The sequence below is a fragment of the Zingiber officinale genome, chromosome 6B, assembly GCF_018446385.1.
Source record: "Zingiber officinale cultivar Zhangliang chromosome 6B, Zo_v1.1, whole genome shotgun sequence".
Taxonomy (NCBI): Eukaryota; Viridiplantae; Streptophyta; class Magnoliopsida; order Zingiberales; family Zingiberaceae; genus Zingiber; species Zingiber officinale.
In genome coordinates, this window is record NC_055996.1 from 107,880,724 (window position 1) to 107,951,456 (window position 70,733).

Sequence of the window (70,733 nt, forward strand, 5' to 3'; positions counted from 1 at the left end):
TTCCCGGTTTCTCGTCCCTCGAACGCCGCACACGTTCTTCTCGTCCACCGGTGTACTCTTCCGCGGACACCTCATCCCTCGGACGCACCGAGCCCGTCGGCTCTTTCCCGTGCCGTCCTTCTCGCTAGCTGCGTCTTCCGCTCGACTTCCTGTGTTCCTAAGTTCCTGCACACTTAGACACAAGGGTTAAACAACGCAGGACCTAACTTAACTTGGTTTGATCACATCAAAACACCTCGGGGTTCCAACAATCTCCCCCTTTTTGATGTGAGCAACCCAAGTTAAGCTAGGGAAAAATAGATGCAATAAAAACAATTTATTTGTAATAGGGGTAATAAAAACAAGTTAAGATATTTCATAAAAAGTTTATCTACCTCCCCCTAGACTCCCCCTAGACTTAACATACTTCTCCCCCTTTGATCACATTAAAAATAGGGGTTCTTTAAACAAGTCTAAAAAAAAATTTTAAGTGAATTTTCATAAAACTTTCTAAGGTAATTAATATTAATTTCTAAGGCAATGTTTCACAAGAGAATATTTAGTTTAAAAAAAATCTAAGTCAATATTCAGAATATCTTTTATTTAGTTTCATAAAAGATTTCTAAGGCAATTTTCAAAGGAAAATGTCTAAGCCAATATTCATAGAAAAATTTATAAGTTAATTTAAAAAAATATCTAAGTCAATAATTTTCAGAAATTTTCTAAGTCAATTAAAAAATTATTTAATTTTTTTTTTAAATTAATTTTAAATATTTTCTAACACAAATTGAATAACTCTTTTAAAGCATTAGGTAAATTAAATTAATACTTTTTCAGTTAGTCAATTAAACTTTTCATTTCGATACTTGGCTTCCAGGTCGTGGCGAGGCACTAGGCCTTCTTGGTTATTGGAGCAACAACCACTTCCTTAGACAAAGCCTTATAATGAAATTAGTCGTTTAATTTCCTTGCTGAAAATGCTAGGTTAATTTAAACAGGTTTTTGGAACCCAGTAGAGGTTCCTACCTACAGGGTTAACCAAGTATTTCCTAGGTACATAGATTTTTGATATATTTCTAATTTGACTTTGATGAAATCTATAATACCAATTTAAACCTCTATAATTTCTAAAAGTAGAAATATTTGAACTTTTATATTTTTTCAATCTTTCTATTTCTTCTTTTAGTTTTTCATTGTGAATTTTCAATTTATCAAAATCCTCTATTAGACATGATTTTGCTAAAATTCCTTTTGTTTCCAAAATTTCATTTTTTAATTTGGCATTTTCTTTTTCTAATTTATACATGGATTTAGTCATTGCCTTAATGCCAGAGTAGGGGGTAAGAGGCATACCTCACTTACCATGTCAGACTTAAAGCCTGAATCTCCCCCTGCTTCGCTGCCTTCATCCGAGGTCGCTCCCTCTTCATCGTTGCTCGATTCTGATATACTTTGTCCATCGTAGCTTGTCATCAGTGCTATCCCGGCGTATTCTTGAGCTTCTGATTCAGATGAAGAAGTGTTATCCCAAGTTGCTTTTAGGTTATGTTTCTTGGGAGACTTCCTTTTGTCCTTTTTGAGTTCTGGGCAGTCTTCTCTTATGTGTCCTTCCTTCTGACACTGGTAGCATCGCACCTTTCTTCCTCCTTTTTGATTCTTTTTATTCTGCATTTTAAATTTATTAGACCTAAAGAATTTTTTAAAATTTCTTACCATGTGCGCTTCTTGATCGTCTTCGGAATCTGACTCGAGTTCATCCTTCTGAGTTGTGTTCAGCGCTATAGTCTGGGTTGTATCCTTTGTCGTTCCTGCACATCTAGTTTCGTGTAATTCAAGAGTAGAAAAACATTCCTCTAATGTACTTACCTCCAGGTCCTTTGAGATGTAGTAGGCGTCGATGATTGACGTCCACTCTGGAGTTCTGGGAAAGGCGTTGAGTGCGTAGCGTAAGGCGTCCCGATTTGTTACCTTTTCACCGAGGTTCTCGAGACCAGTAACTAGTTCTTTTACCTTTGCATGTAGACCGGCTACTTTCTCACCTTTCTCCAAGCGGATGTTCATTAGTTTGTTTCGGAGGATGTCCCTTCTAGCGAGCTTCGCTTCGGATGTGCCTTCGTGGAGTTCTAGAAACTTATTCCAAAGTTCTTTAGCTGATGAGTAGCTTAGATGCGGTTTACTTCCTGAGGCGGTAATACGCTTAGCAGGTGATGTTCCGCACGGCTGTTTGCTACGAACTCATTCTGCTCTTTTTTTGTCCAATTGCTTTCTTCTTTTTCTTCACCGTTCTGATTTGTTGGAGCTACAAAACCGTATTTCATAATGAAATAAATTTCAATCTCGGTTTTTAGAAATACCTCCATACGACGCTTCCAGTCTGTGAAGTTCCCCTCGAATTTTGGTGGAACGATGCTTGGTCCGGCCATCTTTGTTGCTTCGATCGGCGGTTAGTCCTCCTGAAGCGTCCTGGCTCTGATACCACTTGTAGGTCCCTTTGGAGGCCGGCAAGAGGGGAGGGGTGAATTGCCCTACAAAATAAAACAAAAACCCTTCTCGGATATTCAACTAACTTAAAAGAACTTGTAATTAAAAAAGCAGAGACTAATTAAAACAGAAAATAGACACAGAGGAATTACTTGGTTTGCAATCAGAGGATTGCTAATCCAAGGCAAAGAAAGCGCACTATCTGATTCTCCTCTGGGCGGAGTAGCCTCTTACAGCGTTGAACGTACAAGAAGAAAAGTAAAGCACAAGTTGATTACAAGTTCGTCGTTCGATTAAATTGATTTTCTCGGACCAAGGCTATATTTATAGCCTTGGTGGACGCCCGGAAGGTTCAGGCGCCCAGGGGATAAAACTTTATCCCCAGCGTTCGATCGAGTTTGACTCGATCTGGTCAAAATACTTCCGGGCGCCGATGAGTTGCGCGCCGGACCAAAAGTCAACTCGGTTGACTTTTTCCGTCCGGTCGCTCTGCTTCGGTTCAGCTCGTCTCGGTCCGGATCTTCTGTTCCGGCTCCACTAGCTTGGGTGATCTTGGCCATCCGGAATAGGGCTCACCCGAACCCATGTTCCGGCCTTCCCCTCGAGCAGCCTTCCTTCCCGGTTTCTCGTCCCTCGAACGCCGCGCACGTTCTTCTAGTCCACCGGTGTACTCTTCCGCGGACACCTCGTCCCTCGGACGCACCGAGCCCGTCGGCTCTTTCCCGTGCCGTCCTTCTCGCTAGCCGCGTCTTCCGCTCGACTTCCTGTGTTCCTAAGTTCCTGCACACTTAGACACAAGGGTTAAACAACGCAGGACCTAACTTAACTTGGTTTGATCACATCAAAACACCTCGGGGTTCCAACACAAGCTACTGCTCTTAGCCGTTCTGCCTAACCAGGGCCGACCCAACCGCATACTCGTTGGACGATAAATAGATCCAAAGTGGCTCACCAATAATTGACTTGGCTAATGTAGGCAAGGAGTTAAGATATTCCTTAAGCTCTTCCAATACCCGATCGCACTCAGTGTCCCACTAAAATTTTGTAGCTCGGCGAAGCACTTTGAAGAATGGCAGGCTTCGGTCGGATGATTTGGATATGAATCTAGACAGCGCGGTGATCCGATCGATCAGCCATTGGGCTTTTTTCAAGCTCCGAGGCGCCGGCATGTCTTGCAATGCTTTGACTTTGCTTGGATTGGCTTCAATGCCCCGCTCAGTGACGATGTAACCCATGAAGCGACCACTTTTTGCGCCGAACAGACACTTGTCGGGGTTCAGCTTTATCCCATAAGCCCTCAACTTTGGCAAGTCTCCTCGATATCCCCATATTACAGCTGATCTGCCGTCGAAATACCTTGGTCATCAGCCTTTGGTAAGTGGCTCCGACATTCTTGAGTCCGAACGACATGACGTTGTAACAGTACGTTCCATCGGGGCATAATGAAGCTAGCCTTCTCCTGGTCCTCGCGGGCGAGCGACACTTGGTGATACCCTTGGTATGCATTGAGCATTTGAGTCCACCATTTGGTTTATCCTGGGTAACAGATAAAAGTCTTTTGGGCATGCCTTGTTCAAATCGCAGAAGTCGATGCAGATCCGCCATTTATTGCCCAGCTTGGAGACTAACATGACATTGGCTAGCCAGCTCGGGAATTGTGTTAGAGTGTATACTAAAAGCCTAGCTTTTGGTATAAATATTTATCTAGAAATAAGAATCACATTGGTCAAATGTTTACATTTATGATAAATGTAGTTGTTCAATTAATTTATATTGTAGATAACATGGTGTGTGGTGTCACACACAGAGGATCATGTTATCAGTACCTTATAAATTATAAACAGTAGCTCACGACCATAATGGAAAAGAACAAACCATTGGAAGGTCGTAGTGTAATTAGGTATTAGTTTATCTTAACTATATAATTACACTAGTACACTTAGAGTGTATTGAGTAGGACCATTAGAGGTCGTTTCTTTTATACTGACTTTATAAAGAAACAAAGACCTCAGTTATTATGGAAGTGTGTGCTCTTAATCCTAATATAATAACAAGCACATATATTTGATATTTATTTCTTTAATTTATCAATGGGTGAGATTTAGTTCGATGAATCAATAAGCCCGATAAGTTGGGAAATGATATCACTTATAGTGTGTGTTGTTGATTATAGAAGGAAGCTGTGTCCTAGTGATCTAGGTTGAGAATGTCCCCAAGAGGAGCTCATAAGGATTGTCATGTTAAACCCTGCAGGTGGACTTAGTCCGACATGGCGATGAAGTTGAGTGGTACTACTCTTGGAGCTAGATATTAATTAAGTGAGTTGTCGGTAACTTACTTAATTAGTGGAAATTTGTTATCTTAAACACAAGGAGACTAACACACTCATGATAAGAAGGAGCCCAAAATGTAATTTGGGATTGGTGCGGTAGTTCAATAATAGTTCTCTAGTGGAATGAATTATTATTGATAAAATTAAGTTGTGTGTTCGGGGCGAGCACGGGATGCTTAATTTTATCGGAGACCAAAACCAATTCCTCCTCTCGGTCCCTATCGTAGCCTCTTAATTATAAGTACTATACCCACCTATACCCACCTTCTTACCCATCCTATAGGGGTCGGCCAAGCTAGCTTGGAGACCAAGCTAGGGCCGACCATGGGTATGTTCATGGGTGAATTCATGTGGCCGTCCTATTAAAATAAAAATGAATTTTAATTTTAAAATTTTTCTTATGTGGATAATATAATTTAAAAGAGAGTTTAAAAATTTAAATCCTTCCTTTTATAAGATTCTACAAAGATTAAGAGAAGAGTTAAAATCTCTTTCCTTATTTGTAGATTAAAGGTTGATTTTAATTTTGGTAAAACTTTCCTTTTAATTATATTCATGATTTAAAAGAAAGTTTGAAAATTAAAAATTCTCTTTTATTAGTTTCTACAAAGATTAAGAAAAGATTTAATATCTTTCCTTATTTGTAGATTGAAAGGAGATTTTAATTTTTAGAGATAACTTTCCTTTTGGAAATTATCCACATGTTTAAAAGAAAGATTTTAATTTATAAAATTTCTTTTATTAACCAATCATGAAGGATTAAAATTATTGGAGAAATTTTATAAATTTCTAGAAACAAATTAGGAAGTTTTAATTTTGTTTTAATTAAAACTCTCCTTGTTTAGGGAGAAGAGTGGCCGACCATTATAATTTGAAAAGAAAATTATTTTAATTAAATAAATTTTCCTTTTCAATGGCAAAAAATTAAGGAAGTTTTATTAAATTTTCCTTATTTGTCAAGACCAAGGATTATAAAGAGGGGTAGAGGAGGCTTCAAGGTGAACGACTCTATTCTATTTTCCTCTCTTTTCTCCTTGGGTGTGGCCGGCCCTTTCTTTCCTCTCCTCTCCTTTGTGTGGCGAAACCTTCTCATGGTGGAGATATCTTTGGTGGCCGGATCTAAGAAGGAGAAGAAGGAGAGAAAGAAGCCTCTTTTCTAGCATCCCTTGGAGCATGGTGGTGGTGGCGAACCTCTTCATCCTAGGAGAAGTTTTGATGCCGAAACTTGTAAGGAAGAAGAAGGTGCTTGGTGGTTCTCATCTCGGAAGATCGTTGCCCACACAACGTCCGAGGTTAGAAGAGGAATACGGTAGAAGATCAAGAGGTCTTTCTAAAAGGTATAACTAGTAATTTTTGTTTCCGCATCATACTAGTTATTTTTGGAAATAATACTAAATACAAGAGGCATACGATTCTAGAGTTTCGAATTTGTTTTCGATATAGTGTTCTTTTGTTTTTCTTTCCCTTGTGATTTGATTGTTCTTTTCGGTTAACCTAAAGTTATTTTAGGAAATTAAATATTAGCTTTCTATAAAAAGTTTTGTCTAGTCGGTGGTGGTTGCTCCCATATCCAAGAAGGCCATGTGCCTCGCCATGTCAGTACTGGGAACCAATTATGGAAATTAATATTTAATGGAATTAATAACTTAAGGTGACTTGGGTCGAACGTGTTAAGTTCCGCAGGAGATCCAAGTCAAAACCTAAAAGAACAAATAGATTAAGTTTTGGATCAAACGTGTTAAGTTCCGCAGACGATCCAAAATTTAATTTAAAAGAACACATGGTAGCTAGGAAAAGGTTCAGACCTTTGTACAAAATTTTTGTACAGTGGAACCTCTAGGTTTTCCGAGTAGCAACCAACAAATTGAACTTCCCTAATATGGCTGGCCTCCAGCAACTTTTCTATCTCCGCCCAAATGATCAAATTTTGCTTCGCACTGAAGTCCTTCTTTCTTTGCTTCACCTCCTGAACGTCCGGTTGGACATGAAGCTCATGCTGAGCCACACTCGAGGAGATACCGGGAAGCTCATGTGCCGACCAGGCGAACACATCGTGATTTTGTCTAAGGCAGACAACCAACTATGCCTTCTTCTCCACCTCCAGGTCAGCGACAATAAAGGTGGTGGCTTCTGCTCGGCTGGGGTGGATCTGAACCTCCTCCTTTTCTTCATACACCAATGTAGGAGGCTTTTCAATGATTGTGTTCACCTCCAAGTGCGGATTCTTCCAAGCACTTCTCGCTTCGGACTTGACCATCTCGACGTAGCATCGCAGAGTGGCCAGCTAATCACCTTTGACCTCACCCACCAGGTTGTCTACCGGGAACTTGATTTTTTGGCAGTAAGCAGACACTACCGCCCGAAACTCGTTGAGCATCGGTCGGCCCAAGATGATGTTGTAAGCCGACGGTGCACCCACCACGATGAAATTCATGGTTTTGGTTCTCCTCAATGGTTCTTCCCCGAGTGAGATGACCAGTCGGGCCTGTCCGAGCGGCAGGACTTTATTGCCCGTGAAATCGTAAAGAGGGGTCGTCATGGGCAGCAACTCATTCCGATCAATTTTTAATTGATCGAACGCCTTCTTGAAGATGATATTCACTGAACTTCTTGTATCAACAAAAGTTCGATGAATAGTGTAATTAGCGATTACTGCCCGGATGATCAGCGCGTCGTCGTGAGGGATCTCCACTCCCTCCAAGTAATTGGGGTCGAAGCTGATCTCGGGCCCTTCGGCCTTCTCCTTGCTGCATCCCACCGCGTGGATCTCTAGCCGCCGAGCGCACGACTTCCTAGCTCTGTTGGAGTCATCGCCGATCAGTCCTCCGGCGATCATGCGTATTTCTCCTCGGGATGTGTTGCTTCTGTTTTCTTCTTCCTGATCGGAGGGTCTATTTCCCTCAGCCGAGACTCGGGAGGGATCAGTGTCATCCCTTCACTGGTGTTGATGGTGCTACTCGAGCGCCCTTCTTTCGTCCTCTCGCCGCCCAGTAGATCGATGCCTTTGTCGCCGATCGGGAGAAAGAGATCGGAGGTGGTAACCTTTTGGAGTCGGTCGGCTGACGATTGGTGTTCGACTATGGCAATCACGTGTGTTGTGGGTCACCGACTGGTGGAAAGAGCAAAACACCGGCATCCACACCTTGCCTTTTACCGCCCTAGGCGGCTTCCTGATGAGCGATCGGAAGAAATCTCCCTCGATGAGCCCTTGAGTGAAGGCGTTCATCATTGTCTCGGATGAGACCAAGGGGATGTCCATGGCTACTTGATTGAAACACTATATGTAGGCCCAGAATGTTTCTTTTGATCCTTACTTCAGGGAGAAGAGGTTGACGCTCATCTTTTGATAACATCGGCTGTTGGTGAAATGATATAAGAATGCAGCTCGGAAGTCCTTGAAGCTGCATATAGATCTGTTCGACAATCTTTTGAACCAACGCTGCGCCGATCCGGAGAGGATAGTAAGAAAGACTCGACAGTTTACCCCATTTGTATACTGGTGCAGCGTGACTTCATTATCAAACCTATCCAGATGATAATCCGGATCGGTCGATCGATCGCATGCCCCGATCACCAGCGGGGTATAATATTTGGGCAGAGGGTCTTGTAAGATCTCCTAGGAGAACTGTCGATTGCTTCATTCGGGTGACATGTTGCTTCGGGGTGCCTTGCCTTTTCGTGCATCTTGAATGGGAGCATCATCCAAAGACGATCCCCGTTTTTGATTTGCCTGGGCTATTTCTGAGGGGGTTTGAAACAAGGCACAATGAAAGGGGATGAGCCCGGGTGGCGCTTCACCCTGCGTGTCGGTCGACCTTCTATTCTACCCCCATACGGAGATTTGCTCCATTCGATCTTCCTGCCCCGCTCGTCTCCCTACCGCTGATGTTGCAGACTGCGGTGTTTGCCAATCGACTAACGCCTGTTGTTGCTGCTGCTTGATCATCTTTGCCGCTCGGGCTTGCATGAGCATGTCGAGCTCTTCCTGGGTGAGCGTCACGGTGATGAGTCGTCCAACGTCCTCCATCTTCTCGGCTTGGATGCAGGTTAAGTTCCCACAAACGACGCCAAATATGATCATATCCGAAAGTCGAAGAGATGGAAAGATGGGGATGTGGCGCTCCCACTGACCGCCTATAGACTCCACTCTGACTTAGAACACAGATGACGTCAGTGTCGAGCTAGGGAAGGGGTGTCCAGCGTTGGCCCTCTGACGCTCAAGTCAGTCATCGACGATGAAGTATAAGGCAGAGCAATAAGAAGATTGTAGCACAAATAGTGAATATCACATACCTCCGCTGATGCTTGAACCCCCTTTATATAGAGCTCCTATAGCGCGTGTGCATGCTTCCCAAGGCGAGCACACTTCCCCAAGTTTTCCCTGAAAAGACTTGTTAGTAAAGTATCTATGACACAGTACCTTAATAGGTCGAGCATATCTCTGAAGTGACAGTGGAAGCTTCCGCTGTACAAACTTCTGGCTATCCATGCCCGGTGTCGGCAACACTAACTCCCAAAGGGATGTCGATGGATACTAGAGTATGCTGTTAGGCCGAGGGGACTAGTTGTTCGGCTGAAACTTCGCTGTTCCTATATCTCGTTCGCTTGGCCGGAACCCAACCATGCTTGTGCCACGTCCGCTCAGCCGTAGTTTACTATGTTTGTGTCACGTCCTGCTACCAAGCCGAGCGGCGTAGCCGTTCAGTAGAAGTTCTGCTCTGCCAATGCCAAGTCTTGCTGCCTCGCTGAGCGGGGTAGCCGCTCGGCCGAAGCTCTATTGTTCCAATGCCAAGTCCTGCTGCCTCGCCAAGCGAGGTAGCCGCTTGGCTTGGGTTCGACACATCATCTCCTACTCCATTAAGCGTCGGTCGTTTGACTCCTCCTCATGTCAAAGGCGGTGGAGGATCGGGACCTTCTCCCTTCGGTCGAGGCATGGTCGCCCGATCGACCGAGGATATCTGAGCGTTGACCGCCTTGACTTTGACATCCACCGTGACAACTATCTTCCGTGGGGTGGAGCCCCTCCTCATCACTACATCACACTCATTTTTGGTCTTGTGAATTTCTTAGGTGGTAAGGAGGAGTTCAAATATGTTATCTATTGTTTATTTTGATTTTTCTGGATGTGTTAAAATGTTATTTGAAAAATTAGCTAAAATCTAACATTGAGCTTGATATAAAATCCTACCTCCAGAGAAGCTGAAACAAATAATGAAGGACATATTTGGACTCCTTACAACCCCAGGAATCCACAGGACCTGAAATTAGTATAATCGGAGCTCTTTAGGTCGATTAATGGATTTCGATCGAAATCGACCGAAATCGCATGTTGGGCCTGATATAAAATCGCACCTCTGGAAAAGCCAAAATAAATGATGGAGGTCATATTTTAGACTTCTTACAATCTCAGGAATCTACAGGAACTGAAATAGGTATAATCGGAGCTCTCTAGGTTGATTAATAGATTTCGATCGAAATCGGTCGAAATCCATTAATCCATCTAAAGAGGTCGGATTACACTCATTTCAGTTTTTGCGGATTCATGAGGTTGTAAGAAGTCCAAATATGCCCTCCATTGTTTATTTCAGCTTCTCCAAAGGTGTGATTTTATATTAGACTCAACGTATTTAAGATATCAACTGATTCTTTTAATATCATTTTAATATATCTGGAGAAACCGAAATAAATAATGGATAGTATATTTGAACTCCTTGTAACCTCAGAAATTCATAGTACCTGAAATGAGTATAATCGGAGCTCTCTAGGTCAATCAGTAGGTTTCAATTAAAATCTACTTATTGACCTAAAAAGCTGATTTATGAGATGGTAAGAAGTTTAAATATATTATCCATTATTATTTTTAGTCTTATCTAGTGTAGGTGTTTTGAAACAAATAAAATTGATTAGAAGAAATCGATAGATGAAAGAGATTAATTTTCCACGAGTAGAGAGAGGGAGTGGAGAGAGAAGGAGAGGGAGATTAAGGTTGCATGTTGTTGACAGAAGAGGTAGAATGGAAAAAATCAAATAAATTAATATATTTTTAACATTTTAAAAGTATAATATATCTTTTGATAAATTTAAAAAATGAAATACGTCTTTGGATAAATTACTAAGATCACATAGCTTCAAACCCTTTGGCAGTTTCCTTGTTTTTGAAAAACAAAAAACAGAACATTCTGATGTTGTCACTCGGAGCCAGCTACGGTCACCAGGAGCTCTCGAGGGAGAAGATGAGGGGGAAGGACAGGGGAGGAAGGGGAAAGAGGAGAAAAACCAGAAGAAGGATAAGAAGAAAGAGAGAAAGGCTGGAAAGCAAAAGCATACAATCATTCCGAGGCCAAAGCAGAGCAATAATCCTTCAAGTAAACAATAGAAGCGAAGGAAAGGAGCCGTCTTTGGTTTTTTTTACAGATTATTTTTGTTTTTCACTTTTTGGAAACAAAATAAATAAAGTTTAAATTTTCTTGTATTTTTGTTTTTTAAAAAAGCCATTTGAATATGAATAGGTTTTTACGGGCCGGGCTCATACAAATTTGGCCCAGTAAACGGACCCTCCTACCGACCGCAGCTCTCCACATGGGGCCCACGTTTTCTCCGCTCGCGCCGCGTGCAGTTTAATTTATAATCCGATATAGTAATTAAAGATCAACTCCGATTTTATTAAGATTCCAAAAGTAAGTAAATCATATACCAAAATTTTAATCAACATTTTTTATCAAATAAAAAATATATATTTTTCTATGTTTGTATAAGGTACACAAATCTCAATTATAGTAGTTTGGTGGTAGTTGTTGAAGCATGCAGTCACAAGAAAGAGTAGTCTTTAATTCATGCAATTACATCATTATTGTTTTTCCCATTAAAACAAAATTCTCAATTTGAGACAATCTTATAAATGTTTAAACATGTTCAAATATAATTTATTTATGTAGATTTTAATTATTTTTCTAATATTATATTGTATCGTTAATTCGATGATTAGTATTTATAATTATCAGTGAGACATCAGGCTTTGGCGCGACGTCCCTTTTCTTAAGTTAAACCCCCTTCTCTCACTCTCTGTCTCTCTCTGGATTTGGTGAGTTCGATCGAGCCCTAGGCGATCGAGCTGCATTGCGATCCGAAGGAGCCTCTTAGTTGCACGTTTCTGGAAGCATCGTTGCCCCATCGCGCCTTGGAGCCTCGTCAGCGGCAGTCTCCTCCGCCCTCGCTTGCTCGCCAAGCGCTAGATCCGGAGTTTGGCGAAGGCGTCGGTTGAGCTGCGTGCCCTTTTTGTCTGCTCCTACGCACGCGCACTCTCTTCTTCTTCCTTGATTTGTTTATACCAGTGTATTCTCTGAGCTTAGGTTGATGGTTGGAACAAATCTCAAGCGGCTGGGACTTTTACAGGAAAAGGATCGAGTTTTGGCCAGTTGACTGATTTCTTTGACTATTCTAGGTGAGTTAATTGGCCGGTCTCCTGATCTCCTTTCTTAGTTAGTGAATTATTCGGCGTACTTGCGTCTCAACGGTTCGCATTTTGTGCTTTTCCAGTGAAACGTATTGATCTTTAATGCAAATCTTTGTCCGCAGTTGAAGTCTTGGGCGATTGCGTCTGAGTTCCTTTATGGGTTTTATTTCAATTTAATTTGGAATAGCTTGATATTTAGTGGATCGCACCGAGATTGGAGCCGTTGGATATGAAAATGTGTCATTTGTAGAAAATCTATTGTTGTTCTCTGGATTTTGATCTGAGTTTCTTTGTCTTGTTTCTGATTCGTGGTTACTGTTTTTTTGTTTTTAAATTTATATCTCTCTTTTGCGAAGAGTTGCATTCAGTTGAATCCGTGCATACTGGTATGTTTTTATATACATCTCTTTTGGAAGACTTGCATTTAGGTTATTCAGTTGGATCTATGCTTGCTGTTATGTTTTTATATACATCACTTTTGGAAGAGTTGAATTTAGGTTATCCACCTGGTAATTTAGTTCATTTTCAAATTATATTGGTGAAATAAAAAAGAGCATTAGATTTTTCTTGATGCGTTAATGTTTTGCTTAAAGGGACACAGTTCATGGTCTTGTACGAATTGATTCAAGGAAGCAATTAGGAAGAAGAAAAAAGGTGCTTTTTTTATTCACCCGATATTTAGTGCTTCAGGAAAAATGTCGAGGATTCCTAAATGGAAGATTGAAAAGACAAAAGTGAAAGTCGTCTTCCGCCTACAGTTTCATGCAACACATGTACTCTCTGCCTTTCCCTAGTTTTTTTTTTCTTTATTGTTTCTTTCAATGAATTGACTAGCTGGTCAAATGAAACTTTATTTATTTGAATCTTTTGTATATGCTTATTTTCATTTGATGATACTTTATCTTTATCCTGTTTTACATTCCATTTTCTTTTGTTGATTCCTTGCTTAAGGAGATTTGCTTCCTAAAGTTTATAAGGCAATGCCCTTCACAAAATAACAGACTATGGTGATATACTATAAACAATTATTAGTTTTCCATAAGTGATAGCATATCTCTTGTTGGTTTCTTCAGCTTGTGTTTGTTACTATTTTCATGTTGGAGCTTATCAGACATTGCAATGATATATAATTGCACAATATTAAATTAAAACCTTTCTTTAACTGTCTATTGCTCAACTGTCTCTCTATCGCCTCCAAAGGAATTTGTTGCCATATGATAAAGTCCAAAGGAGAATCAATATAACAGCAAAAACTAGTTATGGTTTTGTACATTGTTTTCAATATATCTAGATTTCTAGGGAAATTGTGGTCAATTTAGTTGCGATATTTCATTTCCTCTTTATCAGGTAAAATGCCTATAAGTTATTGTTTGCAGTCTCATTAAATTCTCATATTATGGAATATTGTTCAACTCATGATCTGCAGCTGTTTTCCATGTTTAGTTTGATGTCAGTTGTAGAGTATCTAATGATCGAAGCAAGTGCATTTTAAGACTAGCAAATTACTTATACTCCAGTTAACCTGATATTAGTGCTGATACTGGTAGCAATATACTTGCTCTGGACAATTATATTAAACCTGTAGCGAGTAATAATGAGCATGTTTAGGTAACACAAGAGAGATTTTCTTTTTTAGAAACTTAAGATTTTAGAGAATTATCTCTGCTTGTTTCAGATTCCACAACAAGGGTGGGACAAGTTGTTTATATCTCTTATCCCCATCGATGTGGGCAAAACAACTGCAAAAACAAATAAAGTTAATGTCAGAAATGGGAGCTGCAAGTGGCCAGATCCGATCTATGAAACTACAAGACTTCTCCAGGATGCAAAGACTAAAACATATGATGAGAAGCTGTACAATCTTCTGGTGGCTACGGTATTTAGTTCTTTTTTTGCTTTGTATTTTCTACTTTTTGTTCCTGGTCAAATCACAAACTTAGACAAGCTTGCCACTGAATGCCACTGCTACTTGATTTACTTACCTTTTCAAATGCTACATGTCATGTGGGGTATACAGCTCATCTTTATTTATTTGCTTTCTGGAATGTATTTCACAGGGGTCTTCCAGGTCAAGTTTCCTTGGAGAAGTTAATATCAACCTTGCAGACTTTGCAGATGCATTAAGACCTTCATCTGTTTTGTTACCTCTTACTAATTGTGATTTTGGAACAATTTTACATGTGAGTGTTTTTTTTAAAATAAAAAATTCAACAGTTTTTTTATTATTTTTGAACATGATTGATTCTCTACCATTTGGTATGTCTTTATTATCAAATTTAAGCCAAAATGAGTGCTCTCTTGAAAAATTGTGAATCAGCACTTTTCTAGGAAAATGTTAAATTTGACAGTCCAAAAGATGATATTTAGCATTTGGTCTTTAACATTTGAGACATGAGTTGACAATATATTTCAATTATATCTTCCAATTTTTTTAATAGTTTTGGTAGCTTATATGAGGCATACTGGATTCTTTGTTAGTTCTTGGTGGAGGGACATTCAAACTTTAGGATTATAACTTCTTGACATGCTGAATCTGATGGAAGAAGGATAAACTTAGATTATCAATGTCAGACAAATATGTAGCATAGTTTGCTTTGCAATATTTTGTGACAAAATTTTACACATGAAAATAGTGATCCATATTTTTCTTGTATTCTCTCTCTCCTTCCTCTCCTATCTCCTATTATCCTCCTAGTAAACTAGCTATTTATGCTAGAGCTTGAAAGTTTCATCATGAAATTTTTGACACTAGAATTTGGAGAAAATAAAATTTTATTGTATTGCACATAAATAAGATAACCATTATATAAGCACCTTGACTATACACAAATGAATTTTTATTTGAATAATCAAACCAGAAGATTTGAATACTATCTGAGATCAGAACCAGAGTTTATGCATCTTTTAATTAAGCTTAAATATTTATTTGCAGAATACTAAATCAGCAATACCATCATGACTGACACTGAAGGTATCAAAAAATATGTGCACAGAGATGCATGGGATATTGAAAGGGGATGACAGAGGCTATATATTCTTTCATTTACCACAACAATTTCTCTGCAAAATGTATCAATGTAAATTTCAATTAATTAAATCCTTATATTGGGAGCAATTCTATTGAATTATGAAAAACTAAGAGGTTTAGGTTAAGAACTAAGTAGAGGCAAAGGGGAAATGTAATATCAACTTAAAATCAATGGAGAAGTTAGTAAATATTTTAGGTATTTTATATATATTGTTCAAGAAGAAGGAAAAAGGTGCTATTGAAGTTGACAATTTTTGTGGAGCTATTGAAGTTTAAAATTTGGTAAGAAGTTACAAGAATTATAGGTTGGAATCATGATCAGTGAATAAAGAATCTGTACAACAGATGACATGAGGATGCTCTGTGGGCTTGTGCTATTACTAGAAGAAATTTAACAAAGAAGATTCTTTGTACATAAGGATTAGGTCTTTCAGCTTCATGAATAAAATGAAGAAAAATCGTGAAGAATGGTAGACCAAAAAAGGACTGGTAGATGGTGTTTGTTGAGATTAATTGAGTATTTAGGGTCAAGGGATAAGGAAGACTTAAGAAGAACTTATAATATTGAAGTTGCCAGGCTGCCGGTTAATATGATTGGTAAAGGGGCTTTGGTCTGATTTGGGACCAAACATCACCTTTATTACTGAAATGGGGTTCTTCTTGAATAAAAGAGATTATACTATACTACAAAAATAAAATAAATTCTCTCTTCTTTATATAGCCAGTCTTATGTTGTTGGGTCATTGTGGTTTGCTTTTTTTATTAGATTCATTTACTGCTATCTTATTCTTCCTCATTGTAATGGTACTTTTTCTCTGTCTTTTTTTGGGTGTATTCCAGGTCACAGTCCAACTTCTTACTTCCAAAACTGGTTTCAGGTGCCACTTAACAAGAAACATTTTTTTTTCTCTTTTGTTAGCATTTGTAACTTCTCTCACTTGTTGCGTTGCTATTCAGAGAATTTGAGCAGCAAAGGGAACTGAGTGTAAGGGGGATTCAGATGATATCTAGCAATAAAAATTTTCCGGTTGATACCGAAGCTGCATCACCAGAGATAGTTAATGAAGTAGCAGAAAAGGTTGAGTTTTTTCTCAAATTAATATTGTGATTTGAAGGAACTCTGGAAGATTCATGCAGTGTTTACCTTTTCTGAGACATCAACAAGGAATTTCAGTTACAGTATCTCTATGTGCAGACTACCTATTGAGTAGACAGTGTAACTAACAAGTTAAGTCATGCATAAATATGTGATTTGGCCTGTCATACTTATGTCCAAATAAGATGGGGTTTTGGAAGATCTAACATTGTATCATCTACAGCTCTATATTAACCTCAACTCAGTGCAGTGCAAACGATATGAACACATTAATAAGAAAAATTAACTCCATTCACTTTGGAAAAATCTGGCTCTCTAATTTGAACATTGAACCTATTGATCAAGACTCAAGAGAAATGAACATAGTTCATGGTAAAATTAGGTTTGATTTAATTTATTCCTGGTTTTAGTTAAAACCTTGTTCTAACTCTGCAAGGTATAATCGAGAGAAAAGAACATGGTTTTAGTTAAAATTAGGTTTGATTTAATTTATTCTTGGTTTTAGTTCTTCGTATAATCTTTTTATTGTTTTTTACTTCATCTTGGTGTCGTGACAGTGCACATCACTTCTTGTAATTTAATGGTATTTGCTTGATTCTTATGAAAGGCTCAATAACATTCATCTAGATGTTTGTGGGCTTTTATGGGCCAGTAAGTAGTACACGTTACATTTTTTATCCAGGCATTCATCACTAAGTACAAGAGTGCTAATAGGAATATCTTACTCCTACTCTAGATTCTCATGTTAAATAGTCCTACAACAACTTGGATTGTAGTTTTTTCATTTGAAAGGAAAAGATATACAGTTCATTTAGTTGTCTTTAGAACTTGATCTTAAATCAACTATTAGGCTATTACTGATTTGCCTTTAGCAACTCATATACTAAAATCTTAGTTAAGTCAACTGGTATCATTCCTGCACACAACACCAAGTTTTTGCGAATAACATCTTTTTTTTCATATTTACCAATAACTTCTTTTAACTTGAGGAATTTTGTTGATGACTGCATGCATTTGTATCAGTTCTTCTAGATCTTGCTTTTACATTGGCTTTAGTAACTGATATGCATAGGATACAACTATAGCAAAGTTGCCTTTGTGAATACATTCTTGTACATGAGGTTCAATCCATCTCATTTATGCACTAATTTCAGGTTGTATATAAATCCCTTTTCAACCAGGAGATCTACCTTCTGAACTTGCTTCCAAATTCTTGAAGTCAAGTTATAGTTATTGACTTTTAATGATTCATGTTAGCTCCACCAACTCATTATAAAATGCAAGTGCGGAAATTGTTGTATCACCATAACTTCTCAATTGAAAAGCTTGGGTACCTTGGCAGCACAACCCCAATTTTGGTACGGACCAGTGTGATAGAGTGATCCATTGAAAGACTGCTGTGCTAGCTAATTCTATGATCCAGTCTTGAAACATCTAAATGACCATGCCAACTTGATTTTTCTGGCCCTAAAGATTTTCAAAACAACTGCATGCCTCATTTTGGCAACTACTAAGAGCATCCACAATAAAACCAAATATTTCTCCCAAATATTTATGGTCCCCACATCCAAATCCCACAATCAAATATCTCACTCTTCAAATATCCCAAATCCCACAATCAAATATCCCACGAACCAAATATTTATAGAGTCAATCTATTAAATATCTCACTCTCAAATATCCCAAATTCCACCGTTAAATATATATTTTTAATTTTTTTGTTAAAAAAACAAAGAGAGAGAGAAATCACTGGGCATAACTCTATGCCCGGTGATTTCAAATCCCCTCCCCAATATCCCTTTCCAATGGGGGATATTTGAGATTGGGGGATATTGGAGAAATATCCCCTCCACATATCCCCACTGTGGATGCTCTTATGGAATGACTTGTTATATCTTTAAATCCAACACCTGTGGCCTACATTTTTTTGTTAGACTTCCAAAGTTCTCTGTGCACCCATGACATTCATGGTCCACTGAGCTATGTTAACAAGGTTATGCCCAAATCTGAGCAATTAGCTGTTTGCAAAACGTACCAGTCTAACTATTCAAATTAAATGGAGGATGATAACCTCCTGAAATTGATGTCCCAAGTACTTTTCCAGGGAGATTCATTTTTTCTTTTGAGCTTATATTTCCTCTAATACCCTTAAAGTCTAGTCTAGGTGAAAGAGAAATGTTGATATATCTGTCAATCATGGTAAATTATTTCAGACAGTTGTTCTGGATCTCCATTTTTGTAGATGTCTTATTATTGAAACAATTTTGTTGAATGTAATTGATGAGTTGTTGAATGCTTGATCATTTATATCTTGGATTAGGCTAATCTGAGAGTCAGATTTAAACAAGATAGAATGAAGCTTCCTTCACTTGAACAAGTAGGAGAATCAAATGAAGAGTATGAAGATTCAGCCGGTGGGGTGGATGGCTCATCCTTCACATCTGAAAGTTTAAATGCTGAAAAGAATGAACTTCAAGGCATGCATGAAATAGATAGCTTCAGTATTAACTCTGCTGATTTGCCCCTTAGCCAGAGGCCTTTGCCTGGAAATGAGGAACCCAGTCTCAGTCAGCTCTCTGCACAGGGGAGGAACGATTGGACACATGGATGGAGTTCGAATTTTTCTGTTGATAATGATCTAACTACAGCTTATGGAGAGAACAACCGATTCAGAGTGAGATTGGAAGTCGCAGAGTCAGCATTTTTACAGCTTAAGTTGGAAGCAAGGTCATTACAGCGAATTACAGATGAATTAGGTGCAGAAACTAAAAGCTTATCCGAACAACTTTTACTTGAGCTAGCTTCAGGAGAACAATTGAGTCGGGAAGTGTCCTTGTTAAAATCAGAGAATGCAAAGTTCAGAGATGAACTGGAAGCCTTAAAATCTTCCAAAGCTATGCTTCAAACACTTGACAGGAGAGCTTCTAGTCCTTTGTCGTCAAACACGAACCAGGAAGATGATTTAGTTGATAGTAAGCTTCAGGATGATTTTACAGCTGCTGAAACTCACTTCATGTACCATGATTTGCGGATCAAATGGCTTGAGAGTCTACTGCTAATTGAGAGCAATGTCCAGGAAATCCGAAATAAGGCTCGTTTAGGGTATTGTGGAAGTGATTTTGATTTACTGGGTTCTGATTTTGAGTTTCTAGGATGTTTAATCAGTGACCTTAAAAAAGATATTATCCAAGTAAAGAGTTTTGAGAAATCTTATGGAGATAACACATATCTTGGGGGTGCAGTTCATTGCCTGAATTCTCGTGTTGCATATCACCAGTACGACACACTTAAGAAAGATATTGAAGTGCCAAGTTTAAGAGGGGTTGATAGGTTTGACCTTTTAACAAAACTAGAGCATTCAACAATGGAAAAAGAAAGTCTTACCAAAAAGTTAGAGCAGATGCAATGTTACTATGAATCACTAATATTGGAATTGGAGGAAAACCAGAAGCAGACAGTTAAGGAACTGGAAAATCTCAGAAATGAACACTCCTCCTGTCTGTACTCAACATCTCTTCTTCAAAACCAGATTGAAAAATTGAATCAAGAGATGAATGAACAGTATATGGCTCTTTCTGAAGATAGGAACAACTTAGAATCTCAAAATAGAGAATTTGAGAGAAGGGCTATTGCTTCAGAAACTGCACTAAATAGGGTTCGCTGGAACTATTCAATAGCAGTTGATCGCTTGCAAAAAGATCTTCAATTACTATCTTTCCAAGTTTTGTCTATGTATGAGACAAATGAAAACCTGGCAAAGCAAACTTTGCTTGATGATAAGCACTATGATGATGAATGGTCAGATGAGGCCATGACATATAAGGATGGCATTGTGACTACAATCAATCATGAAAACTACCAGTCGATCATTTCAGGAGTTCAGATGAACAATGGACTTCATGAAACCAGTCACAAATATTCTCCTCATAGTGGGACATCCACATCTGTTTCCTGTAAAGACAGTGGAAAACCCCTCATGCAGTTGCAAAGTAAGGATGATGTGCATGTAGATGGATTTGGTTTATATAAGATTAGACAACAGGCTCCTATTTTTACTCAGGTTAACAACATCCCTACTGCTGATCTATCCACTGTGAAACATATAGATGAATTTTCTTCTAGATCATTACTGGATGATGCCGTGTTAAGCAGTCAAAGGAATGGTTTATATGCTGAAGCAGACAGACAAAACATGACTGATGCAGATGACATACAGGAGTTGAGAAAATCACTTCAGAGGTTGGAAGTACTTCATTCTGATACTGAAGCTGAAGCTTTGGAAATGTATTTTCTTAATGTGAATTTAAGGGTTTTCTCTGATGTTTTACTTGGGGCATTGCATGATGTATATGATGGCGTCCAGCATATGAAAGAAAAAGTGCTTGAACTTGCACAACAGCTACAGCATGCTACAGAAGGTAAGGAGAATTATGTGCTTAAGCTGCATAAAGCAGTTGAGGATTCAAGAATACTGATGGATGATAATGCCAAATGCATCTCTAGATGCGAAGATCTAACACTGAAGAACCAGATTTTGGAAGCAAAACTCGAAGATGTCTTATGTGAAAGTACTTTTCATAGTGAGAAAATTGCAAAATACGAGAAGATGTTTGCGGAATTTCAAGCTTATGAAACAATGTACAATGCATGCATCGAAGAAAGGAACAAGTTCAAAAGTATGTTGAACAAGGAAAGCCAACAGAATCAATGTCTTCAGACTGAAATGAGATCAATGAATTCAGATTTCAAATTACTAAAGGAAGAATTTGACAAGGCTGCTTCTGAAAATGATAAAATGCAAACCTGTATCGCTAATATTCAAGAGAAATTAAGACATTTATCTGCTTCGATGATTTCTTGCAATGAGCAAATAAATTGTTTTGCTCTTGATGACATCTCTGTATCACATCAATTGGAAGCCGGAAATTATGTGCAAGTTATTGCAAGTCTGGAACAGTTCCAGCAAGAAGTGACAGAGAAGATACTTCAGTTGCTTAAAGAGAATATGAATATAAAGGAAGAGAGAGATATTTCTCAGAGATCTCAAAACAACACAGAACTAAATTATCTGAATATGAAGCAGAAGTTTGAATTTGATATAAATGCAGTAACTGAAAAGCTAGTAGTGTCCAATGATTTGGTTGAAAAGCTTCAAAAAGAACTACAAAATGCTTCCGAGAAGCTTAAGATCAGTTCAGATACTGAAGAGAAAACCGAATTTATCAATAGAGAACTGTCGTCAAAATTGGCAACCTTAGAAATGGAATTGCAGCAGGCTATTGAAGAGAACAAGGATCTAGTTAACCAGCTAATTCTACTAGCAGGTGTCAAGGAGGATCTTGAAAAAACTCAGATCAGTCTTACGTATTGTATGGAAGAGAAGAGGAGTTTGTTGATGTCTATACAGTCGAAGAATGAGGCTTCCACCCAAATGGAAAATGAGATTTACAGTTTGAAACAAAGTCTGCAACTCATCCAGAGAGACATGCAGACAGAGAAAAGAATGAGAAAGGGACTTGATGATGCAGTTGCAAGCCTTTCAGCACAGTTGGAGGAAAAAGAATGTCAGCTGTTATCTTTATATGAAGGAAAAATGGAAGTGGCACAGCTGCAGGATATGATTTTGGAGTTAGAAAGAACAAACATTGGGTCTAAGGATCAACTTATAAAGAGTGAAGAAAGCCGAAGTAGTTTAGAGAGTGAGAACTCATCCTTGAAAGTTGAAGTTGTGGATGTGAGAAATCAATTGGCAGAACTTCTCGAGACTTCACTGGCCTCTGAAATTGAAGTTACAGTTATGCGAAGTCATTTCTGTGACAGGATGCAGGATTCCTTTGCACAACTTAAGACAGTAGAAAGAAAGCTTGAGGAGATGACTTTAAAAAATGCAGATCTTACTGCTTCACTTGACATACTTGCTGAGAAAGAATCACTGTTAATAGACAAAAATGGAAAGTTATCGATAGTTCTTCAGTCATTACAATCTGATTTTGATATTGTTTTTCGGGAGAAAGAGAGCCTTATTGATTACGTAAACAAAAAAAATGCAGAACTTGAAGAGGTGCAGCTTAGAGCTGCAACAGTGGAAGCTGACAGTAATTGCCATATGAAGAAATATGAAAGTGAGATTTGTCAGCTGAAAAATATTATGATCTTTTGTGAAGAAGAAGTGTGCAACTTAAGGTCATCTAGGGATGCATTAGAAATTACAAATGTGGTACTGAAATCTAAACTAGAGGAACAACATAGAAAAATATCATTGCTTGAGGAATGTGAGTCTCAGTTGAGGGCCTTACAAGAGCACAACGAGGAGTTTAGTTGTAGACTCTCAGAACAGGTATTGAAGACAGAAGAATATAAGAACCTGTCCAACCTTCTAAGGGAACAAAGAGATAAAGCAGAGGCAGAGTGTCTTCAGGCTCGAGAAAAGAAGGAGAATGAGAGATCATCACAGGAGTCACTGAGAATTGCTTTTATTAAAGAACAGTATGAGTCCAAGATCCAGGAGCTGAAAAATCAGTCGTTTGTCTCCAAGAAGTATGCAGAAGAAATGCTATTGAAATTGCAAAATGCTCTTGATGAAGTTGAGAGCAGAAAGAAAACTGAGGTTTCTCTAGTGAAAAAGTTTGAAGAGTTGTCAGAGAAAATGTCTAATTTGGAGTGTGAGCTAGTTACAGTTCTGACTGAGAGAAAAGAATTAGCTAAAGCTCATGATAGGATAACCAATGAACTGGAGTGCACTGTTCTGAACCTCGAGTGTTGCAGGGAAAAAAGCCTAAAGCTTGAAAACTCCCTGAAGAAATGCAATGCTGAGAAGCTAAAGCTTGAGGATTCCTTAAAGGAGTGTAATGAAGAAAAAAATAATGTGAGAGTTGAGCTTGACCTGGTTAAGAGGTTGTTTGAGAATTTGGCCTTAGATGGATCTGTTAACCATGAAGGCAATAGTGACTCTGATTTCCCTTCCATAACATCAATTGAGCAAATTTTACAAGATGACAGCTTTGAATTGTCAGCAGTCTTCCAAGAATTGCCAAATTACAAAGATACTAATTTGGGAATAGATGCTTCAACTGTGGATTTCACAAATTCTCCAAAGAATACAGATGTTGGAGTTGTGCTGCCAACTATTGCTGATGAGAAATCATGTTCTTATTCCCCTCCAAACTCAACAGCTTTTAAGGTAACTGTAGTTTTCACATTGGATTTGTAGTTTTTTTTTTAATATGGCACACACTTAGAATTTCATGAAAGTTAACGTTAGTTTTTTATATGCCATGCGCCACTTCTATTTCAGGATACTGAAAGTGCATTTGGACAACAATCCAAATTCACGGATAATATAACGGATATAACTGACATTGAGGAGCACTTCAAAGAGCAGCAGAAGTTGATGTCTGGCATAGGCATGCTACAGAAGGAGGTAAATCACCAACTTTAATATAATTTACAACTTGGAAGATACTCAATCATAGCCAAGGCTTTTACTATTGGAGGTCATTCCCCTGACAGTAATCTGCAGCCATTATGCATCAACAAAGTAGAATTGGGTGGTTTGGCTCCCTTCATGTTTAATAATCAGTACTGTTAACATCAATCTGATACTTCTATTTTCTGCTAAATCTTTGTAGTTGGAGAAGCTAAGAAATGAGAATTTATCATCACTAATTCCTTTAGAAGAACAATTTCTATCATCCCATCAGATTTTAGAGAGAGATTTATCACAACTTGACCTGGTATGTATGACTTATAATGATCATGTGGTACGCTGAATAATTGTATAATTCTTATTGGGCCATATATCAATCTGGAACTTCCCTTGGTTAGGCAAATGAGCAACTGGGAAGCATTTTTCCTTTATTCAAGGAACTTCCTGAAAGTGGCAACGCATTGGAAAGAGTACTTGCTTTGGAACTTGAGCTTGCAGAAGCATTGCAGTCAAAAAAGATATCAGATTTTCACGTACAAAGGTATTCATTCTTTCAATCATTGTTTGTATTTGGCGTTTTTTTTTCTTCTGTATTTCCTAGGTTTATTCCTATCAAAATTTCCTGTATCTTTTTTCAAAGCTTCAGCCATGGGATTCATTGAGCAAAGTAATACAACATGCACAAGCAACCTACCTGATTTCACTACTAGTTTATGCATATTACAAGGAGACAGGAGAAGTAATCCCTGTTAATTCGTGATTGAATAGGGCCCCCTTCAATATATTTTAGTAGTCAATAAAGGCTAAATATATGGCCCTCAAAACGCAACATTTAGCATTAAAGCTAACAGAGTTCCTAAGCAGGTGCCTTCCAAGGTTCTTTTACGTATATTAAAATACACACGTATGTTGCTTCAACATCTGCTCTAATGGAAGTAAATCCATTTTATTGTTGATGCGGAATATACTGAATCAAAGAGAAAAGATTACTTTTGAGAAGATCACCAGTGTGGTACAGCTGTTGCAGCTGGTAGACCCTTGCAGGTACTGCAGCTTGAGATTGGCTGGAGGTGGAGCTGGAAGAGTGCTGGATCATGCAGATACAGTCATGGTTTTGTGAGGGTTAGTTGCTCAAAGAGCAGGAGTTGTGCGTCAAGAACTTGAAGGAGATCCCAAGTGCAATATTTGAGGCAGGAATCCCTTGTGACAAAAGAGGCATGACCTGCAGGAAGACAATAGTGGAGGATGTGCAGGTGCTTTGGTGCCAAGTCAAGAGACCCACCTGTTCTCTCTCAATTGCATATCGGATAGGTTTCCTTCAATATATAAACTGCAGCATCATGGGGCTATATATACAACAAATTAAAACACAACATAACGTAAAACACAATCTAACTACTTAATGATGTGAAATAAGCCTTGTACAAGGCATTACAGTAAATTTGTTTCTGATGTAGCCAATTATGTAAAATGCTTGCCGCATTCATTTAGTTTAGCTTACACAAAAAATATAACTGTTGTATGGTGGTCAGAAATGTATCTTTGCAAATTGAATTCAGGCTCTGGATTGATTATAAGCACTCATCATGACTTCTTTTGACGGTATGCAGCTCATTCCTGAAACAACAGGACAACGAGGCATTAGTGTTCCAGAGCTTCAGGCACATCAATGAACTGATAAAAGAGATGCTGGAGTTGAAGACTCGATATACTGCCGTCGAAACTGAGCTCAAAGAGATGCAAGGTCGATACTCTCAACTCAGTCTGCAGTTTGCGGAGGTAGAGGGCGAGAGGCAAAAACTAGTAATGACCCTCAAAGCTCGAGCACCTACAAGATCATAGCCCACAGGCCAAACTTGATCCTCGAATGCTACTTCCATTTTCAATCTTGGAAGCTATGTTCATTTCTGCTACTTCGGACATATGGTAGATATAGTAGACGGAGAATAAGTGGCGAGGAAGGATCTTTACATGAGATTTGGAGATGCATGAGCAGAATTTAGCATTTGAAAGAGATCATATATCATGGTAAAGTAAATAGACTTTGTTTGTCTCAGCCTTTGCGAGATGAGCTTAGTAGCATAATAATATGTTAATTGTCTACTAAATGTAATTTATCAAGGCTAAGAGTACAATCTTTCACAAATCTTCAAAGTAATATATATCTTGAGATCGTTTTTTTTCCTCGTTTAATTCATCAAGAGATAAATTTCTGCAAACAACAGTTAGAATGTGGTTTCCTCTTTTATTTATATCAACAGTGAAGTCTGAGAATCAGGAGTGGTAAAAATTTAATTGCCTTGTGTGTCTACCAATTTGAGTTGTAATATTTTCTGGATGCTCTAAACTCGTTGACGTTTCAAACAAACTTTATTATTAACTAATTAAATTGCTTCTAGAAACTAGAGAAGTGTCGCTGCTCTTCTCCACTGAGAAATTTGGACTCTCAACGTCGCTACGCGGGGCGACCTTTTTTCTTCCCCGTTAACTAATCAATTAATATTCTTACCCCAAAACACACTCATCTTCTGCTAATCACTGGGATTAGATCGCGAGGATGACCGGCGCGGGTATTGTTTTGACGCGTACTTGTGTATATATATATATATTAATTATGTGAAACAGAGGTAATGAATCGCGTGTGGGAAAAACGTCCCCACGTGGACTACGAATTAGTGATATAATTTTTTTTTTCTTAATTGGAGAAATTTTCACTTCGCCCCTTGAAGATGACAAGTATTTTTTTTTAACTTTGTTATCTAAAATTGCTTGCCAGTGGCTCTTGCAATTTGGGAAGCCACCCCTCTCATCTTATCAACGTGTTATTGATCGAGAAGGAAAACTCAAATTGAGATTAAGTCATTATAGTCTATTGTGATATGCTCTATTAATGAAGTACTCAAAACAATCCAAATTTGATCTCCTTAGTACATAATCAGTGATGGGTTTTGAAATCCATCCTAAAATCATTACGGAAAAGATAAATTATAAATAAATATGAATGAGTTATATGGGGTAGAGATTTACGCTCCACCATACACCTTACGTGTTAAACCTCTCACACAATCAGTGATGGGTTTGGGTGGGAATGTCTATCTTAAAAAGTTTCTTGAAAAGGAGTAAATTGAAATTTTATTATAACTTTGGATGTAATTGTAAAATGTTAACGGTTACACGCATCAAGACTTCCCCTCCGCGGCTTAGTTCTTGTCTCGACTCGCTTGCCCGCTTGTCGCCGTCGACGCGCTCCCCTGCCGCTTTAAACACCGCCCGCACCGCCGCACTCTCCCTGCTCCACTCTGCTCTCTACTCTGCTCTACTCTGCTCCATCAAATAGGAAGTTGACCACTTGAACAATCGAATTGTGGAGATTAAGAAAATTCGATCAAGTATCGGCGCCCGAATGACGCCCGAGAGCACCAGGTCGGCGGCGGTGGCAGCGGCAGGGAAAAGGAGGAAAAGGGGAAGGGCTGAGGAGGAGGAAAAGGGGAGGAGCGGCGCGGGCGAGAGAAGGTACTTGGGGGTGAGGAAGCGACGGTGGGGGAAGTGGGTGTCGGAGATCCGACTCCCTCGGAGCCGGGAGAGGATATGGCTGGGGTCCTACGACGCGCCGGAGAAGGCGGCGCGGGCCTTCGACGAGGCCGCGTTCCGCCTCCGCGGCGCCGCCGCGCGGCTCAACTTCCCGGACCAGATCCCGGCCGAGTACACCTCGGAGGCAGTGCCGCACGATCAAATCCAGGCCGCAGCGGCGCGGCACGCCCGCAATCAGCCGGTTCCGGAAGAGGAAGAGGCCGCGCCGGACAACCGACAGCGTTGCGTGGGAGCCGCCTTGCCGGAGAGGTCAGCGTCGGCCGATGACGAATTGTCTTTCGCATGCGAGGATTTCCTGTGCGAATTTTTTCCGGTGGCGGCGGGGCACCAATGCCGCGAGGAGCCGCCGGATAACGGGGAGAAGGCGGCGCCCGAGAAATCCGTGGAGGTGTGCGCCGATTTCCCTTTCGTGTACGAGGACTACTTCTCCAACGATTTCTTTCCAGTGGCGTCGCCGCCGCCGCCACCGCCGGATTGCTACGAGGATGGGATTGGGATCTTTGATGAATTCCCAATTCTTTGGAGCTTCTAGACGCGGAAGGAACCACAAGAGCTCACACTAATTAATTAAAATTTTATTTTATTTATTAATTATTTTTTCCTGCTCGATTTAAGTTAGGGAATTATACATCCGAACCCACTTAATTGGCAGCCGTGGATTTATTGATACAAAGCAATATATTGTATTTTTCATATATGTATTAGTAAATAATAAAAATATTTTGAGATAGCAATAATCATTGATCCTATCCGAAAGTCGATGAGATGGGAAATTGAAGATGTGATGCTCCCGTTGACCACTTGTATATTTCGTTCGGACCTACAACACAAATTATGTCAGTGTCGAGTCAGGGAAGGGATCCCGGCGTTGACTCTCCGACGCTCAATTCAGTCACCGGTGATGAAGTAGAAGGCGGAGCAACAAGAATGAACAGTAGTGAAAACAGTGTCTATCGCGTATTACGTACCTCTGCCAATAGTTGGACTCTCCTTTATACAGAACTTCTATAGCGTGCGTCTCTAAAAAGACTTGTCAGTAAAGTATCCCTGATACAGTACTTTAACAGACCGAGCATATCTCTGAAGTGACAGTGGAAATTTTCGTCGTACGATCTTCTGATTGTTCATGCCCAGTGTCGGCGATACTAACTCCCAAAGGGATGTCGATGAATATCAAAGAGAGTATGCAGCTAGGCCGAGCGGGTTGGTCATTCGGTCGGAACTTCGTTGTTCCTATGTCTCGCCCGCTCGGCCGAAATTCCACTGCGTTTGTGCCGCGTCCACTCGGGCGGAACTCCACTATGTTCGTGTCGCGTCCGCTCGGTCGGAATTCCGCTGTGCTTGTGCCACATCCGCTCGACCGAAGTTCCACTCTGCCTGTCGAGTTCCGTTGCTTGGCCGAGCGGGGTAGCTGCTCGGCCCGGCTTATGCATACTGTTTCTTCCCTCCGCACGACGTCCAATACTCCATTAAATGACGGTCATTTGACACCTCCCCATGTTAAAGACAAGGCTGGAACCCTCTCCCCCCGGTTGGCGCATGATAGCCCGACTGACCGACGATATCTAAGCATTGACCACCTTGACTTTGACCTTCACCGTGATAACTATCCTCCATGAGGTGAGACTCTTCTTCATCACCGCATCAACCATAAAAACCATTTCTAATTTTTTTTCCAATTCATAAAAACTTCACAGTTGCCATTTTTAAAAATTGTTCTTGTCTCAACAAATTCACTAAGGAACTTCTCGATAAATATTTTTTAAAACTATTTTATACATTAGAATTTAAGATCCACAGCTCATTATCAAAAAAGAAATTACAAATTAAAGTATACCATATATATATAATATTAAATCAAAGAAATGGCAATGAACTAGCTTTGTTCTTATACTAAATATTTTTTAATAGAATTAATTTTGCAATTGATTGTTTCTACGTTTGAAGGGAGTGATAAATTCATTTTCATTTTTCTAAAATTTCTTTTCACTCAATATAAAAATTTGGGAAAAAAAAATCAAAGGAAGATATCTTAGCTTCTTTTAGTTGCTGGTGCCTTGATCGCTTCGTTCTCTGGCATCTTGCAATTTGATTTTTTTATTTACGACTAAAGAAAAAGCATATCCTTGTAATCTTTGAATAACTCTGAGAGTAACAAAGAACAAATACCTAATTAATCAGCACAAAATGACAAAGAAGTGGAGAACACTAAGCCCTCTATTTCATTAATAACTAATCCAAACAGTTTTTTTTTAATCAAACAAAGATACAAAAGACCAAGAATGCAATTCAGAAGTCTACAAGCTACTCGTCCTAGCTCGGATCTCGATTGAGAAAACTCGGAGGATCTTGCACAGTGCCTCACTAGATCCTCCGGAATCTACCGCATATCCACCACTTTGTCTTGTTCCAATTAGACAATCACCAGCATGGAAAGCAAAGGAAAAAGTCTAACTTTCTTTTTTGGAGACTTGTGGCATCAATCCTCCAATCCCAAGCCTTGGGATTTTGGGGTTCCAAAGAATATGCCAGGGAACTACTCCATGCTTTGATTTCGTTACCTCAGTTCATCCTAACACGCTTAGTATATGCTCCCAAATATTCCCCCCCTTCCTCAGCTTATAATCATCTGCTCTTCTTGGTGGTTCAGATACCTGCACACAGCAATATGCTTGATTCATCTGCCAAGCTGAGATCAATTCAGTTTTAGGAGACATGAAGTTTGGCAAAAGGCTGAAGGAGCAGATAGAGGAGACTCTCCCAGCATGGAGGGGCGAGTTCTTGTCCTACAAGGACCTTAAGCAGCTGGTGAAGCTCATCCCGGAAGCCCAGCCTTGCTCCAAGGTCGAGGCTGAGTTCATCGATCTGCTGAATTTCGAGATCGACAAGCTCAATGCCTTCTTTGTTGGGCGGGAGGAGGAATTCATCATCAGGCAAAGGGTAAGATGCTTGAACAAGTCGATTCGTGACTCAAGGCCGATACCTGTTAAGCATTCATGTGCCACCGCTGCCAGATCAAGAAATCTGTGGAATAAAAATTTGATCTTTTTTGGTGGCAGCATTTGCAGGAGATGATCAAGAGGGTGGCTGAGATGTATCAGGCAAGAGGAAGAGAGGAAGAGTATGCAAAGGAGATGTCAAGGATTAGGAAGGAGATTGTGAACTTACATGGGGAAATGGTGCTGCTGGAGAACTACAGCAGCATCAACTACATAGGTCATTGCCAATTTCAAGATCTTCTACTTAACTCCATTAGACTCATATGCAGGAAATCTTTTCCTGCATCAACGAATGAAAAAAAAAACTAAAGTTTTAATCTTCTATTGCGAAGAAAAGCTATACAACATTAGGGTCTGATGAAAATACTTATACCACTGTCACTTTGAACTCAGCTTCTCTTCTTTCCTATGCTTTGTGCCGGATTTGATTATTGCAGGGCTAGCCAAGATCTTGAAGAAATACGACAAGCGCAGTGGGCGCCTCCTGCGACTACTCTTCATCGAAAAGATCCTGAAGCAACCTTTCTTCACAACAGATCTCATCTCGAAGCTAGTCAAGGAATGTGAAAGCATGATAGATTTAGTATTCCCTTCCAAGTCCGATCATCAGCAATTGAAACCAGAAGACAAAAGGAAATTAGTAGGAGAAGAGCAGAGCATATTTAGGAGCACAGTTGTTGCTTTGGTGACAATGCAGGAGATGAGGAAAGGGAGCTCCACTTATGGACAATTCTCATTGCCTCCTTTGAGCTTACCTGATAATCTACTGCAATCCTTGCAGCCTACTCCCATTCCTATTCCCTGATTCATTAGTTTTCTTTACTCAATACCATCCTCATATGCTTGAGAATATACATGCAATAATATTCTGCTTTTGTTAATTACCAGGATGAAGTCATGATATGAGATTAGAAACTGAGAGACTCAGCATATAAATATTGGTTTGTTTTGGAAAAACTTCGGTCTTTCAATGTCTCAGTATAAGATACATGGGCTTGTTTTATGTTTCAAGAATTCAATGGCTAAGCTTCAAGATTTATCTCTTTAGTGCATGTTAATTGCAGGTATTGTTGTCAAAATTTGAATTGCAAAAAAAAAACTGAATTGTGAAGAAAAACTTCAAAAATTAAAGGAAAGAAAATAAGAAATCAATAAAGGTAAAAGATGATTGGACATAAAATTCTTGCAAGAGTTTCAAATGTTTTTTTATATCTATTATTCAACAAGGGAGACTTCTGTTAATTACCAGGATGAACTAATTATGATATGAGATTAGAAACTGAGAGATTATGATTCTCCTATTAGGATGAAGAAATGAGATTAGAAAGTGAGAGATCTAGTGTATGAATATCGGTTATTTTAGAAACTTTTTGTCTTTCGATGAAGAAATTGTCTGGGTTTCAAAGTAGAAGATTCTCTATTTTTTTAAGCAGAAAGACTTTGTTGTGTTAAATAACAACACAACAGTTATAATTGTTGTGTTAAATCCCTCTAGAAGCATTCAATAAGCTTCAAAATGAATCCCTCTAGAAGCATTCGAAGATATAATTGTTGTGTAAAATTAAATTAGAATTTTGGATCATGGATTGAGATAACTGAGAACTTAAAAAAAAATAAAAAAATCAATTACACTACGTGTTCATGGGGTATGCGGCATAAGGTGGACAACATTTCATATATATATATATATATATATATATATATATATATAAAAAGAAATGTTACGCTATAGATGAAGCCCTGCAGATTTTGTCCGTGACAATGGTCGAGGTGCCTAGATTCATTCCAAGCACCTCTATGTTGAGATAGGTAGTTTTTTTTTGTTTATTTTTTTAGCTCCGGAGTTAAGCCAATTAGATTTTTTCTTTAGGGTATAGGGGTTGGATTATAGTGTTCAAGCTAAAAAAAAATTAAAACTAAAAAATTGTTAGGTGCTCACGGGTATATATTTAGGGTGTCTAATAACATTTTTTTTTTAGCTCCGAGGTTAAGCTAATTAGATTTTCCAGATGTCTTAATCACTCATGCGCGGACGGTTATATATATATATATATATATATATATAGTGATGCCACCATTTATACATTTGGATCATAATGTTGTGTTGTTAAGAAGTAACATATAACAAGTTTATATACTAAAAATGACAAATGGTAAGATGAATGTGTAGAGTTCTTAGAAATATCAAAGTAAAAATACATTGATATTCGAGAGCAATTATGGCTGCAGTATATGCTAAAAAATGAGAGGAAATATTAGAGCATGTGCAAAGCCAACTAGTTTAGAGCTTGAATCTATTAGAATAGAAGGTATAAGAGATAATAAAAAATAACTTAGTTGATTTGGATACTATTGTAATATATTTACATAGAGGTAAGTGGAGAGACATGTATCCGACCTCCAATAGTTAGGGTAAACAAGACTCGATGATGATGATGATTTAATGGATAAGCCGCTGTGTCAAAAACATGTAACCATAATTGTTTTTGTCTCATAATAATAGTTAATGGCTTGTTTAGGAGTTCATCAAGCTTTCATGTGGAAACATATGTGTACGTGACAGAGAGAGATCATAAAATGGATTATCATAGTTCATCCTTTTAAGGGTCTGATAATTTAGATAGAATATACTAGGAAAATATCACAAAAATGTACATAAATGATGAAGCTCCCTGTCTAAGTAATAAAAGTCTTATAGAGATCATTTTGCCTTTTGAATTTAACCACCATTCAAGTAAATAAGAAAATTCTCCAAAACAGCCAAATCTATACCCAGATCACATACAGATGAAACTACAATCACAAGAGATCTTGAGTTCCACATATGGAGGTGAACTAAATGGAATTTATCCTGCTACTGAATACAACAAAGACCCTTGCTCATAGAACTTTTTTGACACAGTTTCACATTGGTGTTCAGGGCCAAAAACAAGATCCACCTTTATCATCTATGGTTGGAACTGGTATTAGGATTGAGAGAAAACATGCACATGATACAAGAGCATAATTCTAAGAAAGAAAGAAAAAACTTTCTTAACCAGTATCAGATTAATATGTAGAAGCTACTGAAGTAATTTCACACTTGATTAACTGAAAATACAGGTTACAGTGTCTTATGATTCTCATCGCATGGTTTATGATCAATCATGTACAGTAGGCACTGGATTCTCATGTTGTAGCTAAAGAGCATTCGTACTCTATGAATTTTATTCTTTCGTTCAAGTTCAGTAGTAAAATCACAAAACCCATAAACAAAACTGTATTGGTATGAGTACATGCGGCAGTGGACCAGTATCTATCCTTCGTTGTCAATTGAGACATTTTGTCGAGCAACTTGAGTGCGCTACCAAAAAACAGAACAAAAAGCAGGAACGGAAGAAGAGAGAATGTTGACTCACCGGCGTTGCCTTGTGCTCCTTATTTACCCTCCAAGTTCATCTTCTTCGCCACCGGTGTATAGTTTCTCAAGCGAAATCATCTCGTCGGGGGCTGTCTCTTCCTTATTTCCGGCGATTATAAACTCCTGCTCAGTGCTTGTGAGGTACTTTAAAAAAAAATATAAACCGTAGGACTAAAATAAAATTGACGCCACTGTAAAAGAGTAAATATATAATTTCAAATTTTAAAAGGATAATAATATGAAAGCAACAATAGCATTCTCCACGAACCGAATATCAGTGCGATTTCGTAGATCATTTACCGTTGAGTCCTAATCACACGGTCGAGCATCAATCTGTAGCTATATATAAAGTACGACCGCTACTCAGTTTCCCATCTGTCTTACACATTTTGTAGAAACCCTAATCGGTATTAGGGCGGAGTTGCCGTCGTCGCCATGACAACCCGCTTCAAGAAGAACCGGAAGAAGAGGGGCCACGTTAGCGCCGGCCACGGACGTATCGGCAAGCACCGGAAGCATCCCGGTGGTCGCGGTAACGCCGGAGGCATGCACCACCACCGCATCCTCTTCGACAAGTATCACCCTGGTTACTTCGGGAAGGTCGGTATGCGCTACTTCCATCGCCTCCGCAACAAGTTCCACTCCCCCATCGTCAACATCGACAGCCTCTGGTCCCTCGTCCCCGAAGGCGTCAAGGAAGAGGCCTCCAAGAGCGGCAGCGGCCCAAATGCTCCGCTCATCGACGTCACCCAGTTTGGGTACTTCAAGGTCCTCGGCAAAGGGGCGTTGCCTCCGGGCCGCCCCATCGTCGTGAAGGCCAAGCTCGTGTCGAAGATTGCTGAGAAGAAGATCAAGGCAGCGGGCGGCGCTGTCGTGCTCACTGCTTGATCCTGTCGGTTAGTGCTCCATAGCTCGAGTGCTGGTCTAGGTTTCATTTGAATTTCTGGCGTTTGTTTGGATTTCGATCTGGATCTGGATCTGATGAATTCATTGCTAAATTGCTGTGGTCGTCAAGTTTTTGTGTCTTCCATTAAACGTTTTGGTCAATGCTTATTATTAGTCAAATATGCGTCTTTTTGAATTTTTCTTTTTCATGCTGAGCATTCCCATGAATTCCGTTCTTCTGTTTTATTCCAAGTTGCAATTGTTCTTCAATTTATTACTGGTCAATGAGATGCCACAAGGACTGAGTGAGGCTGGCTTTGTAGAAATATATCTTCTCACTGGTCAGGCAAAAATGAGAGTAGCAATCAAAACATGATTGATCTGTCTACCAAAGTATCTACTAATGAATGTCTGGGATCAAATTGAAAAATGATTTTTTGTGGGTGCAAGTTAATACCTTAGTCACCAGTGCAAAACTAATTTGATTTGCAAAACAGTTGATGGCCTTGTCTACTTGGTTTGTTTATTTCGTCCTTTGGTCCAATCAACTTGTTCAGCTTGTGTGATCCCATCGTTCATCAAATGAGCTGAAAACTAACTTGGCAGAGTAGATATTTGAAGGGTGGTTGTACCGTGTAGCTTGCTTCTGGTGATTTCTACAAGAGTGATTGTATGACCAAGAAAACAATATAGTCATTCATTCCTTCTCCAAAAGGGAAGAATCATCCTAGCTTAATTTCTTTCTTATGGGTTTTGTAACTTAATAAATTTTGAAAATAGGATTGCTAAATTAAATTTCATAGGCAAATTCAGGTGTAGCATGAACAGTTGGGAAGAACAACAGAGTTATGAAGACAACACGCACTATAGATGTTTTTTTTCATTTTAACGAAAAACGCTTTAATTCATAGAATACATTACTGAAGCAAGTTGTTTATAGTCATATTTTTTTGTCAAAGTGATTTTTTTTTACATAAAAATACAGATGTTTCATTTAGGATATTAAAAATCTCGTGATAGTTTATTCATATGAAAACTTGCCTTTAAAGCTATACAAAATATTTTTTTCACCGAAAAAATGTTTTTCAGTAAACAAGAAGTCTTAGTTCCAGTTTGCATCTGGATTTAGATTGATTTTGCATTAAATTTGAAACCTCTTTCCATCGAAAAAAACATGCAACACGACCAAAGAATTAAAAATACTAATTCAACCAAGATATATCAATTAGAAAGAGGAAGAATTAAGCAAGCCACAAATAACAGGAGTATAAATTTAATTGCCATGAGTAATAGCAATGGGTACAAAATATTCACAGCTTCAGTTGAGACGTGTTCAGCGTTGCATTCCAGATTCAAGGGAAGCAAATGATCATTCATTTTTCGTGCAAGCAATATCACGTTTTTGAGAGGCTAGATCATTCCATGGCCTTTAAATACTGATATAAACTTGCATAGAGCTTACACTCATATAGTTGATCCTAAATAGTCTGGATGAACATGAGTAGATGATGCCAGTAATGACATAATTGATCGTCATTGCCCCCTTGGACGCTTTGCTGCTGAAGAAAGAGGAAAAGACACTCTAGGCTGAGTCTGCTGGAAGGGTTGTGGATCAACATAAGCAGTTCTCTGCTCCTGAGATAAGTTGTTAGTGGAGTTGGGGTTTACATTAGCACCGTCACCGCTTTCCTCCTCTGTTTCTTCAACCTGAGCGGGCTGCTTCCTTGGTATCAGTAGCTGATAATTGGGGCTGATCAAGGTGTCCTGTTCGGGTGGCAAGGGAATGCTTCCTGGTGGTGCAATTGTCTTGGGCAATGGAACCTTATTCTTGTTCTTAGCAAGTTCGAGCAGCACCTGTAGCAGACAAGTCAGATGGCATATAATATAATGCGAGAATTACCACACAATCTGGGCAGACGTACAGGAAAATTAGCACGTTCAGTTAACGAAAAAACACCCATTACTAGTATGAGAAAAATAGTGCAGGATGCCACTGTCTTAGTAGGTTTTTTTTTATTTTTAAAAGGAAAAATATACATTGATGAAGCGAAAATAGTTCTAACTCTTTAGAGTTGAATCTTGCTATCGAACTCATGTGAAGCTGTATCACCACTGACATCTAATTATTTTAAAGTTGTAAAATATTTTTATTGGCTTTCTTTATCACTCACAACTTCAACTCTAATTAATACAGCAAGTATAAGGATTGATATCCAACATTACAGTATATTTTGAAAGATATAAATGGTAAGGGATCAAGGGATGATAATAAAACTTCCAAAAGGCATGTCATTATAAAGCTTTATATAGGTGTATGCATCTCTCTATATATAAAAATATAAAAGCCAGAAAAAAGTAGAATACTAGGTCAGATCTAATTAGTCTTCTCATGTTGGGTATTATGAGAGAGAGAGAGAGCTTTCATTTAACTGAAATCCACAAAATACAGAAGAGGCCTAGAACTAATACTATATTTGTTTCATCTGAACTAAGCTCACTACAACTCAAACAGGACATTAGAGATTTAAGGCTAGGATCGACATAAATTGAGGTATGCACAGAAGCCAAGTGGTAGTTGCTTGTACATGACTAAATCCTAAATCCTACACCTTGCTGGCGAAAATTAGGTTTATCTACAAGTATCATGTATATAGTCACATAATGGGAGATCAAGCGAGCAATATAGAATTCATTGTGACTGCAACAATACTGCATGTGGTAGTTGCTTGTACATGACTTATCATAGTAGGAACAAAATGGGGGTGTGGGTTCTTGTATATAGTGAACTAACCTTCTGGTAAAATGTATTCAAATTTTATAACAACTGTTAAAAATAATTTCAATGAATATTAATAAAAGGTGTAGCAGGATGTAGTTATCAAAATAAAATTTATTTTCCTTATTTAGATATATTCCTTCCAGATTCCAACGATTCAGAATTTTGGTGTTTCTATACAGATTAGTGCCTAAAGATTAAAAGCATGCGTGCCGTGATAGGAGGGTCAATGTTGTGTCCTGGACGAGCTGTTTTCTTAAACTTGTATAGAAGGTGTAAAAATCACTCTTTAGGATAACATGCATAGTATCATGTTGATTGAGCACCAGCATTTTAGTGATATTTCTCGTGAAAAAAATATGGGAGATTGTTTGGCGCTTTTAGACAAAAAAAAAAAAAGTTGTTTTGTTGCTATTGAATATCATTTAATTGAATAACAAGACCTCCCAAATGTTCACAGTTCTCGAAGACATATGACTATATAAAGCCTTGGCTTCTCTTGTAACAAGGTGTAGAGGGAAAAAAGTAATATTCATATCGTTTGATCTAGAATTACTGTATCCATAAAAAAGTAATATTTGTGTTTTGCTTATCAATGCCTGAACCCCTTGCCTCGAATGCAGAGGAGGACCTCAACAAAACCTTAGTAAAGTTTACTCTTTTGATTCATTTCTTACTATGGTATTGTTACAGTTTTAATTGTCAGTGATAGCGGTTTGTGTATCAACAGTATAAATGAGAACTCGATATACTCTGCTATCAATTCCCAACGCAAAACTAGGCATAGAAAGCTTAACGATGGCCTGACGCCTTGTCATTATAATTAGGGCTTGGGGAGGGGCGTACCTCGCGCGGCGGGGGCTGCGAGAAGGAAAAATTGACCTTCGCCTGGATAGCGAGTCGCACGTCGTCGGGATCGATGGAGGTTTTGGAGGCATGGTCGGCGTAGATCTGGGCGTCGGTGAGCACGTCCACCACGTAGCGGTAGGCGAGCTCCAGGAACTGGTGCACCACTCGCGGCTCGTACTCCCCCTCCTCCAGACCCATCGACCGGAGTAGCTCCTTCACCACCCGGGCGTCCCGCGGCTCCTCCGCCTCATCTCTCCGCCCCCCGCCGCCGTCGCCTTCCATCACTTGCTCCCCGCGAACCCTTTTTCCTTCCTTGCTGGGCTCTGCCAGTTACATAATAAATGAATTCGGTCCAACAAGTGCAAAAAGTAATGTGGCACAGGCCCGGTACCTTTTCTTAAAAAAAAGGCGTATGGGACAAAATTCATCTAATTAAATAATAAAATAAGACATCTCTAAAGAAAAATCTGATCCAAATGTAAAGAAAAAAAAAAAAAAAAAAATGAATAAAAGAAATAGTATTAATACGACGGGATCAGATATCTGGTCCATATTTGTATGGACTAGGGATAGCTCATATAGAATTATGGTCGAATTGTAATCGTGATTTGATCGTAATTGATTATGATCCTTCTTTAGGTTCATCGTCCTCCTCAGGTTATAGTGTGGGTTGGGACGGATGACTGAAGGCCACCCGAAAGCCGCCCCCGCTCGAGGTCCAACATCTTGGCGACTTGCCCACCACCGGCGGCCTCCGAGCGATCTCCGATTACTCGTCCAGATCCAAACTATATCTAGGAAGACGCTGAACTTAGGAAAGGATCACAATCAATTGTGGCTGGATTGTGGTCACGATCCGATCGCAATTCCATATGGTGCATCACCTGGTCCATAAAAATATGGACCAAGGGATCTGGTCTCTATTTGACAAAACTAATAAGAACATGTATATTGGCATTAATATTTAAAGTATTAATATCAACATGAATACTTTTAGTAGTATTGTAGTATTAATACGTTCAATTCTTTAAACATGTTAATATCTACCGATTACAAAAAATAATAATAATAATAATAATAATAATAATAATAACATATTGGTATTAAGGCATTAGCGTTAATGATGCTGTTATAATTGTGAAAAAATTGAAGGTCATACTCTTATATTTGTGAAAAAATTGAAGGTCACAACATATACTAAGATCTATTGGCTTTTGACTGCAAATTCAGCCAAAAAAAAAAAAAACTCATATTTGAATGATTTTTGCAGTTCATCAGCTAAGCACAAATGACCAATGACAATAAATATACTCACTGCTCTTATTAGAAAATTATCTAGTTTGCCACAAGCCAACATATCTAATTAATAGAACAAATTTATGAGTCTATGACAGAACATTACAAGTATGAGCATTCACAAGAAAACAAAAAGTCATCAAAAAAAACAAGAAAGAAAGATCCATGGAGGTAATTCCATAAGCCCTAATTGTTGGTTTCTTGGCCTGGTTTTGAAGGAAGAAGAGGCTGAAGGGCTTTCACAACGACTGTCATGTTAGGTCGGAAATCTGCTTCATACTGCACACATAATGCTGCCACTGCTGCCAGCTGAAAGTACAAATAAAAAAAAAAGAGGAAATTGTAAATTGAGGCAGATTTCTTTACTTCACTTTTGTTTTGTTATTTATATTCCTCAATCAAACTAAGGGAAAAAAAAAAGCAATAAGTGACCCCATCTATGTTTCGGTACCGGTCGGTCTTGACCGGGTCATGTTTTATCAGCTGAACCAACCTAACTATTAGTGGTTTTATGAACCTACCTTAGCAACTGCTTTTGGAGGGAAGTCAGTTTCTAACTTGGGATCAACACATTGCTTCACTTTGTCTTCACTCAATCTTGGAGTTGCCTACAGGGCCACAACGACCAGAGTAAGTAACTATTAACTACGATTGGTCGATTATCTTCATTAATGATTAATAAATAAGAAATAGAAAGAACAATTTACCCAGGTAACTAGACTTTGTTGTCCCTTAGGCATGGTGTGATCTACCGGTTTCCTCCCAGTTAAAAGCTCAAGAAGGATAACACCAAAACTGTATATATCACTTTTCTGTGTCAATTGGCCAGTCATGGCATACCTGCAAGATAATATTAATGAATGAATAGAAAAATGAAAAATTCTATTCACTCAATGACTATTATAAACAAATCATTTTTGTTTGGGCTTGTTCACAAGTTCTATGCTCACAATTTAAAAAAATGAGAGCAAAGTAGGACTTACTCGGGGGCATGGTAGCCAAAAGTTCCCAACACTCGTGTTGAATGCAGACGAGCTGCCGTGTCAGGGGACTGGTTAGTTAAGTTAAAGTCTGCAAGTTTGGCAGTGTAATCGTCGAAGAGGAGGACATTGCTGGATCGAACGTCCCGATGAACGATTGGGGGCTGAACTTTCTCATGTAGATACTCAAGGCCTCTTGCTGCACCATAAGCAATCTTGACTCTTTGGTTCCAGCTCAGGAGTGGACCTGGTTCAGCACCTTGCACGCCTTTCCTCCCTGTGCAGTAATTAAGCACTCTTTAAGACTCCATCTAGTTTATCAGTATTATTCCACTCTTTATTTTTATTTTTTTCAAAAAATCTCTACTTAAATCTTATTTTGACAAGGTGCTTTCGACTCTTATGTACCGTGCAAAATATCATGCAAAGATCCATTTGAAGCAAACTGATACACCAACATCCTGTTATCATCTTCCAAGCAGTAACCTAGTAACTCAATGAAGAACTCATTCTTGAGTCTTGAAACCATTGACAACTGCAACCAAGGTTACTTATACATCAATCGATATTTAGAAACGAAGTGATCAAATGCAACGTTTAAACTTTTCACTTGACGTTGACAAATTAAATTGATTGAATTAAAGTCACCTGAGCTGCAAAATCTGAATCAGGTTCACTGGAGGCACTGGTATCCAGCTTCTTGATGGCAACAGGTTCTCCTGTGCTCAGAGTTGCATGGTAGACCTGCCCGTAGGACCCTTCGCCAACCAAGGCCTTCTGCCCAAAATTATCCGTTAGTCGATTCAGCTCGTCCAGTTGGATGGCTGGTATTTCTATGGGTAACACCTTTGCAGGGGCTCCACTCCTGGCTGCACCAGGTCCCCTTGGATCCCTACCTTGACCTGAATCAACAACAACAACAACAACAAATCAATAAATATAGACAACAATAATCTATAAGGATTTGATATGTTGTCTGACTCCCGTGTCGGACCGGGGTGGCCGAAAGTGTGAGTCAGTCGCGGATAGAATCATGCTATGAATGGTTCAGAAAAAAAAAATGATTACCAGGGGCAGTGCGGTTTGGAGGCGCGGCATGTTGGCTGGCTTGTTGACCAAAGAATTCCTCCTCCACACCTCCACAGCACAACATATTGAGAAAACCTCAAAGGTAGTGAAAGTCAAAGCGCCTCCTCGAACCGGACAAAATCAAACCAAAATAGACTCGACCCTAGACGGATCGGCAAAATTCACCAGACTCTTCCCTGTTTGCCACATGATAGAAATAATTAATGATGGAAAATGTTCTAGATGGGATAACCATGTAGGCATCAATCTCCAAAGGCAATAGAATATCCTTATGATTAATTTTAAAAGTAGCAAAATCTAATTTACGTGGGTACCTGATAACAAACCCAAAGTATAATTCTGTAGATTACAAAGAACAAAGTGATATAATGAGGGATCTCGGTAGAGAAGAATATAATCAGAAGACTGCGTTTTACTAATTAAATTGCCTTTGGGAAAGAAAAATGGGAGAAGGAGTTTCAGGTACCTGGGTTAGCGAATGGACGGCATTGTTGAATCGACAGCAGGAGCTTTTACGGAATTTTGAGGTGGATTCTCTATTGAATTGTGAAAACTCCACCTGCCTAAGAAGAAGAAAAGGGAGAAGAATTAATAGGAGGGAAGAGGCAATAGGAAGAAGGTGGACAGGGAGGAGAAGGGAGAGAATGGTGGCGTAGTTAGCGGGGAAAGAGCCAGTCAAATAAATAGCTAGATGAATAAATAACATCACAATACAAATAACGAAAAAGAACGAAACTAATAACAGGTAGGTTTTATTTGCTAATATATAACAATAGCCAACACCGCTCGTTTTTTAATAATAAATATGATGTCATTTCAGCTCAGCTGCACGTAAATTTAAATGAACGCACGCTTCTGATTTATTTTTTGAATAACTACTTGCATCCATCCTTCCATGCTGGCCTAGTTACTGCCAATCAAATTAACTTACATATGAGGATTCGGGATTGAATGTAATTAACCGCTCAATTTTCATAAACAATGAGGAAAATGGCCACGAGAAGGTGAAAGGCAAGAAAACTGTTGTTCCTCCTCCAGCAAGAAGGAAGCCGAGCCGGATGGAAGGCTACGGTGTAGTCTAGTCAAATTCAGCTCATTTGGAGAGCAAGCTCCTTGGTGTTCATTGGACGACAATCTTTTTGGCCCCTACATGCCTTGCTTCATCGGACACAGTATGCCAGCCACGAGCCTTTGGAGGTCTAGGTATTTTTGAGTAAAAAGTTGAAAACATAGCTTTTCTTTGTCGGTGGTGGTGGATTCTTGTTGCAAATTATAACTGTACCAGATTTCTTCAGTGTTTGATCTTGTTATTTTTGAATCTCATTAAGATTCTTTGGTTCCATGTCACTGTTGGTCCTTCTTGTTAGATATATGTGAATAGAAAAAAGGTAAAAGAGACATGAAGTTCTATTTTGAATGAAACTTTAGTCTCACATTAAGAGTTTCAAGATATTTTGGTTAGTTTATATTGATTCATATGTATTGTTGATCTGAACAAATATATGGAGAGAGACTCTTTTACACACATGGCACATAGAGATGTAAATGCGTCGAATGTCGGACCGGTCGAGATAAATTTTACCAAGTATTTAAGGGTGTAACGGTCAAGTGAAACAAGAGGATACAGTTGGATATCTCTCAGTTCACCGTAAGACTCGAATTCTGCATTTGCTCGGCTCTCTACTCGCCTGGCCTCTTCTTCGCTCAGCCGCTCAGTCACTTGGTTTGCGACTCGCTCGGTCTGCTTGATTGTCCTCTCGCTTACTCGGCTGGTCACTCATCTGCGTTCAGCACTTGGTAAAAATCAATCCCTAGTGACAGCCTGAGATTATCTGTTTAGGTCATTTCGACAGATAAATTGAATTTAATTTTATGTATTTAAATTCAACTAATCCCTAAAATCTCTAGTAATAAATTATTTTATCCAACACTTCTCTCGAAGGGGCATTAGTTTGTTCAATAAGACATTTCTCCTATATCAAAATCATCATACAAACCTAGAGTGTGTAATGCTGCCTTTTGGCACAGTCGATGGGTAGAAGACCATCTTGAAGAATCTGTTTCCTTCATTATGCAACTATTATTTTCCTTCATTAAACTTCTTAAACTTGCCCTTGGTAAACCAAGGGCACCTTTGGCCACATCATACTCTTGGAGATGGAACTCTCTAGGACAGTATTTTGTAAGATTGGCTTATCATTTCTATTCTTGCTACAGTAGTCTAAATAGACATGGTTCATTGGTGTGGCTATCCTGTTCTCCCATCAAAATCCAATTCACTTGGTTGACTTTTATCAAACAGAGTACAAATGAAGGTTGTTTTAACCCGAAAAAGGATCCTTTTACAAAATCTATACTGAGTTATGCAACAATTCTAATGATGAAGACTCCTTGATTCACTTTATCAATTAACCAAAAAAAAGTGAGTTTATCGTACCTGGGCGACCATCGGATCGGCAGGGCCATATTCGAACAGCCAAGTCTAGATGACGGCGTCAAAGGCCACGATGGCATCGGAATACGGTGGAGGAAGGAGAGGCACACTGTAGGAGGAGGAGGCAGAGGAAGCTCTTTGGCGGTGAAGGAGGAGGGGTAGGGTTTAGGCGTTTGTAGACGAGCGTCTGGAAATAGAAGCGCGCCTGGGGGATGGAGGTGATGAAGAGAAGCTGTGGTGGAGATGGAGGAAGAGGAGGGGGCAGTAGTGGCGGCCGAGGCGGAAATGGTAGAAGTTGTGGCGCGAAGATTTGGGGCTTTGAAAAACAGAAGAAACGAAGGGAATGTTGCTGAATTTTGCAAATATCCCCTTATTATTTGTAAAAGAATGATAAATTAGGTAACATCAAACATGAGATGATCGGTCTAATCTTACGGAAGTTTTTCATTAGCCACTAGGGTTGCACACCACATTTGGAGGAAAATCCTTGTAAATATGTCGTAGTTGGGGATCGAACCATGGATGTCTGAATGATAATTTGACGCTTAATCTAAGGAATGATCAGTAGGGTGTCACATGGATAAAAGAAGATTGGTAGATATACTAATGTGGTTCAAACAGGGTTCCAACGCAAGGTCAAATTAACGCCTGGCTACTTTAGCCTCCAAGCCCGACTCCTTAGTCTTCCGGTCAGACTCATTGGCCTCCCGGCCTCTAAGGCCTCTCGGCCCGACTCCTTAACCTTTCGGCCAGACTCCTTAGCCTCCAGGCCTCCCAATTCCTTAAGTCTCTTAGCCTCTCAGGCCTCTCAACTCCTGAGCAGTGTAAGACGAATGACAATTTTAGAAAAAAAAAAATAATAATCATCGCGGAAATCTCAAATTATTATGAGAAAAGATAATGATGTAAATAAATCTTATATTATTTAAGAAATTAAATAATAATAGAATCGGAATAGAATCTCGATTATTTTGGGAAAAAAGATAACGGTATGTATAAATCTTATATTATTTAAAGAATTAAATAATGACAATTTAAAGATCAGAAAAGTCTACTATCTCTCTATAAAAGGTAGTCCTTTCCAATATCCAAGATATGTATATGCACACCTGCCAATATCGAAATCTTAGTGCTAATCTTCTTCCTCCTTTAACTTGACATCAGAATGACTATACCAGAGAACCCCATGCCCATCATTCTAACACTCTTCTCTTTTTTGTTTATCTCCGTCCAAGTTCCTAATCACATCATCATCCTTGTTGACATTCGGTGATTGACGATTAAATTGGCAACAAATCCAACTCATCACATGTGATTCACTCATTGATGTTCACAGACAAGATCAACGCACTTCATAGCTTTGAGTTTAGGCCTGCTGTAGGTGTCTGATTTAACCATGTAACTCCAATTCATTGATAGAATTCACAATCTAAATCATAAAGACATGCATTAGGAACAAACTTGAACATTGCACAAATAGTCACCGACTGATCACATTCACACTGAAGTCTGAACATTGTTCAAACAATTATTTCATTTACCAACTCCACAAAGCACATGTCTATTGTAACTATATCTCTTCAGCAGAGGAAGCTTCGACGTCTCTCAGTCGAATCTCGAACTGGGGGCCACTCGCTCCGTTCACCACTCGGCAATTTTTCCTAACCTCCCCGCTGCTCCCCGTCAGCACCTCGATGTTCCCCATCTTGATCATCCCCTCGACGAAGCTGTCAAAGAAGACCTTCTTGTCGGCGGCGAAGCGATTGACGTAGGGGGCGGTGGAGGCGTTGGTGTCGGCAGCACTAAGCAAATCCTGATCGGTCGTGAGCAGCCCCTTCAGGTTTTGTAGGTTGGTGTAGTACTTGTTGTCGAACACGTCCGGAGTGACGGGGTCGAGGTTATTGAGCACGGTTCTATTGCCACCATCCGGGCAGCGTTGCCGTAGCTTCGCGAGGTAGGTTGTGTTCAACGATGGGTCTGGGTTGCCATTGCTGAAGTTGTAGAGCCGGTGTCTGAAGGTGAAGCATTGTGCCCGCCCAAAGGTGTGAGCTCCTGCACATTAATGTAAAATTCAAAATCAACTGCCCCTTTTATGGATAAAAGATTTTTTTTTTTTCAAAATTTTAGTGAGCACGATACCTGATAAGGAAACAAGATCAATGTCATTGAGGCCAACGGCGGCGAACTTTTGCTGGAGAACGGTGACATTATCAAATGGGCCAGGGAGGATACTAGCGGCGTTGAAGTAGGCCATCCTTCCATCCCTTCTTCCAAGCGGCACAGTCCAGTGAGGCCCGTACGACTGTTAAACAATTTAATTTTCAGTATATAATTTTTTTAATTTAATAGATTAATTTATTATTTGTATAAACATTTTTCTGGTGGAACATCCCTCCCTGATTTATCTCGAGGTGTTAATCTGTCTGGGTTATCCACTATCTAGCACGAATCAATCTATTTTGGATTGCGTAGGCATACCTTGAAGAGGACAGATCCTCTGGATCGCTTTTTGCGATCCAGGGGATGATCCCTTGACTTGAATTGGTGAGATGAATGGTCCTCATTCATAAAATAGGTGGGGACCATTCATCCCAATCAATCCATATCAAGAGATCATCCCCTGAACCGCAAAAAGTGGTCCAGAGGACTTGGGTTGTACCTTGAAAGAGAAATGTTGTGTAACTTGCTCCGCTGATTCCAGCTAATTATGGCTTGATTTACAGGTCAATTTTAAATATAAAAATAAAAGCATATGCGCTCCAGCCTCTGGGCACTACGTATGATCCCTTTGCATGTATTAGTGGAATGAATAATCTCCACTTATAAAATAGATGAGGATCATTCATCTCAGTAAGGATCCTCTGGTCCGTAAATTGCAGATCAGGGGATGGTCCATTGATGAGGACCTTTGATTTAGATGGACCATATCTTTAAATAGGTAGGGTCCATTCAAATCAAAGATCCTTATGTAGTGGATCATCCCCTGATCCGTAATTTACGGATTAGAAAATCTACTCTCTCATTCATCCCTACTAATATATGTAAAAGATCATCCCTGGATCACAAAAAAAAAAAAAAAGATCGAGAGGATCCCATGCCTTTATAATGGGTATATTTAATTAATCAAAATAAATTCGCATGTGAAATAAAAATTTGTTGTAGTAATTCCTACCAAGTGGACGGATGCTTCTGCGGCAATAGCTAAGATGTCAGCACAAGACACAATTCCGGGGCAACTATTTTCCACGGCAGTTTTGACAGCGTCAATGACCTCGTAACCTCTCGCAGAGTTATTGTTTGGAAGAGCAAACTTTTCGCTCTTAATTTCAGTAGTATTATCTAGCAAAAGTGAGGCTTCGCATCCCTGAAATAAAAATTAACATATAAATAATTATTAATATTCACTTTTCTAACCGTTTAAGCTTCTCAAATGAATGGTGAACAACTAACTATTACTCATGGTTACATTAGTGAAGCAGTCATGGAAGAAGAGACGGATGAGGCTGGCGAAGATCCGAGGGTCGGAGCGTTGTGCAAGCAACAGTTGCTCGCGCACGATGGCCGACACGTTGGGGCAAGTGTTGTCGTAGAACGTCGGGCTCAACTGAGCCTCGCACTTGTCGAAATGCATGAGGGCTATGAGGCTCAACATCAACAACAACGACACTGATACTGCACTAAACGGACAAGCAAAGGAAGAAGAAGCCATGGCTGTGCTGTTATCTTCAATTGCTATGCCATGCCATGCCCCTCGGTTGCTATATATAATAGCTGCAAAAAGAGATAAGGAACAGACAGACTGAAGACACTAGCTTAGTTAACAAGCCTTTGAAAGTTCTCACTTGACTTTTCATAAAAGCTTTTAAGGAGGGAAAGCCAATGACAGTGAAGATTTGATGCCTTAACCTGTTTACCCCACAAAAGTATTGTGACATGTGGGGGGAAATGCGGAAAATTCCTTGCTTTCTCGATGGTTTTGCGTGCCCAGTTCGAATTCTCTTGCTTTGGGGGGCATGAACTGGAAAATTTTGGCATGTACGGAATCCTTATGCACTGATCATAACCTTTAAACTCTGAAATGAACATTAATTCTGTTTTTCTTGTTGTAACTCTGAACAACGCCGTTAGCATATGGACATGAATTCTGCATTAATTATGCTCTGAGCAGGTGGAAGAATACTATTCTGATCCGAAGAACTCCCACAGGACCATCATTAACGCAGAAAAGTCAAGAGAGTCGGCATCAGGATGTGATTGCATGAAAACACTAAGTCACACGTTTTCCATGACTCATTATCTACTTTCATTGTGTCATTTACGACCCCGGGTTATGGTATAATGAAAGAACATTAAGTTGTCATCTAAATTAATTCAATTAGACACATAATAACGGGATATTGAATTTTTAGGTCGTCGATTGTTTTGATTTATTTTAATGATAGATAAAAAATTTATATGAGATTAGGTCGATCCTCTCAAATTTAGTATTATCTGGTTGAACGGATTACGTGTGTCATCCATGACAATGAGTTTGAGGTCGATGCATTGTTTTCCAAGTTTTTTTTTTTTTTATCCTCGCAGAATCATCGAAGCACAGGAAAGACAATGAATTTTTGCCCTGTTGTAATTTAATAGTTAAAAGGAGAGTTGGGTATGACAAGTTTCAAAGAAGGAAATGTCTCCGCATTAATTTTTAACAAAGTTAGGAAGACAACCGTCATCACCTCTACCGTAAGCATCAGGGATAACTTGTTATCCGTTTCTAAAGTCATCCAGTGGCATATAAAATTATCAGATAATTTATCTTCCGTGGAGTTACAATTATGATAATTTCACAAGACTAAAAAAAATACGATGTGGAGCTTCTTTTTATGAGAGAATATGCTAATTAGTTAGCATTAGGTGAAAAAATATCGAAAATTTTCAATCAGATTGTAGGAGTAGTCACTGTGAGATGTCCTTGATGTTGATAAAGTCACCATGAGTTGAGGAAGGTAAGGCTGTTGGAGGTGTCTACGTAGTAAGAGAAGGGAATCATCATGAGCTATAGGGAGGACTGAATCGTCTTGAGAGCATGCAAGGAATAAAAGAGCAAGGGAAAAAGGTTAAAATGGAAAAGAACAATAACATATTAATGGAAATAGATGTGTACAAATGTGTACTAATACATTAGCCCATGAGGACGAATTCCTTTTATAACGTGCAAAAGTAGGATGTCACATCTACGGCTATTAAAGGGGATAATGTACTTTTGACAGAATGTTATATCCTAGTAAGAGGGTATCCCATTGTCATATCAGTGGATTACATCATCCATATCTAGTACTGTGGGAGATCATGTTAGATCACACTACGTAATATAATCATGCTGTTCCACGTCCCATGTCAATCCATGTGGAGTTGAGCAGCTAGATATTTGAGCTTGGGAGAGGCATTGGTTAGGTGAGGCCGAATGGGACGAGCAGGGCGTTGGATTAGGGAGTTGAGTCCCTGAAATCGAATGAACCAACTAGAGTGTTGGGCCTAGATCGACGGAGTTGGGAGGAGAGTTGGATCGGATCGAATCATCAGGGTTGAAAGGAAGGCTGAGAGGAGCATTGCGTTGGGGAGTCGAGAGGAGTGTTAGTCCTAGGTTGGCGAAGCCAAGAGGAATGATGTGCCTAGGTCGGCAGGAGAAACGTCGAGTTGTGCTGTTGGAGGTCGATCCACATATTGTCAGGATCCGATGGGCTCTAGCAATGATGATGCAAAAATTAGCATCGGCAGTATAGAGGGGTGAAGTTGCTCAACCCCCTACTGGATTGGGAGGTTGTACGAAAGGAGAGGACAGATTGGGACGGGCTATGAGAGAGCAGTCGCCTGACCAAACGACCTCTCCTTTTCCATGTGAAAGCCCTGTACCCCCACATCACCGCACATACTATACCAATATAAACCAAACATACAGATATTAATATTAACGGTATATCAAGAATTTTGGTATCATATTATACCATGCCGAACTTTTCAATATTGATATCGTATGAAATTTAGGATTTCGATATAGTATATATTGTACCAATACCGAAATTTAATAGGAACACTAGTATAAAATTTATACCATATTAAAAATCTAGTATACTAAAGTTTTTATATACCGGATTTTTTGCTACGGTATCGTTATATGTTTTTTTATTTTGAATTTTGATACTATATGATATAAAAATTCTGTATAGTGTGATATACCACCACTAGTTAGCATTAGTATAATTCTGAAGATGATGGATAGACACACAAAAGAGAGATGACCAACAACTCAAGTAGCGAGTTAAAAATAGTGTGTCCAGGCAATGCTCATTATCCATTTTGAATTATGCACCTCATAATAAGGCGCCAGGACCTTGAAGATGTGTGGGAGAGTGAAAAGTTTCACAACTTCTTTGTACTCCATGAGACTTGAGACTTGAGATTTAAGGGATGGGAAAGACAACAACATATGGTTTCCTGATAATATGTTGCACCAAATCTTGATTAGGGCACTCCCTAATGTCTTAGAATCGAAGCATCATTGACGGTGTATCTTTTCATCTGCTCAGATTTCTCCTTTCCTACCTTCTCTAGGGTTTTGATCGCAAGAGATCCTTCGAGAAGCGAAGCCTGAGAGCCTACAAGCATCAGTCGGAGGTCATTGTTGCCGGGGGCAATCAAGTTACATAAAAGGACCGAAAGTAGCGTAAGGAGCTCTAAAATGAAAGACGAAAAAAAGTAGCCTTTGCGAGTGTCAAGAAAATTTTTATTTTCAAGTACCTTTGTTAAGGCTTATAAAGCCTCAACAGAAAATGATCCACATCGACTGCCACTCTAGCCCTGCATGAGACGCGTAGACGATCGCACAAGCAAAGTGTCACCCCTTGATTGACCACACGAGTGAACCTTCACATTATATTGGTATAGCAACAACCGTTAGTTTGTATCGTCAATTTTATCTAGTTGTCGGCCCGATGCCATTGTCTCAGGGGCACCACTTGGGTATTGATCCTGCATCAGATGTGGCTAGTAGTAAACATTTGAAAAAGTTAGCTGAGTCAAGCTCCTTTATAGCAGGCCTTTGGCGTGGTCATTCAACCCAAAGCTGAGTTCCCATGATCGAGAAAGGGCATTGGTCGAGTCTCTTGGCGACATCAATCATTTTCTTCCCTCTCTCTAAATTTTCTTCTTAGAATCAAAGCAACATTTGTCCTATATATATATATAGTTCATAATGATTTTGTGTTTGATTCAAATAAGAATACTGCCACCACTAGCCAGCAGGAATACGAGTTTAATGTAACCAACTTGTTTATACGGAATAAGGATGAAAGTGGGCAATACTTGTAGGGCAGGACCACAGTTCACATACATTAAATTCCATTAAGGGATATTAATCTAGCAGTTATCCTACCATGGTTCAAAATCGACAGACCAATCGATTAGACGATTCTTAACAAATCAATCCTTATATAATCTTAACCGTCTAAGACGGTTAAATTAAGAACAGCTAATTTATGGTTTGTTGTTCAAAATTATTTAATTAAAAAATAAATAAAATTATAAATTTATTTAAAAATATAAAGAAAGGCTTATAATCTTTAAATTGCCTACATATCCCCTTAGAGTATAGGGAATCAAAGGTTGCATAGTTTGCTTACCTTTTTATCCTTTTACCTTATGACATTGTGTTGTTTCACATTTCCACTTCTTGTTCCAATATCAAGGTCATTCATAGGATTCCTTTTTCAGTTCTCGTTCAATTATCAAGTAATGCTTGGACTTCCAATGAGTTGAGAGACAGTAGATCATCATTTATCCAATATATTACTTTCGACACAACGATTGATACTGGATAAGTTAAAATTTCTTTTGTGAATTACTAATACTAATATGTTGTGTTTTAGATATATTAATTTCTAATATATTATAATTTTATAAATATCATATAAATAATTTTGGATATTATGTACAATATTAATAACATCAGGAGAAGAAGAATCTAAATTAAAACATCATAATACAAAACTAAGGAAGCGTTTGGTTTATTTGTATTTTTATTTTCATTTTCAGAAAATCATATTTTCTAGTTTTTTGAAAAATAATTTTTTCGTAGTTTTAATTTTCTTACAAAATGTTCTCTGTTTTTCTAGAAAATGAACATGAAAAATACAAATCAAACTCATTTTCTATTTTCTCAGAAAATGAAAATAGAAAATCATATGAAAAATACAAATCAAAAGCTCTCTAATATTTCATATACAATTTCTAATTTTAATCTAAGGTCTAAAATAAATGCTACTAAATAAATTTCATATATATATAAAAATATTTTTCTCATTTTAATTTCATTGCTAATATCCAAGAAAATAAAAATTCATTAATAGTATGTTCATTTAAAACTAACACCATATTATAAAAATTCATTAAAACTAAATGAGCAGTAGAATATAAATATCGAAAAGTTGTTGGGTTGGATCATTCAATACTTTTAAAATTTCATAACTACTATTGCATATATTTTTTTGGTGTGAAAATAAATATATATTAGTATTCTTAGTGATTTTGTCCAAAAATAATAATAATAATTCTCTATATTGAAAAAATTAATAATTGAAAACGTGAATACAACCATAAATAAGAAATCACATTTCTAATGGGTTTAGTATGATTTTTTAAAAGTTTTAATCTATCTTAAACACATAAATTTAAAATATGACATACGTAATTATTATAAAAAAAATAAACCACTAATAATAGTTTAACATATAAATTTAAGTTCTGCAATAGTAGCTGTATTAAAACTAGCATTATCAAATGATATTGAAAATATTTTAGAAATTAATTCATATTTTTTAAAAATTGAGAAATGTTGTTAACATGGTACCATTTTTCAAAAACTCTATAGGCTAACAAACGTTTTTAAATTTGCCAAGAGTTAATGATACAATGACAAGTGACACTCGTATACGAATGTGTTTATCAATTACTTTCAAATATCAGAACATAATGAACTTTATTATTTAATTTACTAAATTCTTTAATTATTTTTTCCCCTTTCGTTAATAGTTTTTTAATTATACGACGTAAGTATTGTTCAAAGAATACATTTAACAAATGTATGAAGTGATTTTTTAGTAAAATCTTCAAAAGTACATTTAGACTCAAAATTAAAAGAAAGATGTTTCACAATAAAAAATCTAGCTAACGATTCTTTTAATTTATTATCAGAATACATAACTAAACGTAATCAGTACCTTCATTAGTTGAGGAAAATATGGACAATTGCATTTGAGAACGTTTGATTTTATATTCCATTGAGTGCTTTGTTTTGACGTGTTGTTTCAATGACTCATAGACACGCTCGCTTGGAATTTATAGGGAGTTTTGCAATACTTACATTTTGTACACAATTCTTTGGATGGAAGAGTGGCATTCTCAAAATGTTTAATAAAAATAAATAATTGTGAAGGAGAAGCATCCTGGACCTTAGGAGTGTTGTCATCAATACTTCTTTGTGTGTTGGGTGCCGGAAGTTGTTCAATTTCATCATCGGTAAATTGAATTTGAATATCATGATTCTCATTCAAATTGATTATTTCTTTCTCCCTCCGAGATCGAGTTGATGAATCTCCTCCTTCCATTATAGAATTGAAGTCGAAGCATGTAAAATTGAAGTCGAAGTGTATAGAAATTTTGGAATTAAGAATGATAGTAAAGAAGATGATGTGGAAATGATGAAATGAGCTTCTTATTTATAAAGTTTGGAGAGTAATGGATATTAAATTGTAGTCATTAATAAAAAATGGTAAAATAATCTCAACTGTTACAACAAATACAACCCCACTCAACGGTCGGAGTCACCGGTAACCGATGGTTCCAACAACTATATGTATAAACAAAACCTTCGAATCGATGGTTAATTAGGGGTCTAAACCTTAACGGGCCCAACCACTATCAGATCGGTTACGATTTCGGTCCAATAATCTAGGTCAACAGGTAACCATCCCGTTGACTCGATTACGAGCCTAGGTTGGGTCTGATTAGGGCCCGACCCGTGGGCTGACTTACGAGCAGTAACTCATCAAGTTGGTCTTACTATTAGGGTTGTAAAATTTAATATTCATTAGTAAATTTAATTAGTATTAGAAGTTTATTTATATTTATTTAATATGTAAAATTATGTATATACATAATTTAATTACGAACAATTTTTGAACATCTTACTATTTTATTAAGAATTTACACCTTTTACTAACTAATTTTGGTGAAGCCCAAAATGAAATTACATTAATGTCATTTTTTTTACATCGAAAATAATTTCAAACTTTATTAATAATTTTCACTGATGCATTAATTAGAGATCTAGAGTTCAAGACGGAGTTACAGTGTATTATTAAATTTTTTTTCTCATCTTTATAAATAATTTGTAAAATTTTTGAATCATATTCGTTCGTAAATCTCTTAAATAGATTAAAAACAAAGCAAATAGTTTTAAAATATCAAATTTAATAACCATCCAAATGAGCTTAAAAAATATAAAAAAAATCCTTAAATAATCATCTAATTAAAAGCTCAATAATATATAAAAGAATCAAATCTCAATTCAAATTTAAACCAAATTCATAAAAAAAATCAAATCAAATTTTAACAATTTGATTTATTGGGACACGTCAACTTAACTTAATTCAATTGTTTTATCAAACAATCTTTAGCAACATAAAATTTGAGTTAAGTTTGTAGCTTGAGGCCACAACCTACTTGAAGATTAGGAAGAGATTTAGCTCCACATTATGCTCTCTTGTTCACTTGATGCTCGTGCAAAAACAAAACATAAACAAGTAAATAATGAAGTAAATAACTTAATTCAAGCCTTTAAATTCCACTGCATGGTAATTTGTAACTATAGATAAAAAATAACATATTGGAAGAATTAGATCTATTTCTACAGAACAAATCATAAAAGAACAAATCATAAAACATAACCACAACTTCTTATATATACAAAAAAATTTTAAAATTATATTTATATATAGAATATAGAAATTATATATACATATATACCAAAAATATGGATAATGATACAATTTATTTTATATATATATATATATATATATATATATATATATATTTTTTTTTGTAGTATTTCAATAAATTTAGCTTTGCTTTATTTATCCTTTAGTTCAGTCTTGATTTAGAGTTCAGTTTTCATTTTTGTTTATTCTTAAACAATGAAATTTCAATCAAATGAAAAAGGAGTCTTTATGTCTATGTACCGAGGACCTCGTTTGAAAATAATACATCGTCTGGGGACTTTACCAGGACTAACTAGTAAAAGACCTAGTTCCAGAAGTGATCCTAAAAACCAATTGCGTTATGGTAAAAGATCGCAATATCGTATTTATCTAGAAGAAAAATAGAAATTGCAGTTTCATTATGATCTGACAGAGCGACAATTGCTTAAATTGCAGCAAAAGGTGAAACCCTCGCCCCCAGGGCCCCCACCGACCGGACCCACGGTCATTGTGAGGGAGGTAAATCGCAACACCCGAGCTAACATGGGACGGACCGGGTGGGATACAGGGATAGGGGATTTATTCCTCCGTTGCCACTGAGTTTCGACCCAGCGACCTCATTGCAGCAACCTCCGCCCCATGCCATCTCGGATGACCCACGGGGTCGACAATTGCTTAAATATGTGCATATTGCTGGAAAAGCCAAAAGGTCAACAGGTCAAGTTTTACTTCAATTACTTGAGATGCATTTGGATAATATCCTTTTCCGATTGGGTATAGCTTCGACGATTCCTGGAGCCAGGCAATTAGTTAACCATAAACATATTTTAGTTAATGGTGGTATAGTGGATATACCAAGTTATCGTTGTAAACCGAGAGATATTATTACTACGAAGGATAAACAAAGATCGAAAACTCTGATTAAAAATTATATTTCTTTATCCCTCACGAGGAATTGTCAAAACATTTGACTTTTGACTCATTCCAATATAAAGGAGTAGTAAATCAAATAATAGATAGTAAATGGATTGGTTTGAAAATAAATGAGTTGTTAGTCGTAGAATATTATTCCCGTCAGACTTGAACCTCACAAAAATAACAAAGAAAAATTCATAGAATTTTGTCTGTTTTCGCCAAAATAAAAATAAATAGATCTAAGGGCCTTGGTATGAATTTTTATTATTCACCTATCACAAACGGACAAATGGTAATATTTTTTGCTCTTTCTTTTTCCGATATTTGTATTTTATGTATCAAAGTAATGTTATTAGGAATTGAGAATTTATATCAAATAAGGGCCCTCTTGTTGAGATGATGGTATTTGATTTGATTCAGTAACGTTGGTGAATTAAGATAAACGGAAAGAGACTGGGATTCGAACCCTCGGTAAACAAAAGTCTACCTAGCAATTCCAATGCTACGCCTTGAACCACTCGGTTATCTCTCCTACATAATCTTATTATTGACCAGAAACTGAGTGAATAGTGAATAGCGAGTCATTCATATTATTGCAGTACAAATGCGACTGATGAATAGTTTCATAGGAAAAATTCCTTTCAAATCAAATAAAATTTTCTATTTCTCAAAAAAAAATTAGCTCATTAGCTATCCCGTAGATCTAATACAAATTATTGAATCATCCCGTGTATTTTTATATTTAAATTGTATGACATAACATATTCATGTTATGCAAACAAAAAATAAAATGAAATAATTTTTCTATAAAAAAATGGATTAGACTAAGGTAAGTATCAGTTTTGTTTTTTGTTTCTTCTTTGGATCATAACCAAATAAAAACTTTTCGAATTATCAGAATCCACAGTACAATCCTCGATTATTCAACTTAGATAAAATATTTATTATAGTTCTGTTGTTGTTATATTACGAAATTCGAATGAAATCGAATCTGATTTCAATATTTCATATATCTCCTTATCCAATCCAAACAAAAGGTCAACATCTTTTTTTATAATTAGTCTGTTTTTATTTTATGTTATTTCATACCGTACAATTCCTTTAGTTTGTGGGATCATTTTCCCCTTACCCCTAAGGGTAATGAAAAGAATTATAGAATGAATTGTTAATTATGCCAAGATCTCACATAAATGTAAATTTTATTGATAAGACCTCTTCAATTGTGGCGAATATTTTATTGCAAATAATTCCGACAACTTTCGGAGAAAAAAAAACATTTGCCTATTACAGAGATGGTGTGATTTGATTCTTTTTTTTTAGGTCCAGTATTAAAAAGAGACATAGTTCGAGATACAAAAACTCAAATTATTAAAATAAACCCACGCTGGGTGATGGTGAAGTTTCTAAATAGAACAATTTCTTTTGTCGCGTGTATCCTCGATTGATGCAACCTCGGATGTTTCAATTGTTGATTTTAGTATTTAGCAAAATGTTATACCTATGGGTTCCATATTGCGAGTCAATCCTACTCCACTAGTACCAATAGGCAGCATAGGGGAAGAAGCACTACACATAGGAATGAACAACATGAAAATTTTGTTATAAATTACCCTTATCCTTATCGGTATCGGGGCTAACAAGAATGGTTAGGACAACAAACATCCATCTCGTTTGTACTTTGGGTATCCGTTTAACCATCAAAGATCGTTGAAGTGACTAATTCCTGGAAATAGGGGGCGTTGAGGACAAAGAAATTGTTGGAGTTACCATTTCCATCTAGTACTAATACAGTTGGTGTTAATAGAAAACCTTTGCAAGAAGGTTGGCTAGAGATTTCTTGTAAAAATACTAGCTCCTTTCAGTTCATAATGAGAATAGTCAAATTTGAATTTCATGGATTATTTCCCTTAATACTATGCACAGAAAGAATGGAGGAGTCATATGAAATAAAAATCTCACGTACGATTCTAGAACGGAGATTCTTTGAATAGAATAAACGACCATAACGGATGTTGGCTCAATCCGAAGGAAATTATGTGGAAGCTTTACAAAATTACTATGAAGCTACGCGACCAGAAATTGATCCCTATGATCGAAGTTATATACTTTATAACATAGGACTTATACACACAAGCAATGGAGAGCATACAAGGGCTTTGGAATATTATTTCCGGGCACTGGAACGAAACTCATTCTTACCACCAGCTTTTAATAATATGGTCATGATCTGTCATTACGTGCGACTATCTCTACTATAGAAAGAAGAAAAAAAGATCCAATTAACTAGTAAATACTAGAATGAAATAGGTTTTCTACATATGTGTCATCTAAAGCAACGATTTTTATCAGCTATAGCAAGTAAAGAGACTTCACGAGAACCAAAATTAAGAAGAAATGGATAAAGCCTATATACTCCATGGATAAAGGATTGAATTGATAGAGAAAGTACCATAAAGATCAATTAGCAAGCTATTTTGTTGATACAAATCCAAAGTGTTGGGCGACTATTTACAAAAAACACAGGTCTCCGCAAGGTCGTAAGACCATGTATGGGTGCTGACGCTTGCCCAGTGCCGGAAGGTCAAGGAAGTTGGTGACCTGATGACAGGGGAGCCGGCGACCGAAGCCCTGGTGAACGGCGGTCGCAACTATAACAGTCCTAAGGTAGCGAAATTCCTTGTCGGTAAGCTCTGACCCACACGAAAGGCATAACAATCTGGGCATTGTCTCGGAGAGAGGATCGGTGAAATAGTCATGTTTGTGAAGATGCGAACTACCCGCACATGGATAGAAACACCCTATGAAGCTTTACTGTTCCCTGGGATTGGCTTTGGGCCTTTCCTGCGCAACTTAGGTGGAAGGCGAAGAAGGCCTCCTTCCGGGGGGGGGGGCCTGAGCCGTCAGTGAGATATCACTCTGGAAAAGCTAGAATTCTAACCTTGTGTCAGGACCTACGGGCCACGGGACAGTCTCAGGTAGACAGTTTCTAAAGGGCGTAGGCCTCCCAAAAGGTAACGGAGGCGTGCAAAGGTTTCATCGGGCCCGCCATTTTTTGTTGATTAGGCGACACCTAGATTTGAACTGGGGATAAAGGATTTGCAGTCCCCTGCCTTACCACTTGGCCATGTCGCTAAATCCGATCCAAATCTCAAAAAATATATATATATATATAGAATAGGTAAAAAAAGAGTATTCATCCATATTCTGTTATTAAGATTCTATTACTAATTCTTTTTTTTTTATCCAATCCAATTATTCTCTTCGATTGGTTATCACACCCCTTAAAAACTCCCCCTTCTATTTCCATTGAGAAGGTAAAAAATGGATTTTTTGTCATAACAAATTGGAACCATTAACTATTTTTTTCTGAATTAGTGAAAAGTTCTTCAATTTGTATCTCAAAATATTGTCTTTCTTTATTGGCATAATAAATTAATTCAATATATATGATATGTGTATATGTAAACTCACACTCCAAAAATAAAAATTGTTACACATATATCAGGACCGGGATGAATCTTTTTTATGTACATATCCCATATTCTTATAGGGAATCGTCGTATTTTTTTTTTTCATTTTCTATAATATAATAGAAAAAGTAGAAATTATGATATGGTGTGACATGACTTCTATTGCCACAAGCAAAATTGCTATTATTTTTCATTTTTTCGGGAAGACCTATTAAATCTTTTGACAGTAGTCATGGATTATCACTGATATAATTTTTGGCTCTATTTTAATTTCTGCTAATTAAGTTATAACTTATTAAGAGTAAAAATTGTGCCATATTTCGTCTAAGTTATTTTAAATTCTATATTTATATCGGCCTTCCCCTTCAAATCACTCGGGACATCATACTCCATGTTGTCAAGATCGGCTACTGTCGTTTTGGTACCACCGCTTCTTGTAGAATTTGATAGAAAATATATTTAATTCTAATTTAAAGTGTTGAATTTAAGAATGATTATATTTATTTTTAGACATTTTATACTAAACAATACGAGGGACAATTAGGTAATAATATTTACATGAGTAAATTAAAATAAATAAAATTTTACATGCAAAAAGCGAAAACAAAATTTTTTGAAGATGGAGACTACATATAAAGTTAAAGTTTTATTTAAAAATTTTTCTTTAATTTACTGATAATTTTACTCATGTAACTTCAATTATTTGATACAATTCACAATTCAAATCATAACAACACGGATACAGGGAGGCGAAAGCCAGTGAATATTTGATGCCTTAACCCGTTAACCCCTTTTGAGTATTGAGTATTGTGACATGTAGGGAAAATGCAGAAAAGTCCTTCGTCGATGGTCTTGCGTGCCCAGTTCGAATTCTCTTGCTCTTGGGAGGCATGAACCGGAAAATTATGGCAGATACAAACTCCTTATGCAGCACTGATCATAACCTTTAAACTCTGGAGAAAAAAACCCATTAATATATGGCATGAACTCTGCTTTTTTTTTTGTTGTAACTCTGCTTTAAACTTGTCATTAATGTTCTTAATGCAGAATCAAGAGAGTGATCAGCATCGGCGATGTGATTGCATGGAAATATTGAGCCACACGTTTTCTGTGACTATTAAGTCATTATCTATGGACAAAAACTAGAATAAATATAATCACTTTTTACTAAAATTATCATTATCTACTTACTTTCATTATGTGTGTCATTTATGACGATGAGTTCGAGGACGTAGTTTTCTAAGGTTTCTTTGTCCTCGCAGAGACTATTGAAGGAAAGATGCACAGGAGGACAATTATTTTTTGTCCTGATGTAATTTAATTGCTGAAAGGAGAGTTGCGTATGGGAAGTTTCAAAGAAGGAAATGTGTCCACATTATTTTTAGCAAAGTTAGGAAGACAACCCATCAGGATAACTTCGTTTATCCGTTTCTGAACAAATAGTCTTCCAGTCTTATCTGATAATTTATCTTCCATAAAATTACAATAATTCTATAATTATGATAGTTTCACACGACCACACACACCCAAATTGATGTGTAATTTCTAAGTTACAGAATAATTCTGAAGACGATGGACAGACACATACATATTTAGTTTTCCGACCTCAGAAAAGGCAGCCACGACCTTAAATTTAAGATGTGTCGGAGAGTGCAATGTTTTCCAACGTTTACTCACCGAGATTTTCATCTCACATGGATTTCTGATAATGTGTTCACCAAATCTTGTTTAGGACCCCAAAGTCTTAAATCAAAGCATCATTTTCTTCTCTCTAAATATTTGTTAAAAGCTATATATATATATATATATATATATTTTTTGCTGATTCATAATAATGTTGTGTCTGATTCAAATAAGATCCACTGTAGTCAGTTAGCACAAGTGATAATTGATAACTAAATGGATAGTTATTTTAATAGATCTTGAGTTAATTTCTAATTTTTAAGGGACACAAAAATGACTTGTCAGGTGACATCTCCCCTACAAAGAATCACCGACTAAAATATCTCTCATAATTTTTCTATCTATATTTAAATAGAGGACCGACTATAGAGGACCTGTATTATAATCTTTATTTTTGTTTACTCCAACATACATTAAATTCCATTTAGGGAATTGCTCCAATAAATATGGAATCATCATATCATCATATCAATGGTCTCCTAATTAGAATTGATCCCATGGATATAGATACATGTAATGGTCTTGCTATTAGGGTTGGAAAATTATATTTTGGTTAATAAATTTAGTATTTAGAGTTTGTTTATATTTATTTAATATATGTAATATCAATTAAATAATAAATTTGAGTAATTCATTAAGTTATATATATGAACCATTTATGAATCATCTTTATGAATAATGTGTAAAATTTTGTGAATCACTTCATTTAGGGATGACAATTTCATCCTAATCTTCCACCTGAATGAAGAGAATATGGAGAAAATTTTTATAGCTAATTATAGTAAATGGATATTCAAGTATGAATATAGAGGTGGATATGGTAAAATCCTATCCATACCCTATCTGATACCTTATATATATATAAGTTTCAAAAAAATTTAGCCCGTTTTTCGTCTTAAAAAAAAGATTTAGTTTGTCTTTTTATCCGGTCATTAATACGTATTTTATAAAAATATTCATCCGATCGAAGGAGAGAAAGAGTTACAAGTATTGAAATATTTTTTTTTTATCAAATTTGTAAATAGTAAAAAAGAAAAAAAAATTCTAAAATAGAAACAAATAATCTTAGGACTGTTAAACTTACTGACCAACTAAACTAATTTAAAAATATAAAAAAAATCTTAAATAATCAAATAACGTCCCTGCTCAATAATATTTAAATGAATTTCAATCTCCAGTTAAACCAAACTAAAAAAAATTGAATAATTATTTTAACAATTTGATTTATTGGGACTTGTCTTAACTTAATTCAATTGTTTTATCAAACCATCTTTAGCAACATAAAATTTGAATTAAGTTTGTAGCGTAGTCTTGAAGTCACAAGGCATGAGAATATTACGAAGAAATTTAGCTCCACGTCAGGTTCTCTTGTTCAAATTGAAGCTTTCCCGATGGTAGAATGTTATGGTTAAATTCTCGGGTGATAGATTTTAGAGTTCGAAATTTAATTACAATGTATTATTGATTTTTTTTTAATAAATAACGGACCCGAGGATACAGACTATCAGGATTAACTTCCATATGCATTTTTTCGATTTACTCTACAAGTGATCTGTGAAAACTTTCGTATGATCAGATTCATCCTCCCATATTTGACATTATCTGTTTAATCTTTTATTTTTTAAAAGCTCGTGCAAAAGTAAAACATAAACAAATAAATGATGAAGTAAATAACTTAATTCAAGCCTTTAAATTCCACTGTAAAAACTGGGTGAAATTTCTTTGAGTATTGTTTTTCTTATTGTTCAGGAAGACCTATTAACTCTTTCGATCACGGAGTATCACATATAATATCTGCCTCTATTATAATTTCGGCTAATTAAGAGTAGTTACAACTTGAAATTTTGTCTAAGTTATATAATTTATATATAAGATTTTTTTAATTTTATTTTTTTTATCTCTTAAAAACTATTTCTAATAAAATCGACAAATATAATATACAACGGACTTGTTCTTATGCTCTTCTCACGAATATCCATGGCCATCGCGATCACCATCCTAAAGGAACCCCTCAGCTCCAGGTCCAGGTCCAGCTCCCGCTCCCGCTCCCGCTTCAAGGCATTGCCATGGGCACTACGCCCTTTGCCTTCAAACCACTTCAATGCCCTACTCCACACCATCAAGGTTGGCTATGGATGAGTAAAAGTTGAGTTAAATTGAATTAATCTATTGAACCGATCGAAGTTAAAAGTTTGATTCAATTAATTTAGAAATTTATTTTTTTTAGAAACATCGATTTAATCGATTCAGTTTCAGTTTTCAAAATTGAAATTTGGTTAAACCGATTAATCTGATTAAACCAATGTTTTGAGTTGAACCATATTAAACCGAAACTAAACCAAGCCAAATTAAATCAAATTGGAACCAAACTGAACTGATATTATGAGTTGAACTGAACTAAATCGAAACCAAACCTAATCAAATCAAACTAAATTAAATTGGAATCAAATCAAACCAAACCAAACTGAAAAATTCAGATATTTCAGTTAAAAACCAAATAAATTGATGTTTTATCGATTTGTTCGATTTTTTTAAAAATTTAATTTGGTCGGCTCAATTTATTAAAAAAAGTTCAGTTGATTCAATTTTTTATTTAATCGATCACCATCCCAGAGGTACCCCTCAGCTCCAACTCCAGGTTCAGCTCCAGCTCCCGCTCCCGCTCCAAGGCATTGTCATGGGCACTACGTCCTTTGCCTTCAAACCACTTCAATGCCCTACTCCACATCATCAAGGTCGGCTAGGCATGAGTAAAAGTTGAGTTAAACTGAATTAATCTATTGAACTGACCGAAGTTAGAAGTTTGGTTCGATTAATTTAGAAATTTAGTTTTTTTTAGAAACATCGATTTAATCGATTCGGTTTCGGTTTTCAAAATTGAAATTCGGTTAAACCAATTAATCTGATTAAACTAATGTTTTGAGTTGAACCAAATTAAACCGAAACTAAACCAAACCAAATTGGAACCAAACTGAACCGATATTATGAGTTGAACTGAACTAAATCAAAATCAAACCTAATCAAACCAAACCAAATCAAATTGGAATCAAATCAAACTAAACCAAACCAAACCAAACTGAAAAATTCAACTATTTTAGTTAAAAACTGAGTAAACTGATGTTTTATCGGTTCGGCCGGTTGTATTTTTTAAAAAATTTGGTCGGTTCAATTTATTAAAAAAAAGTTTAGTTGGATCAATTTTTGATTTAACCAGTCCGATCAATTCAATTTAAACTGATTACACGCCCCTAAGGTCGGCTACCGCCAAGGCCGACTCCAGACATATGCCCTTTTATATATATATTACTTAAAAAAAATATAAGTTTGGATGATAAATATTTAAAATTATAAGTAAAATAAATTTTAATTGAGATTTATTTAAATCTGTAATTTAATTTTTTTATTAGTCAATTAAATTTGATAATCATTTTAAAATTTTTAGATAATAATTTTTAATTTTTTATAGATTAAAATTAAATTTGATCGTTTTTAATTATTTTATTTGTAAAAGTTAGATTTGATTTATAATTTTAATTTTTTTACTATGAAAGTTAGATTTAATTAGTATTTTTTATCAAAATTTACTTCATAATTTTTAATTTTTAATCACTAATATTTAATTTATGAACCAAAATTAAATTTGATTAATAAATTAAAAATATTTATTGATTATAATCATTATGATTTAATATTTTTTATAAAAATATTTTTTAAAATTAAAAATATATTTAATAATACATTATTATTTCTGTTTAAATTTTATTTTATTTCCTCATTCTTATTTTTGATTTTATATTATTATTATTATTATTATTATTATGCTCTACTTATTCACAAGTTACTCTTTTTTTTTTGGCCATCGATATTACCAACTAAATTTATTTTGATTAATAATTTATTAAATTTAAAATTGATAACAACATAGTTCGGGATATTAAATTTTCATCAAGATCACCGGAAAGAGTCTATAATATTACTCTTCTTTACAAAAGACTATATATATATATATATATATAAAATTCAAATAGGTTAACATAATAATAATTTTATTGTTGCATTAATGCTATAATATATATTATTTTTTAACAAATTATGCTTGAAAATTTAACCAAAAAGAAATTTTATTTTTTAAAATGTTAATAATAAATAAGTGGGCTTCAACGTCAGATAAAATTTTATCTTGTCCTTTTAAATTTTATTAATAAAATTAAATATTTTATATAAAAATTATTTTTTAGAAAAAATATTAAAACCTTAATTATTTTTTTTATGCCAGGTCTCAAGAATGGCTGTGATGGCATTAGCTACAACCACTTCAGCACCACCTCACTCTAAACTTCGGAGGGGGGCTGTTACAAGAGGCCATAGTAGAAGTGCTTTGATTGGGTTCATCGCCTCCCGAGGTATGCTCTTCGTCACCTCCAATCTATGGATCTAGGGTTGCCACTTGTGAGCATATTAATCCGGACATGACATGTAGTGATCATGTTTTTTTTTTCTCTTGCATTAGTAGTACGTGATAAGATTTTCTATTTTCATAAGATAAATTAGTGGAATTAGTCTTTCCTATTTTCATGGGATAAATTAGTTGAATTAATCTTTCCTATTTTCATGAGTTAATAGTGTTAATTTGTGGGGTATTTAAAGAGTCTTAGAGATGTGTAGTAAATCATTCATTTTTTCTCACTGTAAGAAAGTATTCTAGCAGTTATTTTCCTTCTCGATCTCGCTCTATTCACTTTTCACATTAGTGTGTGTTCGTGCCTTTGGGTGTGATACCAACAATTTCTAAGCCAACATCTGGTATCTGAGCGAAGTTAGTATAAAACTCCCAAGTTAGTATTGAACACCCAAGAATCCATGACTCCACAATAATGTCGGGTGCCCCACAAGCTGCTGTGAAGGGGAACGACGGAGTGTCATTTCCCTATCCAATGCTAAGTCCTCATAATTATACTGTGTGGGCAATCAAGACAGAAGCGATTTTTGATGCCCAGGGAGTCTGGGAGGCGGTGGAGCGAACGGAAGGAGCCCAGCTGGATGTAAAGAAGGACAAAAAGACACGTGCATACATCTTGCAGTATGTCCCCGAAGACACCCTTCTCCATATTGCAAAAGAAAGACGACAAAGGAAGTTTGGGACAACCTCGAGATGAGGTATCTTGGTAGTGATCGGGTGAAGAAGGCACAGTTACAAATGTTGAAGAGCGAGTTCGACGTCCTCCGGATGAAAGAGACCAAGACGATTGATGAGTTTGCTGGCAAACTTAGCGCCATGAGCAGCAAGTTCTCCACTCTTGGTGTCACGCTTGAAGACTGCTCTTTGGTAAAGAAGTTGCTCGATTCTGTCCCTGATAAATTCTTTCCTATTGTTGCTGGTATTGAGCAGTTCCACAACTATGAGACAATACCATTTGAGGAGACTATAGGACGACTGAAGGCGTACAAGGAACGAGCATTACGATTACGCGGCAATACCAACAGCACTGAAGGTGAGCTCCTACTTACTCATGCCACATGGCAAAAGCGACAGAACGAGAGCAACGAGGACATTTCATCAGGAGGTAAGGGGCATGGGTCCAGGAGCCCTGGTCATGGAAAATGGAGTGGGCATGGGCGAGAGCGCGGTCGTGGCCGTGGTACACCGCGCCAAGACAGTGCAGGAGGCACTAGCAGTAACGGCAGAGGCACTCATAACAAGAGCTATATAAAGTGTTTCAATTGTGAGAAAATGGGGCATTATGCGTCCGAATGCTACAACAAGCGTCGTGATGATTAGGCTCACCTCACTTGCACCACTGATGAAGAGTCAGCACTGATGATGACCATGTCTCACGAGGAGTCTCACACTAGGTATGAGCGGCAGGATACCATTCTGCTCAGTGAAGAGAGGTTGCTACTAGAGATGTACCGCGACGTTAAGAAAGGAGATAAAGACGTCTGGTACCTTGACAATGGTGTCAGCAACCATATGACTGGTCATCGCAAGAAGTTTCAAGAACTAGATGAAACCATCACCGGGAGGGTGAGATTTGGCGATGGATCAACTATTGAGATTATGGGCAAGGGGACGATTGCGTTCGAATGTAAGAATGGCGTTCAGAAGGTATACTACATTTTGAAACTTTGTAGTACTATCATAAGTCTTGGTTAATTGACAGAAGTTGGGAATGAGGTGCATATGGAAGGAGATACCATGAAGGTGATTGATAGGAGCGAGAAGCTCTTGATGCTGGAATCGCTTTACAAGATAACCTTGAAGATATTCAAGCAAGTCTATCTCCTAGCAAGACTAGAAGACCCAACTTGGTTATGACATGCAAGGCTCGGACATGTCAATTTCCATGACTTGAAGCTGTTGGGTGAGAAGAAATTGGCGGTTGATGTGCCACTATTGCTCTAGCCGAACAAGCTTTGCGAGGTGTGTGTGATCGCTAAGCATGCAAGGCCACCATTCCCGTGCCAAGCAAACTTTAGAATGGAGAAGCCATTGGAACTTCCCCATGCTGATATTTGCGGGCCAATCACACCATGTACACTCGCCGGTAACAAGTATTTCCTTTTGATTGTTGATGATTTCACAAGGTGGATGTGAGTGTTTGTATTGGTAGCAAAGAATGATTCTTTCCAAGCATTCAAGAAGTTTAAATTCTTGATGGATAACAAGACTGAGCACAAGATTAGAACACTCCGGACAGACCGAGGCGACGAGTTTCTATCCACGGAGTTCATTCGGTTCTGTGAAAATGAAGGAATCGAATGACACCTCACGACTCCCTGCACACCCCAACAGAATGGTATTGTGGAGCGCCGGAATCGCACCGTGATGACTATGGCAAGATCTCTCCTCAAGGGTACACATATGTCGACAAGGTTCTGGGGAGAGACAGTTAGGCATGCTGTCTATCTGCTAAACCGTCTCCCAACTAAAGCGCTGGGAGAATGTATCCCATTTGAAGCTTGGATATGGAGAAAGCCACATCTCACCCACTTGAGAGGATTCGGTTGTGTTGCATATGTGAAAAATACAACCCCTCATCTTAAGAAACTTGACGACAGAAGCTCACCCATGGTATACTTGGGTGTCGAGGAAGGCTGCAAAGCTCATCGTGTATTTGATCAAAGGCATGGCAAGCTACAAATAAGTAGAGATGTAATGTTTCAAGAAAATTGTGAATATACATGGAATGCAGATGCTAACAAGGACGAAAACTTACCGGAGTTTATGGTGGTGGATGCATTCGACACTGATAAGGTGATTGTTGCAGCAGATGTTGAGGCAAGGGAGGAACATGTCACACAACCAGTAACAGCCATAGTACCCATACCAAGAGTGTCAAGTCCATCTACACCACCATCGAATGCCCGTGCAGTTATCTCGCCTCCAGTAATAAACACACCCGAGTCTCATGAAGGGCCAGCCCATTTTAGATCCATTGTCGATATCTATGCCAACACTGAGGAAGTGGTTGGTGTTGACGAAGAAGAGAATGAGGTGATGATGGTGATGTCTAAAGAGCCGACATGTTACCAAGAGGTTGCAATCGAGGCTTACTAGTACGAAGCAATGGAGGAAGAGCTGAGATCTATTGAGATGAACAAGACCTGAACCCTAACTGAGCTCCCATTAGGCCACAAACTTATCGGCCTAAAGTGGGTGTTCAAACTAAAGAAAGATTCAACGGGGAAAGTCGTTAAGAACAAAGCATGATTAGTGGCTAAGGCTATGTACAAAGACAAGGCATCGACTTTGAAGAGGTATTTGCACCTCGCTAGACTTGACACTGTTCGAGTCATTCTTGCGCTTACGGCAAATCAAAGTTGAAAGGTACACCATCTAGATGTGAAGTCAACATTTCTTAACGGAGAGTTAAAAGAAGAAATATATGTCACTCAACCGGAAGGGTTTGAGGTACAAAATCAAAAACATAAGGTGTAAAGGTTGTCCAAAGCCCTCTATGGACTGCGGCAAGCTCTACGAGCTTGGAACATACTGTTGGTGCGATTAGCACTAACGGTCTAACTCAGGTTTTGATGAATGACAAATCAGGTTAAGTTAGGTTTGTCGTGATCTAACACTCTGACCGAGTGTGCAGGCGAAGTCAAGATAGGTCGACGGGCTAACCGGATGTCTGGCACGAAGTCCAAGCGGGTCGACGGGCTGACAGGACGCTTGGCGAGAAGTCCTGCTAGGTCGACGGGCTGACCGGATAGCTGGCGAGAAGTCCAAGCGGGTCGACGGGCTGACCGGACGCTTGGCGAGAAGTCCAGACGGGTCGAAGGGCTGACCGGACGTCTGGCAGGTGAGTAAAGGTAAGTCACTGGAAGGGAGTGATTGTGAGGACGCGTTCCCAGGAAGGGAACATCAGGCGTCGATCCAGCTTAGATTCATTTCGGATATTTCAGTCGAGATCGTGACTAGATTTCGATCTCAGAAAGATGGAATCTAAGTCATACTTTTTATATTGAACTTATAAACTGTGCTAACACTTTGTTTTACAGGATATACATTATCTATTTGCCTCGGACTAACCTTGTTTTGCAGGAAAGATGTTCCTTGGAAAAAGGTGATCCGAGCGCCGGGAGGTCCGGGCGCCAGGAAGGGATCCGGGCGCCTGGGAGGCAATTTTTATCCTATCTCATCGTCGCCACGTGGAGCTCGCTGGTTGTACCTGCCACGTCTCACCAGGGCCCTTGGATGGGATCCGGGGCACCCCGAGCCTCATATAAAAGGAGGGCCAGGGGTGGAGCTCAATACAACAACTGAAAAGAAGATCTTCTACTATTTGCTCTGCGCTCCTGCGACGCTAACGAAGTTCCGACAACACAATTCTCCTTTTCGATTTATTCCTTTGTCGGTATTTCTTTTAGTTTTATTAGCATTTCATGTACGTAGTTTGTAATAAATTTCGAATTACTAGTGATTGCCCACCGAAAGCACTCAAAGAGTACGGACCTTGGAGTAGGAGTCGACACAGGCTCCGAACCAAGTAAAATTGGTCTGTGTTAGCATTGCTTAATTTTTCCATTGCGTTTAACTCTTATCGAAGAATTTTTTGTAATCGATATTCACCCCTCCCTCTATCGAAACATCACGATCCAACACATGCAACTGATCAGGAGTCTGGAAGAGTTTGGGTTCAAAAAATATACTCAAAAACATGCAGTATATACATGAGGTGAAGGAGAAGCAAGTATACTTGTTGGTGTTGGTGCGGTTAGCACTAACGATTTAACCCAGGTTTTGATGAATGACAAATCAGGTTAAGTTAGTCTGTTGTTGTCTGACACTTTGATAAAGTGCGCAGGAGAAGTCCAGACAGGTCGACGGGCCGACCAGATGTTTGGCACGAAGTCCAGCTAGGTCGACGGGCTGACCGGATAGCTGGCGAGAAGTCCAAGCGGGTCGACGGGCTGACCGGACGCTTGGCGAGAAGTCCAGCTAGGTCGACGGGCTGACCGGATAGCTGGCGAGAAGTCCAGACGGGTCGAAGGGCTGACCGGACGTCTGGCAGGTAAGTAAGGTAAGTCACTGGAGGGGAGTGACTGC

The 70,733-nt window shown here is 37.8% G+C and overlaps 7 protein-coding genes across 10 annotated transcripts; 4 read left to right on the forward strand and 3 right to left on the reverse strand.

The window, feature by feature from the left end:
* The first annotated feature begins 11,815 nt into the window (after positions 1-11,815).
* LOC121988779 (sporulation-specific protein 15-like) lies at positions 11,816-25,988 on the forward strand. Of its 3 annotated transcripts, none has more exons than XM_042542431.1 (11): positions 11,816-12,233; positions 12,839-13,018; positions 13,921-14,121; positions 14,303-14,425; positions 16,114-16,151; positions 16,231-16,351; positions 18,690-23,549; positions 23,664-23,789; positions 23,998-24,102; positions 24,194-24,336; positions 25,406-25,988. In XM_042542431.1, the coding sequence occupies exons 2-11, from the start codon at positions 12,941-12,943 to the stop codon at positions 25,635-25,637; spliced, it is 6,027 nt and encodes a 2,008-aa protein (XP_042398365.1). In that variant the 5' UTR covers positions 11,816-12,233; positions 12,839-12,940; the 3' UTR covers positions 25,638-25,988. The 3 variants fall into 3 exon arrangements, with proteins under 3 accessions (XP_042398365.1, XP_042398366.1, XP_042398367.1); XM_042542432.1 differs by having other exon boundaries at positions 12,847-13,018; XM_042542433.1 differs by having other exon boundaries at positions 12,936-13,018.
* Positions 25,989-27,074: 1,086 nt separating this feature from the next.
* Positions 27,075-28,081, forward strand: LOC121990512 (ethylene-responsive transcription factor ERF017-like). The gene has a single exon (XM_042544627.1). The coding sequence runs from the start codon at positions 27,199-27,201 to the stop codon at positions 27,916-27,918; it is 720 nt and encodes a 239-aa protein (XP_042400561.1). The 5' UTR covers positions 27,075-27,198; the 3' UTR covers positions 27,919-28,081.
* A 1,761-nt stretch (positions 28,082-29,842) lies between these two features.
* Positions 29,843-31,432, forward strand: LOC121988782 (SPX domain-containing protein 3-like). Of its 2 annotated transcripts, none has more exons than XM_042542436.1 (3): positions 29,843-30,326; positions 30,455-30,602; positions 30,823-31,432. In XM_042542436.1, exons 1-3 carry the CDS (start codon positions 30,102-30,104, stop codon positions 31,188-31,190), a joined length of 741 nt encoding a protein of 246 aa, XP_042398370.1. In that variant the 5' UTR covers positions 29,843-30,101; the 3' UTR covers positions 31,191-31,432. The 2 variants fall into 2 exon arrangements, with proteins under 2 accessions (XP_042398370.1, XP_042398369.1); XM_042542435.1 differs by having other exon boundaries at positions 29,850-30,326; positions 30,446-30,602.
* A 2,732-nt stretch (positions 31,433-34,164) lies between these two features.
* On the forward strand, positions 34,165-34,850 carry LOC121988784 (60S ribosomal protein L27a-3-like). The gene has a single exon (XM_042542439.1). The coding sequence runs from the start codon at positions 34,221-34,223 to the stop codon at positions 34,671-34,673; it is 453 nt and encodes a 150-aa protein (XP_042398373.1). The 5' UTR covers positions 34,165-34,220; the 3' UTR covers positions 34,674-34,850.
* A 1,061-nt stretch (positions 34,851-35,911) lies between these two features.
* LOC121988783 (transcription initiation factor TFIID subunit 9-like) lies at positions 35,912-38,633 on the reverse strand. Its single transcript, XM_042542437.1, has 2 exons — positions 38,293-38,633; positions 35,912-36,524 (listed from the first exon to the last, which is right to left on the reverse strand). Exons 1-2 carry the CDS (start codon positions 38,575-38,577, stop codon positions 36,204-36,206), a joined length of 606 nt encoding a protein of 201 aa, XP_042398371.1. The 5' UTR covers positions 38,578-38,633; the 3' UTR covers positions 35,912-36,203.
* Positions 38,634-39,777: 1,144 nt separating this feature from the next.
* Positions 39,778-41,803, reverse strand: LOC121988781 (probable protein kinase At2g41970). Its single transcript, XM_042542434.1, has 7 exons — positions 41,640-41,803; positions 41,220-41,473; positions 40,980-41,106; positions 40,575-40,848; positions 40,299-40,431; positions 40,113-40,199; positions 39,778-39,900 (listed from the first exon to the last, which is right to left on the reverse strand). Exons 1-7 carry the CDS (start codon positions 41,722-41,724, stop codon positions 39,778-39,780), a joined length of 1,083 nt encoding a protein of 360 aa, XP_042398368.1. The 5' UTR covers positions 41,725-41,803.
* Positions 41,804-45,524: 3,721 nt separating this feature from the next.
* Positions 45,525-47,854, reverse strand: LOC121988785 (peroxidase 15-like). Its single transcript, XM_042542440.1, has 4 exons — positions 47,561-47,854; positions 47,267-47,458; positions 46,234-46,396; positions 45,525-46,146 (listed from the first exon to the last, which is right to left on the reverse strand). Exons 1-4 carry the CDS (start codon positions 47,801-47,803, stop codon positions 45,665-45,667), a joined length of 1,080 nt encoding a protein of 359 aa, XP_042398374.1. The 5' UTR covers positions 47,804-47,854; the 3' UTR covers positions 45,525-45,664.
* Between the last annotated feature and the right edge of the window lie 22,879 nt (positions 47,855-70,733).

Bases quoted from the DNA above. Each gene is read 5' to 3' on its own strand.
- LOC121988779 (XM_042542431.1), top strand. From the start codon at position 12,941: ATGTCGAGGATTCCTAAATGGAAGATTGAAAAGACAAAAGTGAAAGTC. The intron at 13,019-13,920 runs GTACTCTCTGCC...TGCTTGTTTCAG, and splicing joins TACAGTTTCATGCAACACAT to ATTCCACAACAAGGGTGGGA. The intron at 16,152-16,230 runs GTGCCACTTAAC...GTTGCTATTCAG, and splicing joins ACTTCCAAAACTGGTTTCAG to AGAATTTGAGCAGCAAAGGG.
- LOC121990512 (XM_042544627.1), top strand. From the start codon at position 27,199: ATGACGCCCGAGAGCACCAGGTCGGCGGCGGTGGCAGCGGCAGGGAAA.
- LOC121988782 (XM_042542435.1), top strand. From the start codon at position 30,102: ATGAAGTTTGGCAAAAGGCTGAAGGAGCAGATAGAGGAGACTCTCCCA. The intron at 30,327-30,445 runs GTAAGATGCTTG...TTTTGGTGGCAG, and splicing joins AATTCATCATCAGGCAAAGG to CATTTGCAGGAGATGATCAA. The intron at 30,603-30,822 runs GTCATTGCCAAT...TGATTATTGCAG, and splicing joins CAGCAGCATCAACTACATAG to GGCTAGCCAAGATCTTGAAG.
- LOC121988784 (XM_042542439.1), top strand. From the start codon at position 34,221: ATGACAACCCGCTTCAAGAAGAACCGGAAGAAGAGGGGCCACGTTAGC.
- LOC121988783 (XM_042542437.1), bottom strand. From the start codon at position 38,577: ATGGAAGGCGACGGCGGCGGGGGGCGGAGAGATGAGGCGGAGGAGCCG. The intron at 36,525-38,292 runs GTACGCCCCTCC...TGTCTGCTACAG, and splicing joins CGCAGCCCCCGCCGCGCGAG to GTGCTGCTCGAACTTGCTAA.
- LOC121988781 (XM_042542434.1), bottom strand. From the start codon at position 41,724: ATGTTGTGCTGTGGAGGTGTGGAGGAGGAATTCTTTGGTCAACAAGCC. The intron at 41,474-41,639 runs GTAATCATTTTT...TTGTTGATTCAG, and splicing joins TCCAAACCGCACTGCCCCTG to GTCAAGGTAGGGATCCAAGG. The intron at 40,849-40,979 runs GTACATAAGAGT...ATTACTGCACAG, and splicing joins TTTGCATGATATTTTGCACG to GGAGGAAAGGCGTGCAAGGT.
- LOC121988785 (XM_042542440.1), bottom strand. From the start codon at position 47,803: ATGGCTTCTTCTTCCTTTGCTTGTCCGTTTAGTGCAGTATCAGTGTCG. The intron at 47,459-47,560 runs GTAACCATGAGT...TTTTTATTTCAG, and splicing joins TCCATGACTGCTTCACTAAT to GGATGCGAAGCCTCACTTTT. The intron at 46,397-47,266 runs GTAGGAATTACT...ATTGTTTAACAG, and splicing joins CAGAAGCATCCGTCCACTTG to TCGTACGGGCCTCACTGGAC.